Source organism: Dermacentor variabilis, chromosome 3 (genome assembly GCF_050947875.1).
Source record: "Dermacentor variabilis isolate Ectoservices chromosome 3, ASM5094787v1, whole genome shotgun sequence".
Lineage (NCBI taxonomy): Eukaryota > Metazoa > Arthropoda > Arachnida > Ixodida > Ixodidae > Dermacentor > Dermacentor variabilis.
Window position 1 is genome coordinate 184,828,560 of NC_134570.1, and position 72,089 is coordinate 184,900,648.

The 72,089-nt window shown below is 44.4% G+C and overlaps 2 pseudogenes; one reads left to right on the plus strand and one right to left on the minus strand.

The window, feature by feature from the left end:
* Nucleotides 1–36,634: 36,634 nt before the first annotated feature.
* On the minus strand, nt 36,635–52,601 carry LOC142574942 (uncharacterized; annotated as a pseudogene).
* A 9,906-nt stretch (nt 52,602–62,507) lies between these two features.
* LOC142574943 (uncharacterized) lies at nt 62,508–64,628 on the plus strand (annotated as a pseudogene).
* Nucleotides 64,629–72,089: the final 7,461 nt, after the last annotated feature.

The window sequence follows — 72,089 nt, forward strand, 5'->3', positions numbered from 1 at the left end:
AGTGCCTATGCCATATTCACCCACTGCCTTGTCTCCAGCCTGCTTCATGCCTACCTTGGCATTAAAGTCGCCCATTAGTATAGTGTATTTAGTTTTCACTCTGCCCATGGCCGATTCCACGTCTTCATAGAAGCTTTCGACTTCCTGGTCATCATGACTGGATGTAGGGGCGTAGACCTGTACAATCTTCATTTTGTACCTCTTATTAAGTTTCACAACAAGACCTGCCACCCTCTCGTTAATGCTATAGAATTCCTGTATATTACCAGCTATATTCTTATTAACCAGGAATCCGACTCCTAGTTCTCTTCTCTCCGCTAAGCCCCGGTAGCACAGGACGTGCCCGCTATTTAGCACTGTATATGCTTCTTTTGGCCTCCTAACTTCACTGAGCCCTATTATATCCCATTTACTGCCCTCTAATTCCTCCAATAGCACTGCTAGACTCGCCTCACTAGATAACGTTCTAGCGTTAAACGTTGCCAGGTTCATATTCCAATGGCGGCCTGTCCGGAGCCAGTGATTCTTAGCACCCTCTGCTGCGTCGCAGGTCTGACCGCCGCCGTGGTCAGTTGCTTCGCATCTGCTGGGGACTGAGGGCCGGGGTTTGATTGTTGTGTTCATAGGAGGTTGTGGCCAAGTACTGCACCAGGGTGGCCAATCCTGCTCTGGTGAGGGAGTGCGTTACCGGTTCTGGTCACCGGGATCAGGCCACACTCCAGGCCTGTTTGTGCAATTTTATCAACACGCGGATTTTTTTTTTTTAATCCGGTGGAAAATTGCCGGCACCGGGATTCGAACCACGGACCTCTTGCACGCGAGGCGGGTGTTCTACCTCTACGCCACCGCTGCAATTTCTATTTAGCTGGGCATTGATGTCTATATAGCCACGGAACACGAAAATAAAATAGAATAGAAGAGCTAAATGGAAATACGTTACCCATAGGCCACCGCCTTCTCGAGTTCAGGTAGCCTGTCATGCGGAATATTCCGCATGATAGACATTATAATGCAAGGTTAAAATAGCCGCAAATATATATAGTGCCTGCAAGAGACATGTCATTGTCGGTTCAGTGCGCTACTTATTGCAATTGACCAATATTTAACTTTTCTTCCCAATCGCACATACAAGATGGATATGCAGTAAATGTGGCATATCTAATAATGGCGGTCACTTCAAGCTCTTCAAAGATGTTAACTTCATCTTCAATTACTTTGTGTGTTACGCAATGGCAAATCATTTTCTATAGACGGCCATTAAGAAGATACGTCACCCACATTCCCCGTAAAGGAGAGCGTATTTTTGCGCCTTGTTTGCGCCTATGAGGAAACATATCTGCACTAGATCTGTGTTCTAATGAGCATATTGTGAGCACTTGGGTAAATTTGACTGCTTCCAAGCAAATTAAAAAAAAATTCCTGGCTCTCCCGTAAGTGTAGATGTAAGCATGAAATAGCCACAGGGAAACACGTTGTTTGGACATTATACTGGCCATAACCTTAAAATGGGTGAAGTTCATGTTGGCAACGGTACGCACCATTCCCCCCGCTACACCAAACAATACCACAGCGTGCAACGCGATCCTGTGCATTGGTCCATATGGACGCTGCCCAGCTAGGAGAAGAAAACCGGCTTAAGGCGGCACGACAGACAAAAACCCCAGGTAGATGGAGCCCATTTTCCAACTAGAACACTGAACTGAATTCTGGGATTTTACGTGCCAAAGCTACCATTTGATTATGAGGACGCATTATTAAGGCACTCCGGAATAATTTTTACCACCAGGGGATTTTTAACGTGTTCATAATTTACGGGAAAGTCCGTTATTGTATTTCGCCTCAACTGAAATGCGGAGGTTGCAGTCGAGGTTTGATACCACAACTTCAGCAGCCGAAACTCATTAGAGTATACTATAATGAGGTCGAGTAGCTCGGACGGTGCTGCCGTGCAGTAGCACCAATGTGTAAAAATAGAGCGAGGTCGCTGCAAGCGAACTGAATTGGGGGGGGAGGTGCGCTCCGCGGCATACCAAACGTCCTTTAGCTGCAGACGCTGAGCCGATTGCGCAATGAGCGCTCTTAAAAGAGTCGTTTGTTTCGATTGAAAATTCATGTTTACAAAATTTTTGCAAACATTTATCTGAAGCATGGATTATAGACTCGGCGTTTTCTTTTTCACTGTCATTATGAAGTGGTGCTTCTACTACCTAGCGCCCGTTCATTGCGCGGACCCTTGTATTTGTTGTGCAGAGCTTGCGCACTACATATGTTCTGGTATGTTTATTTGTTACAGTGCACCCATGACTCTTGTCGGCTGTTACCAATGTGTAATTTGAGCCTGGTGAACTGCCATCTTCAACGAAGCTTTCTAAAAGTAACAACGAATTTTGACACGGCAGTGACCAATCTGGAATATGTAGCTACGTAAGAAAGTTACGTCTTGCTGTTTCACGCCTGCTTCTTCTTCGTAGAACATCAAAAAGCACGGCCAGTGATATGAAAATTATCAAAAAGCACGGGCAGCAACGTTTTTTTTATTTAAATAAACAGATTTGGCGGTGTTACGTGGCAGCATTAGGACGCACCCAGGACGTGTCAGCTTTCAACACCTAGGGTTCTATGACGTGCACCTAAATATGGGTATACGAGTGCCTTTACATTTCGGCCCTTCATATTCCGCGGCCTGGATTCAACACCTGTGCTCCCATTTACAATTCGAATGCAATAGGCTCTTGTGTCGCTGATTAGGCTACCGCGCAAGCTTTCTTTTCTTTTTTTTGGACCACACTGTGGAAAAAAATTGCAACACGACTTTCGGGCCAACGATTATCGTACAAAATAGTTACATAAAATTGTTTTCGGCATCCGAGGTCCGACCCAATAAAATACCACGTACCAATTACTCCGCACTCTGTTACGCGGGGAAGAAGCATCATGAACCGACTGCTGCGGTAGATTGTTTTTCTCTCAGCATATTTCGTTTAATTCTGGGAACACGGCATGAAGCCGCATGAGGTATGAGTCATGATTCCGACACATTTTATTTGTTAAAGTGGCACTCAGCAAACGCACAGTTGTCTTTTTTTCCGTTTGCGTTTCACAAAAACTACTCATGGAAAACACAATGCACAAGAAGACAAACGAGAGTCGCATGATCCTTGTACAACAAGCAAACTAACAGCCCTATAAGGCAACTACCTTAACATAGCGGAAGCAAAGCCAACGCTGCGGCAGCATTACAGGCGCAGTCACCGCGCGACATAAAAGCGCAGAAAGGAATTTGATCTTAGAACATGCAGTTAGGAACATAATTTGATCGGTCTGATCGGAAACAGCAGGGCGCGAAGCGCTACGAACGAATCCGGCGAACACATTTGCGACCGGTTTGCAACGGCGCAAACTTGATGCGGCTCGACCAGCTTCGAACGCAGCGCCACCACAGCATTTTTCTTCGTCGGACGCCTCAGTGCAAAAAATGCGCTGCCCCGGCAGCTCGTCTCACTCAACCGTATTCTAGTACACTCTGAACGCCCTACCCGTTAATCTGCCGTGGCGGGTAGAAGTGCCTGAATCATTCTGCCATCTCTTGAGGCGACACAAAAACCGTGCCGTGGAACTCGCGGATTGCTGGTGTTGAAAAGAGGACAGGCAGGCAACCCTGTGTTAGTGCCATGAAATGATAGAGAAGTGTAGGGATCCCATCAACTGCCGTTGGTACGACGATTAAAGGTTCGGCATACTAGAAATTATTGTGTGAGTGATATTCCAAACAACACTGCAAAAAAACTTCGGCTTAATTTACAGAAAATCTGCTGCTAATTTGTGACCGTACATTCTTCCGTAAATAAAGAACGGTCATTTCCGATGAACGGACAACTGTAACATAGAGACGGTAATACAAGATACGAGTGCTTCGGTATTGAGAAAAGGGAAGACTCTGTATGCTGAATCTGTACTTTAACCGTTCAAATACAGGTGTTTCTCGTATTCAGAAAACGAAACACTCTGCATGATTAATCTGTACTATATCCGTTAAAGTACAGGTGCTTCCCGTATTCAGAAAACTAAAGACTCTGTATGATTAATCTGCACTATGTCCGTTAAAGTATAGGTGCTTCCCGTATTTCGTCTAGCAGATTACATCCATTGTTTAGAGAATATACCATCAAGGAAAAAATTGCCCAGGATACGCGAGAGCCGACCTAATTTTATTAGGTGTGCTATTTGCAGGGATCAGCCATGCTAACATCTCTGCTCGGAATGTGCATATCTGACCCACTCTTTCCAGCGGTCTTGAATACAGAAATGCAATTTGATCGATGCTCGCAGTTCCAGGGTACTTTTGTCCACGACAGTAGGTCTCCTTTAATGCATATTTCTGAAGGTAGCTCACAGCCGAAGCAGCAGGTCACCATTGAGAAAATTCTCTTGCCAATACACTGACATGGCTGGAGAGATAAAACACTTTGCACTTTGTGATATGAATGCATTGAATAGCATATATACAAAAAGTGCACAATTCCAGTCCTCAGGTTGTTAGGTCTCAGAAGCAACTTCATTTTCTTCACTCGTCTTGCACTAGTTCCTGGTGAAAGTTGTTCTTGACCCTAAACGCCTTGCAAGGATAAACTTGCTGCTGTTAAGAAAACAAATAGTATTCGTGCACTTTCATACTACATGAAGCAGCCAAAAACATAGTCACAGCATAGTCAACAATGCAGTAACTTCTGTGTTATAAAAACATGCACGTAGACCAACATTGTTGGAACAAGGCACGTTGCTGTAGCCGACAATTCGCCACAGGTGCTTGTTATCAGGGTAGTAAATGTATTCCTTGGCAGTGTTTTATTTTGTGCATAGCTCACTGGCCCCTAGCCTCAGTGGGGAAGAAGAAGCTGGTGCATATATTAGGTCAAGAGAAGCCAAAGTGTTAAAATAAAGGCATGAAGGCATCGCCAGAACCCGTTACACGAGATCTGGCGATGCGCCACGCATGCTGGGCAATTAAGACACAGGATTCAGCTACGAGATAGCGCCGTGCGTGCCTTCGTCCACATGATCAACAGTAGCACAAAAGAAAAAGAAAGTTTATTTCGTCCGTTTTGTAACGACAAAAAGAAAAGAAAGGAAGAAGTCATAGGCCTGTCATCGTGGAAGATTTAAACGAAGTCTCAGTATTTTGTAGGTTCAGTCCTAACAGCTAATATGGCGACCATGCTACGTGGCAAGCTTTCGTAGAGGCTATCAGCCAAGAAAGACCGCGCTAGCTTCTCCCATTCTTCTTGAATAGACGCCCATAGGTTGTCCGAAGAACACCCGTGTAGCGGCCGACGAGACAGGGCCTTCTTTATTTCAGCCCATACATTCTCAATAATATTCATGTCCGCACCTAACGGAGGTCAGTTCAACACCATCACACGCCTGTCTTCCAGCAGGCGAGTCACGGGTGCTGCGGTGTGAACTTGGCTCCCGTCGTGCTGGAAGTAAAAACAAATCGTGCTTAAATGGGCCATCCAGGGCGTACGGCATAAGGACGGTGTCGAGGAGGCCTAAGTATGCTGCGGCATTAAAGCGGCCGTCCAGTCGTACAAGCGGACCCAAGCCGTCTTTGGAAATACACCCCCACACGTTGGCGCTACATCGACTGCTGCTTGCAACACGATGCAGATTGGGGGCGTCGAACCTGGGTGAAGAAAGCGGAAAGAACACAAGACATCATTTTAGTTCACTGCGCTTGACCACCGCGACGATAGGGGGTCCTTCTCTTGAAATGTTGGCAGAATGCAATGCCTTTTGTGACCATTTCTATGAACTGCTTATGTCCAACGCACGAAACAAGTTGCCGGTGAAAAGTTTTTCGGCGTGCGCTCTCTCCTCGCGGTAGCGGAGTGCACGGAATATAAAACGTAGTTTTTGATGAAAACGCATACCTAGCCACCACATACCATCTATCGCATCTATCATGCGCTAAGGGAATGTAATGAAAGATAAGCGTTGGCGGATTTCTTTAGAGAAGCTGTGTAACCCCCGAATTTGTGAAGGAGTCCACCTGCCTCGTGCTTCGTGTCCAGCACACTAGCTGCTGCTGGTCCCATTTTGATGTGAACGTGCTCTCGTCCGTAAAAATGACATTCTACCCCTCTTCCGCTGTCCAGGACCGATGCTGCTTTGCAAACAACAGCCTTTGATCCTGTTTTCTGAAAAGAGGAAGGGCTTAATCGCCGCCACACAACTACGAAGGCCACCCATGTGAAGGCGCTCTCGTACTACTTGCGTGCTGGCTGCGAGCCCCACGTCGTTTCGTATTTCTTTCGCCATCATCTTTGAGCTTCGTCTCGCTGCTTCAACTATACGCTCGTCGTCAGAGTCGGTCGTCACATTCGGTCGGTGTCCTCTGGACAGAGTTGTCAAGCGAGCATCCATCCTGAAAGCCCGCACAATCCTGCTCACCGACGAGCGGGGGCGTCCGGTCATATCGGCTATTTGTTGCTGCGGTAAATCTGCTGCAGACAGAGTCACAATCGGCATCCGTTCCGAGATGAGTATGCCTGGCATTGCTGCTCGTGTCTGAAACGGAGGCGCGTCTTGTGTTCGCCCTATATAACTACCTGTGGCTCGGCTTCTGCTGACGTCAGTACGACTAACAATGCCAGGAGATCATTTCGAGGCTGAAGTAAAGAAGGCAGTTTCTCCTCAGCTACTCCACAGGTGTTCGCACGAAATAAGCTATTCGTTTGTGCAGATCTTTATTATGTCTACGAACGCACGTAAGGCGCAATGTCGTGGCTGACGACCGTGTCTTGCTTGCACAGCATGTGTGCCGCATCGCCAAAGCCCGTGCAACGAGAGCGTCCTCTGCTCGCGCAGGTGTGGGCCATCGAGCCATTTCGGTCGGCATACGAAGACGCGCAAGCCTTGCAGCGCCACACTGGCAGTGTGTTAAGGCCGGCTCGCTGGCGACCGGAAGGAGCAATTTTGTTCCGTAGATGTTCTCCCCTTCGCGCTATACCATAATGCAGCACATTGGTTCTATGGGCACCCACGAGCGGCGCTGCATGTAGCCACGCGCTTCGAATGTCCTATTTCAATGCGTGAGTACTGTACACATGAAAGCAGTCATTAATCTAGTAGACCTAATCTTCCCAGAAGTAAAAATAGGCGTTAAGATAAACAGTTTCCACATTTGGAAAAAGCCAACGAAGAATTGAGGAAAATAAATGTTGTATCAAGATACATCTGGTTAAGATTAATGCAAATGGTAGATGAAGGCCCATTATGAATACACATTTTGTTGAAAGCTGATGAAGACCAAACATTAAAAAAATATATTGAACAAACATTAAAAAAAATATTGACCAAATATTAAAAATATGTTGACCAAACATATAAAAATAAGGATATTAAAATAATTAAACTGGGTATGACCATAAAACTGTAAAGAAGAGCTTGTGGGAAAAAATGGGATGGACAATTTGATAACCTAGGTGCAAGATTGCGAAACGCTGAGCGCTGTTTATACTCATGCTACTGTTGACGGCTTCAGGTTTCTATCTTCCTGTGGAACCTTTGTCTTACTTGAAGAAGGAAATGGGTCAATTTTAAACAAATCTAAGTTGAAATGTTGTTCAAAGCTTCAGCATTAGTATAATGAAAGATAATATTATGGGCAGTTCTCCTAGGTGGGCTTTCATTCACCAGTAATTTCCACAGGTGTAAGATAAAAATTTTGTTGTCTAAATAGACCTCAGCTCCTGGCAAACCATTAACTGGTCTTTTTTTTCAACACAGATGCCTATAAATTATATATGTTCGCAGGAGCGCTAGCCAACTACGTTATACTTGTTGCCACAATCAAAGTGAAGCTTGATAACATGTAGTGAAATAAACAAACAGCATTCCACAATACTGATTCAAGTCATTCGAAAAGTTGCTGAAGGTATTGTACACTCCCACCTCACCATACACACAATTATACACCACACTGACCCTCATGGTGTCAACCATGCTATTATAACACTAAACGTCAAGTGAGGAGAATTAGGGGATAGGAGGGCACAATTCTTTATTATAGAATATCAAATGTGCCTTCTATTAATTCTACATTCCAACTAACAAAGGGGTAGCCGGTTTGTGAGATAGCGATAAATGCATACGAAAGCTCATGACATTCTGTGCAGCAGAACGTTGCCGATGAGGTGTGCGCACAAGTTCACTATTTCACACAAGATGGCATCCTGCAGTCAAACCTTGCGCCAACATTAGAGTTTAAAAAACTCCACAGTGGAAGGCAAAGAGTGATAAATTTGTTGGAAATTACTAAAAATTGTTCGATTATTCATTATGCTTACTTTTCGTTAAAGATTCACAGATTGTTCTCTATGGGTGCTGTAAACAGGCACCCTGCTTTTACAGTCGTAGCAATAATGATCTGTGGCGCAGACAAGGAGAAATGCTTATGAAGTTTATGCAAGAGTATACCCCATAAATTATACCCCATTTAACATTCAAATCTGGTAGAGGAGGAAGAGAAAAAACTGTTTTCTGGGGGAGGATGCATACTCCAGAGTTGAAGCAACAAGTGTACCCTAACCATTGCTGTTGCCGATGCCAGTGCAGTAGCAGTTACATGTAATATGGCAGTTACTATTGCTTTTCCACAAGCACTACAAGTTGCTACTAGTTTACCAGAGCACAGCTGTAATACATTTAGGACAAGGAAAAGCTCTCTAATTAATTTATATCATAAGACACAATTAGAATGCAATATTCTGTAAATAAGTGAAGCGTGATGTGCCATCCCATACAATGAAACACCTTTGAATAACCTTAATCACCACCTGTGCAGTAACGAGGTAAAGAGTGTGTTCTCTGTAAAGTAGCGCACCTGTATAAGCTAAAGCTGTAGAGAATGCATCAGTATTAGTTGTGAAGGTTTCTAATTTAAATTTCACACAGTAAAAACCTCCATGCAGTTTTGCAAACGCAAACCCCTGAACTTACTGTGTTTAAAGGTAACGACACGTAGAGACATAATATGTGCACTACGGGCTTTATTCCCACAAAATAAAAGCGAATAGCACCCCTTTAAATGGTAAGTGCCTTCTGCCTCACATTTCCTGTCAAAAATTGTTAAAGTCAGATGCTATAATCAGCAACGAAACTGATTTCTGGAGCAATATAAAGTATTAAGTACTGTGATCTCAGTTCTTTAACTGCTGTTTAAGCATTATCAGGTCTTAAAGTAAAAAAAAATGAGCAATAAATACATGTATTTTTCACGTTGCAGCTCTCATGAGGTATTTAGTAGTCTGAATTTTAAAGGTTTCGACATTTACAACAAAAGACAAATTTTATTCCACTGAAAGAATGGCATCACTACAATCATTCTTGCATTTGGTGTTATATTTATTTGTTTTATTTCAGTCGTAATGTGTGTGCATTGTCAGCGGTATCGCTTGAGATGTTTTAGATTGACTGTTTTCCCAATTTAGGCAAATTCGTATTTGTAGATAACCTTGTATGTGACACCAATAACTTGCTTAGCAGGAGTATTTCTAACATTTGCAACATACGAGGCTCCTAAATGCATATCTAAGCCTGGGGTACACGCTGCCATCTAATCTGATCAGCAATTTCTGGTAACTATCTACAAGGTTTCTTATGATGAATGTAAATTTCCTTGTATGGGAGAAACAGGGAATTTAAACAGGTGAATTATGCAGCATAAGAAATGTGTCAGCAAGAAGCAAGCATCAAGAAGCACTGTAGCTCGATGCGCGTAGACTATCAAACAAAAGAATTATTTGGGATGATTTAAAATTCTGGCAGTGGAATGAAGTATGTATATTAATCTATATATAACCTCTTTGAATATTCACTCTACTACCACTACCTTCACCTGAAACCATCATATTCATTATCATATCTATGCCAAATCATCCTGGCCAATATTTAAGCCTTCATAGGCTGACTTTTTTTATTGCTAATTCTCTGCGGGAAAGAGGTGTCCATATGAAGACCATATCATATACTTATTTCCCATTGTTTGATAAATGATAAGAGAAAATTTAACACAGAAAATGCGTTGAGCTTGAGCAAGTTCTGTGTTTGAAGCTGCTGATTCTTTTCCCTTTGCCATCTTTGGCACCCCTGGTTAGGCTAAGTAGACAGAAAAGCTGCAGGAGAAAGGTGCTGGTGCCAAATTAGACTTGTGTTCCAAGAGACCTTTTCACGGTGACTGGAGGAACTGCCTGTGGTCTCGGCTTCTGCAGTCAACTGCTGTGGCCTCGGCATCTTCCTTGAGGGCCATGGCCATGTCTAAGAAACCTTGTCTCCGCAGGTTGCATAAAGAAGGATAATTTTCTGAGCTAAGTCTTCTTCTTAAAAGAACCCATTGAAGTTGCATTCGTGGCTTTGCAACACAACATGGCCACGTTACTGGCCACTCAAGGCACTTTACGTGTATTTGCAGGCTTCTTTCTTGCAAAAACACTTTTATGTCGCACACAATGAGCAACAGAAAAGTACATTGAGAGGCTTTCATGTTGCTCTGCAATTTCTTCATTTACACTTTTCATTTATATATTTCAGAAGTTTTTTTAACTAATTATTCAGTATTATGTAATTAGGCTTAATGCAAACAAAAGTTATCTGAGTATCTCAAAGCAACGGTAAACAACATTACACTCGTTCTGTCTAGTTAGATCGCATTTACATATTTCTAAATCTTGGTGCACGATAGTTAAGACACCCTGTAGATCATAAAACAATATTAAAATTTTCATAATCATCTCTTGCATGTTATTAGTGGCTATGGCTGCTTCAAGTTATTCTTTCAGTACGGTACAAGCAGTCTTGAAGTGAAATTGTTTTGCATCGAGGGCGTGTAATCTAGAAAATCACGCAAAAGGTCAAGTTGTGTTCACTATTCAGATGTTTAACAGAGAAGCTGCAGGAAAAGGAAACAGGACACAACACATAATAAACAATGCAAAATTTGAAAATTTAAACTGAAGAAGAAACCAGTTTTTGAACATGTAGAAAAAAGCCACCAGCTTACGTCGAGTACACCCTTGCTATGTACTCCAAATAAACTTGTTACCGCAATGCTTGCGCACCATGTGAACGTAACAGTCAACTTTCAGCAGAATATTAACACCACTAAATGAACTGGCCTTTGAAGATTCTTGATCTGAAATTCTCAACGACTTGTTCTGGAGTTTAATCTGTCGAGCTCAACCTGCATTCTCAAAAGCTGGCTCTCCGCCATTATTTCTGTACACGCAGCATCAGCTTAAATCTCAAGATAGCGTTGACCTGTAGGTTAAGTGGATAATGCATGGAAAACATCACGAACACTCTTACATGTTAACCAGAGGGTTCACTCATGCAGCCGTGAAATTATGTGATGCAGACACGATATATTGAAGCTGGTTTTTTGAAGTGTTTCGTGCTTGCAAGGCTCCTTCTCCTGTTTTGAAAGCTGTCTCCACTGGATAAATAAGGGATGAGAATAAAAAAAAAGAATTTCAACATGCTCACAATATGTTGGCCATTTGCAAGTAACCAGCAGTCTTTTTGGCTCCTACGTTGCCTGGTGCAAAGCTACTATGCCACAGTACTTGCTTTACGTAGCACCAGCCACTTTAAATTCATTGTGTTCAGAGCCCTTTCCCTCTCTTTTTCTGCTTTGGAAAGAGTTTACCATGTGTTCATTTGGCGTCGAGACCGGGGAAAGAAAACACGGTGCACCACTGATTTCTAATATACTTTGCTGGATGCAGCAAGTCCCACCGGACGCATGTGAAACCAGTGGAAATGCAGTGTCGCGCAGTAGCTTGTCCTGGAAGCAGGGCGTATGGTCGAATAACTAGTGCGTGCGATCAGATAATATTGCTACCGTAAAAATTTTTCTTTGTGGTTTTTTACATTTTAAGATATGTTGTCTCTACATGTATGGTAAGCGCTTTTATGACAATATGAACCCGTATACTATAGTGGTTTCTCACATCAAGTGTTTTCTCATTTATCATTCTTTCCACAGCGCGGGACTTAGCGACATTGGACACTGCAATGGAAAAATTCTGGCCACATCGAAACACTGCTTTGTCCTGCTTCGGTACTTTATGGCAAATCAGGCAGTCAGTTTAGGGGAAGAAATGCCACACACCCGTGCAGACGAACTACTGCTGCAAAGTTGTGAAGCACCAACTTCCGGGACAAGATTGGCTTCACTCAAGGGTGCTAGATGTTCTGTCCATCCCCTGTAGTAGAAATCAGTGGTGTGGACTATTTTATACTGGCCTTCCTGTCTGGTCGGAACCTTGGAAACAGCTTATACCATACGTTTTTGAACTTGCAACATGTGCAGAGAAAGTCACATCACTGTGCGTTTATTTCATGGCTTTATTTTTTTACACAGTCTATGAAATCCTTAAAAAATACAGTTCGCACATTTTAGTACTGTATATAGATAGGCTAGTTGCTAGACATGTGAAACGTTACCACCCCCCTGGCAGAATGCAACAATATAAGCATACACTAGAAAGCTACACTAAAATTTAAACTTACGCGACACCGTATGAGCACACAGTATGCTTTCTGTATGCCCTAGCCCTGTGTCAAGTAAAAGTTAATTGCCAATTTTTCATGGTGTATTTCTACTTATTCTGAGTCGTCAAAGTGAACAATCACTGTTCCATTTTTATACATTGTTGGCTTTCGATTGCCTATGTGATCCGTTTCCTACTTACACATGCAGTAATCCTACTGCAATAAGGAAAAAGAGTTAGAAAAAGAAATGCCGTGATAATCTTCCACATTTGCTGAGGGCAGGAGCAATGGCCCATAGCATGTCGTTGAAGCTACATAAATATTCAGTTTTCACACAGCTTAATTATTCAGCAAGTAATAAAGAGGTACGCTGTGCGCCTCTGCATGACTAATAGAATCTGTCTACTTGAGATTGCCATAAGGCTATTGCTTAGTACTCTTCGGCAGTTCGGCTTTGGTTTTCTGCTATACAAAACTGTTTAGCTACCAGTACATTACTTTGCAATAAAATGAAACTTGGAGTACTGGTCTTTTCCACATCAATGATGCGACAGCAAATATAACACAAGGATCAGAATATGGGTGTCAGAAAAAGAAGATGTAGATTACGATTATAATGTGATGTGATGCCAGAATGAAATGAAAGCAATGCCTAGAAGTGGACGGCAGTTCTATGCCACCAAGGATACTGGACCGAGACTACTTCAGAAATGCTCGCAACAGAGCCAAACAAGGCAAAGCCGCGTTCGACCACAGTGACCACCTACACAGCTAAGTAGATGGTCATGATTCGGGTAGCAAATAGCTAAGAGAACAAAAATCCACTCATTTTGAGAGCTACAATATTGCCATCCCTTGAGATGGACCCACTGCAGGCAGCAGACCCTTCTCAGCTCCAGCAGAACAGCAACTTGCGTTTCAGTAAATGAAAATTATTAAATAGTAATGATATGTTACCTTGTTTCTGCTGATTATCAGTACAATCTGATTTTCATGCATATCCACTCTTTTCTTGAGTAATACAACTGAATCATCCGTAAAATAGAGTCTATGATGATACCATTCGCTTTTCTTGATTGTCCAAAGGTCCAAATTTTCTTGCACTGATGCAACGTTTACTAATTGCTTACTGACACGAATGCCTCGACTGCCCAGACATCATTCCAAGCAAAATGTCTTGCTGCACCGCAAGCAGTTGCGCCAAGGAAACACACAGCAGAGCAGCCAGAGCGAAGAACTTTCTCTTGGTCACTACAATTAAAACGTGCATCTAAGCAAGAAAGTAACGATCACACGTAATGAGCCCCCGCTATTACATCGTCCGTTTATTTCCGTATTCTAACAGAAGTTCTTGTATCGGATACAGTATGCTCTCAAGCCGGTACAAGCGTCAATACAAGTGCGCAACTGAATGCAGTTTCATCTACGCTTTTAACGCAAATGAGCAAGAGGTAAGAAATGTCACACGGAAATTGCGACTGGGCCGATCGCGCTACCACTGAAATCGACCTTAAGAGATAGGGTGACCCTTTTTCCCATTCGTGCGTCATTTTTGCTTTAAGACGCTGTATAGTGGCCTTTTGAAACAATATTTCTGTTCGCGACGCCAGCTTACCACATATAATTTTAACATCTACGTTATACAAACCAATTAAAATTCAAATAGGCTTAGCTCATGAGCACGTTACGAGCGCGCGTACACTGTTGAACACCCATTGAGAGCAGGCTATCGCGTGTGCAAGCGCATACGTGCACTCGAACACAAGATAGCGTCTTCGATTCCACAGCGTCCAGAGTTTTCTAGACGAAGTAAAAGACATTCAGCGCAAATATGCCCGCGCGATGACCGCACACATGACGAGCACACAAGCGTACAGCACATAGCGACAAATTCGGACCTTTGCCAGTTCGAACGTGCCGAGACCCAAGCAGCGTAACCATCCATCACTTCTGTTCTTCGCTCCTGATGCGTCAATCTCTGATCGTTGGGGCCTTGCTCCACTCTTGAGTACAAATCAAGGCATATTTACGTTAAATTTGCAGTTTTTACAACACCACACGATAAATGCCGGCTGGCTGCACCTGTGCAGCTCCGTCTGCCACACCTAACGGAAGCGCAGCGCGCGCTGCCCCCTGGTGCCGCACTCTGTGAGCGCGGAGAACAGAACAGAGTCACTTTCCTTTTCGCATTTGTGCTCTAGTTACTGGAACAGCAAAATAATTGTTTGACAAATAATTGAATTCTGAAAGAGGAGAACGTTTTCTCTCCCACAAGGTAATACGTTTTATACAAAGAGAGAGAGAATGCAAGATGCAGAAACGCAGGCAAGTCAACCAAACCGTCTGCTACTGGAGACACAAAACCCCTGTGTTGCAATGCAGTGCGAAGCAGTGCACTCTGATGCGTCAATAAGCTCTATTATAGTGCTAATTTGGGCTGGTTGGCGCATGTAATGAACGGGTAAATAATGAGTTGTGTCATAACATATACCCATAGATAGAGCACATGGAACAAATGGTCTTGCATTCTAGGTCAAAAAGAAATAAAGCTTGAATCGTTACAAAGCGGCACTGTGCGTTCTTTCTTTCCGTCTTTTTTTTTTCTTTTTGACAGTACACACAGTACTAGCATGGTACTAGGTCCTTCATCTTCAGTCACTGTCCCTTAGTATGCGCACATGTGGCTGCATGTTCGCGATCTTTATTCAGTCGTACAAGAACGTGAGCGCTTACCGGTCTTGTTTCAAGATTAAGCGCCAAATGTTTCCCATTACATCTTAACGCAAGAATGAACCTATGAACAGTGAACATTATGCGTAATTGATGTGTCTCAATGAATGGGTAGTCATTGACAGAGACGAGATATTTTGGAAACATTATGGGAATGAGCTAAACCAACTACATTGCAGTTCAGCAAAACCCTTTCACACTTGCGTTAATTACGGCATTCGAAAATTTTTTCCGACCGTTGTACTTGAATCTATAGGCCACCAGTTCCTTTCGAGACTATTTGTTGCTAAATGTAAACGCAGTTATGGTCATTATAACACTCCCTGCGTTTCGGTACTGATTTATAGTGCGCACAATTTTTTGCGTATAGAGCACCAATGTCATTCCCAGTGCACCTATCACCTGAGTGCCGCAAGTTTCATTACATAGGCACAAATGCCCACGGCTCTTAGTTCACTTAAACATATATGCTGCATCATTAACTACAAAGCGCTTAATTTGAGAACATTGCAAAATCACGCATATATTTGCCCATATGATCAGCGTTACAAGGCCGGTATGCGCGGCAAACCGCGAATGGAATATATCTATATCTATATATATATATATATATATATATATATATATATATATATATATATATATATATATATATATATATTTCTACGATCTGGTATGGCAGCGTTTCGTAGAAGGTTTTCTCTCACATTTTGTACGCGTATTCATAATGCGTACAGTCCGCGTTTTCAATAAAATATTGTTAGCTGAAACTTTGTGAGTACGAGCGCTCATTCAAAGAGCTGAAATTTCCTCCCATTTATACGCATGTTCACTTAACAAAAATACGGAATTCTCTCTGTTTCCTGCACACCAGTGTATAGCCGCTTTATTATTACAGTGAAATGTCCGTAAAGCTTAAAACGGAGAGCACTTTGCGTATATTAAAGGGAGCTTTTGCTGTATTTTTTATATATGACATACTTTCCGCATTTTTACCTGCAATTCTTCCGTATAATGACGGAAATCCTCCGTATAGTGACGGAATTTTTTTTTACAGTGAAGCGTTAGAAAAAACTGGGATACAATATTGTTACGGTGAAGGGAACGAAGAAGTTGGATTGGACTAGACAAAGGCGAAGTCTGGCAGTTGCCTGAACGCCGTTGTAAATATACGTCATTTTACACTCGTGGGCCTGCTTTCTTCCTGCAACATTTTGGTGGAAGGTGCGGGGCACAAAGGTGCGGGGTGCGGAACTTCGCAGCGGACGTCATCTACCTGTCGCCACAATGGCAAATCAACCGACACAAGCGACAACGCCTCAACTGCCCGTGCCAAGGGTCATCCTCACTCATCCGCGGGACCCAGGGACATTTTGTGGCACGGACAACGCCGACGTGGAGGACTGGCTTACGATGTACGAACGAGTGTGCGACAAGAACAGGTGGGATCCAACAATGATGCTAGAAAACGTGATATTTTACCTAAGAGGAACTGCGAGGCAATGGTACGACACACACGAAGCTGACCTAACGAGCTGGGATGTCTGCAAAGAAAAAATCGAGACCTGTTTGGCAGACCTGTCGGTCGTCAGCTGACGGCAAAAAAAAAAAAAACTTGCGTGTCACGCTCAAACGTTCACAGAATCCTATGTCTTCTACATACAGGATGTGCTGGCCGTCTATCGCAAGGCTGATAACAACATGACCGAGGCAGACAAGATTGGTCACATATTGAAAGGTATTGCAGACGATGCCTTCAATCTCCTGATGTGCAAAGATTGTGCCACTGTTTATGCAATTATAAAGGAGTGCCGGCGCTTCGAACAAGCGAAGGGTCGCCGCGTCATTCAGACTTTCGACCGATTGCCCAATACCGCCGCGACATCTTCTTGCGAAGACCCGCCGAGCTTCGTTCAGCCCACAGGACCGGAAGAAATCACGCGCATCGTTCGCCGTGAGCTTGAGGCCATGGCTCCGGCTCCAGTCCGTTCTGACTGTCGGGAAAGCGTGCCCGCTATCTCCCTTATACAAGCGGTCGTTCGGGAGGAAATAGCAAGTTTGGGCATTCCATCTCTCTGCTCGGTCCGCCATACAAACACCTACCAGATTTCTCCGGCCACTCGCTCCCAGACGCAAAGCTTTCCGCCCCCTCGTCGCAACCCAGCTGACTGGCGCACAGCGGATGATAAACCTATCTGTTTTAATTGTTCCGGTATTGGACACATCGCCCGTCATTGCCGCAACCATTGATCGTCGCCTCCTCGGTGTTCGTCTCCGAGTCACTACCGCCAAGTACCAGAAAATCGTACTTTCTCGCCCTATACGACGACTAGGAACATCAACGCCGACAGTGCTCCACCAAGATCCAGCCGCTCCCCGTCTCCGCAAGGTCGTAGGTCCCGTTCGCCTCTCGTTCACCGCTCTTCGTCCCCTTCTGCAACCGGTCGCTTCGCTTCGGGAAACTAGGCGGTGCAGCTCCCGGAGGTGAAGCTGCAACTCCGACACGGCCCACATATCCTCCGTTGACCCTGCCTACATGTGGAAACCTACTGGACATTGAAGTTGATGGCGTTCCTGGTAGAACTCTCGTTGACACAGGACCGCAGCTTTCAGTTATGAGCGCTGCTCTCCTCCGAAGGCTCAAGAAGGTTCTGACACCTGCCGTACCGTGCACTGTGCGAGTCGCCGATGTGAGTACGTCACCTGTCCTTGGAATGTGCACAGCACGTGTGACCATTGGGGGCCATTATGCCGTTGTTCTATTCCTCTTCCTTGAACACTGTCCACACGACCTAATTCTCGGCCTCGACTTCCTTTCGAAACACTCTGCCCAAATTGACTGCTCCGCAGGTGTTGTACAGTTGGATCTGCCCCTTCCTGCCGACGCAACAACTTGTGTTTCACACCGCTTAAGTTCTGCTGAGTTTCCAAGGCTGTCTCCACAAGCGGCTACAAATGTCCTCCTGACGTCCTGTCCTCCCGCACCTGATGGCGAGTACGTCGTGTCGCCGCTTACTGGCGTGGTTTTGTCGCGCAATATTGCCCTACCGAGCACCTTAATCCGGATCCGCGAAAACTGCGCTCGCGTGCCCATCCTCAATTTTGGATTTTCGTCGGATGTGCTGCCACACGGTATCGCCATAGCGCATATCACTCCTTTGGAAGAATTTGAGATTTCTTCTTTGACCTCCGAATCCTTCGTCAGTACCAACGGACCTGTGTCTCCCACTGCTCTGTACTCGACGCCTGCGAACGATGTTTCTAAGATGATCGCCCCTGACCTTCCTTCGGAGCAAACAACAGCTCTTCGTCACCTCCTTTCATCTTATCGGGACATCTTTGATTTGGACGACGGTCCATTTGGCCAGACATCTGTTGTCACGCATCGCATCAACACCGGTGACGCCAGCCCCATTCATAGGCGGCCATATTGTGTCCCCGCAACAGAAAGGGCCATCATACAGAAATAAGTAGACAGGATGATGGACAAGGACATCATTGAACCTTGCAGTAGCCCGTGGGCGTCACCGGGTGTCTTAGTAAAGAAAAAACACAACTCGTGGCGCTTCTGCGTTGACTACCGTCACCTCAACAGGATAACAAAGAAGGATGTTTATCCCCTGCCGCGCATTGATGATGCTCTTGACTGCCTTCCCGGATCGCAATACTTTTCGTCAATTGACCTCCGCTCCGGCTATTGGCAGATTAGCGTCGATGAGATGGACCGCGAGAAAACAGCTTTCGTCACACCGGACGGTCTGTACCAATTTAAAGTGATGCCGTTTGGATTATGCAATGCGCCAGCTACATTCGAGCGCATGATGGACTCTCTCTTGCGCGGCTTGAAGTGGTCTACATGCCTCTGTTACCTCGACGTTGTGATTGTGTTTTCGCCGAACTTTGAGAGCCACCTGCGGCGCCTCACAACCATACTCTCCGTGTTTCGCAGGGCTGGCCTTCAGCTAAACTCCTCCAAGTACCATTTCGGTCGCCGTGAAATTAACATGCTCGGCCGTCTCGTAAACGCCGCCGGAATCCAACCTGATCCACAAAACGTTCATGCCGTGCGAAATTTTCCTGTACCTTGTTCAACAAACGATGTCCGTAGTTTTCTGGGCTTATGCTCTTATTTCCGGCGATATGTGAAAAATTTTGCCGACATCGCTCACCCTCTCACTGACCTTCTTAAGAAAGACGTCTGTTTCACTTGGGGACCTCTGCAGGAGAAAGCCTTTTCTACCCTGATTGAGCGGCTAACAACCTCCCTGATTCTGTCACACTTTGACCCTTCTGCGCCCACTGAAGTACGAACTGACGCGAGTGGTCATGGCATCGGCGCTGTTCTCGCTCAGCGTCAACAGGGCCAAGACCGTGTCATCACTGACGCTAGCCACCTTCTTTCCACGCCCGAGCGAAATTACTCCATTACGGAGAGAGAATGTCGCGCGCTCGTATGGGCGGTCGCGAAATTCCGGCCGTACCTTTACGGTCGGAGCTTCTGCTTCGTAACCGATCATCACGCCCTCTGCTGGCTCTCCTCTTTGAAGGACCCAACTGGACGGCTTGCACGTTGGGCATTGCGTCCACGGGAATATACATTTTCTATTATGTATAAGTCAGGGCGCCTGCATAAAGACGCTGACTGCCTGTCCCGCAATCCCGTGGATCAATCGGACGATACCGATACAAACTCGTTCAAAGTCGTTTTAACGTCACCGACAATTGGCGCTAAGAGCATTTTATGCCAAACATCACGCAATATACATACAAAAGTGAAATATTTCATTGGTGATTTCTCGTATATAATCTAAACATTAGATTGCTGGTCCAAAGAAAGGGGAACATATCATTTTGCTGGAGGTGTACGGAAAAAGGTTGATGATTGTATCACAGCGGACTTGTCAGAAACTAACTTGCTGGACAGATTCCAGTTCAGTGGATTCTAAAAAAAAAAGAATGCAAAAGTCTATGCCAATCTACGAGTTCGCGTAAAACTTCTTTCCCAATACTTTCTCCTAATAAATTTTCTCAACTATTCCGAAGTCACCGGTATATAAGCAAAACAAACAAACTGTTATTGACATTTTATTGCAGACTTTTTTGTTAACAAATAACACATGATGGTAAATTTTGATTTTTCGTGAATCAACTATCTTTTCATCATCTATTTTCTCATCTTACCAGTGTTATCCAAGAACCTGAGTCACAGGTATAAAGGGTGCGGAAAAATCGCAGACGCGGACAATTTCTTATCTTCAACCTTAAACGGACTGAATGTCAATTTTTACGGAAGGTATTTTTTTTAATGCAATGGAAAGCTTACTGGTCAGAGTGTGTAATCACGAGGCGGTAAACCGGAAAGCGCCATGGAGCATTTTTGAACAGAATTTTTCGATCTGCTTTGAGGATGTAGTTGCTCACTCAAACCATGCTCAAAACGGTGATATGTGAGTGCGATTACGATTTCAAGGTGGCCTTACTAGGAGGCAGAATATAACTGCTGCCAAACAGTTAGACAGTATTTTTCTCGCCTATAAACTTCATGCTCCCCCAATTCAGGTTTCCTAAATGATGAAGTTTTTCTGTGATAATAGCTGCGCGTTTTCGTTGTGTCCTGTCCAACTGCTTTGTTATTTAACCATTATGATTATTTCTAATCTATGTAAACGACTTGCCTACTAGCATACATAGTAAACTACGACTTTTCGCAGACGACTGCGTAGTTTACAACACTGTTAACTCCTCTGACGATGTTCTTTGCCTGCAGCGTGACCTCGATGCCATCTCGTCATGGTGCGAAAAATGGCACATGCCTCTCAACTTATCGAAATGCAAATCTATGTCTTTTACCCGAAAACGCAGTCCTTTTCAGTCCACTTATCGCATTAGCTCTGTCAACATCAGCGCCACTTCATCTTACAAGTACCTGGGTCTTATTTTGACGTCATCAATCTCTTGGATAACACATATCGAAACAATACGTCGCAAAGCTGCGCGCTCACTCGGGTATCTACAAAGAAATCTAAAGAAGGCATCCCCAGAGGTAAAGAAGTTGGCATACTTGACATTTGTCCGTCCACAACTTGAATTTGCTTCTGCTGTCTGGCATCCATCTCAAGATTACCTAGCCGCATCATTGGAATCCGTTCAAAACCGAGCCGCCCGCTTCATCACTTCACATTATTCACGGTACACTAGTGTCACTTCTTTGAAACAAACGATAGGTCTGCCAACACTGAAGTCTCGCCGCATCATATCACGTCTTTGCTTGCTACACTCTTTTTTTACAATCCACGCTCAAGGCACCACCTTCTTAAACCACCATTACGAACTTCCTCTCGCATAAGTCACAGCTCTGCCATAGCACGTTTACCCAGCCGCTCATCTGCCATGACCACTTCCTTCTTTCCTGATGCAATCGTTTATTGAAATGCGCTCCCTGACAACTTCGTTACCTGTACTGACCGCAAAAAATTTCGTGAATACCTAACAAATCGCTTTGAATAACTTTCTGTTCCCAGTGTACATCGTTCATGAACCCATCATAAACCTATCGGAATAGTCTACCCTTGTCAACCCTTCCACCTACTCTTTTTCTTTTGTTTCTTTTATTGCTAATGTATTGCCGTGTTACTTCTTTCAATTCGAATTTTTTCTTTGATTGTTTAAAGTCGTACAAAATCAGCGATGTGTTATTTTTCTTTTTTTCGGTGTTTTGCAAGAAACCACTCTTACACGTGTTTGTATTGCCCCCCCCTTGTGTAATGCCTTCGGGCCTTCAAGGTGATAATAAATGAAATGAATGAAATAAACCAATCAATTTGAAAACGCGACGACGCTTTTACACGTGATACACAGTTCAGCGTGTTTCCGTAGTCATGGGTGCAACTTTTGATTTCGAAGCATAATATTAAGCGCAAGTGTCTGATAATATAGCATCAAGTTTAAGCAATAATTATGTCGTACTGAAGAACAGTTGACCTCCATGCAGTTATCTCATAGACTGTATCCAAAGCACCAAGATTTCATTGCTAGCTAGGTCAACCCACTTACAGATTTTGAGACTTTCTTCGCCAATTTAAAATATAATTTCTTACTTAAATCGCGAACAGCGTGCGGGGTTCTGTCACCATAAATCCTGGTCATATCATTTTCATTAACAGCTCATACCACGTTCTGGTCACTTATCCATCTTTTTCAGGGAATGCTATGCACCAACACACTTCACGGTAATCAAAAAATTTAATTGTTGAGATAACTATCGTGCCCAGCAAAAGTGAGCATGTAGTAACATTGTCCGCTGAGCTTATTTACAGAGCCGGTACTTTCGGTCGTAGAAATCTATTTAGTTGCCCTCTTGGTATAGCCACTGATGTGAATTTCGGCCTATTCCTCCAACCGCTAAGCTTTCGAGAACAGCGGTTCCGATTCCTGCTTCGTGATTTAAAGCACTCGTCAAGACATAACTGGCTCGTGCCATACATTCGTGAGTTATTCTAATAGCTATGACACCTGCGTAGATAATGTACGCAGGCAAGACATCACTTGTGTTGTGAAAGTTTTTTCTCAAGTATGCTTGACCGTCAGGGGAGACAGCACAACCAACCCGCTTCCTCCTTGATCTTCGTCCTGAGGGATGGTCCTTTCACAGTGAGAGACTTCGTACTAACTATCACTATGCATCCGGCGTGACTTTGTGGTGGGACCTTTTCTTGTCAGCATTCAGATTCTGACTAAGCTGCCAGTTGAGAGAACACATGATCTGCTAACTTTTTTTACAATTTGTACAATTTGCCGGAATTGCTAAGGCGCATAAAAAATTAAAATTTGTCTGAACTTGATGTTTTTATGAACGTCTGCGAGGCTTACGACTGCGTTTATGAAACAGCTACGTCAGCCAGCTTCTAGTTCTAGGCGTCACGGGTCATCTCTTTTACCTAATGCATAAGTTTATCAATGGTGGCCGCATGACTGTTCGTCTTGGTGGCACTTCAAGTGGCGAAATCGGTATATATTCTGGTTAACAGAGGGAAGCGTTAAGTGTACCAGGACAACAGTCAAAGTGCAGCATTCCACCTGCGGAAGACAAGACCTTATTTTGTATAGTTCTGTACTGTATAACGGAACTGTATCCTTATTAGATAAAGAAGCAAGGCTTCCTCTCGACGAAATTGATAAGTTCTGTATAACAGTATCATAGTTCTGGAGCATTCGAAGACGGCTTTCTCGAATCACCTCGAAGTAGATGCAGATGGCTCTGTCAAAGAGGGTGAATATTGCTGCCCAGTTGAATACTATATTTCCACTCAGAGATATGCGTGGTTTGGCCGTAGGATCTATATAGCTTCATTGACAGATGTGGAAAGTGTGGCAACATTTGCATCTCTGCGCAAGCTGTACACATTGCCTCCACGGAGTTGGGTCCTCTTTATGGACTGAAAGGCCGCGTTTTAAGTATTCTACCTTGCTCTACCGTTCAACAATCTCTCGCGCAAATCACTTTCCCTCGTGAAAGAACTCGGCAGCAAAGATTTCGCAGTAGAGTTTCGCGGGATTCCCTCCCGCATTGCTGGCAACAAAAAAGCTGACGCTCTAGCATATGCAGCGCTCTGTCATCATCCTGATGTCGAGAACGCAAAGAGTAACCAAGTTAAAAACGCCGAAATTCGAAATCACTTTGGGCTACTTTTGATTCCAGCACATATGCCATGCGTAACCAAGAAATTTCATCGAGAGGAAGCCTTGCTTCTGTATCTAATAAGGATAACATCCGCTCGCACACCAGCATAGTTATTTGAGGCGGGGCATAACTATTCTCCGAGCAGAACGACATGCGCCGAGACAGGACTCATTAAACAGTTTCGGCGGTCATGCCCGAAATTTCTAAACGAATGAGGGGCTGTGCAGGAAAATTAGCATGAAAGGCACCTTCCACATGCTGGCGTTCAATACATTGTCTTCCATGAAATATGAGTTATAGCCCGCATTGAAACTTCACGTCCCGTCATCGCGCTACGAAAAAAAAAAAACACAAGTGACGGACTTTTGGTGAAACACCACAATGATGCAGACGCTCGGCCGGAGCAGTTGCCGCCCTTGATCAACAAGCTAAACCTGCCTGTTGTTAGACGTCACCCCAGTATGTGAATGTAAGGAAATCAATTTCAAGGGAATTTCAAGCTATCGTTCACTAAACGGCTCCGGAAACCTTTAGAAAGCAATGGTAAATGATGCAATCAAGTTGTAGCCTCTGAAATAAAAGCTTTCTCCTTAGCAGCATCAATGACTAAACTTAAAAATTCTGGGAATATAATGGGTTATCTATCTTTGACTAATCTATCGTGGGCAAGTATAACTTGAAAAGTAGAGATTGGTACTGTTACGTGCAGAACATATAGTACTAATTTGCTTATTGCATGTTCTTATCATGCTAGTTTCTATTCCACGATGTATACCGTGTTGACGCTGGTGGTTTACGTTGCTTTCTCCTATTTTTTTATTTTTATGCATTAGTGTTTACGCAACGGTCTGTTTCTTCATTATAAAAAATATGTTTCTGTGTTTTTTCAGAGCGGATTCATGATTTACATAATCATACCAATTCATGGATTGTTCCTCACCTAATGTAGCTGGTGAACACCGACGTTGATGATATTTGGTGGTATGTTTGCTGTGGTGCAGCATTCATTATACTACTAGCTTTGCGACATGTTTCGCGGAAGCAATGTAATCGTACAGAAAATGCGAGCTTATGGCCCTGAAAACATTTCTTTGGCGAGTCGTGTAGTAAAGTTCACCGCAATTCAAGAAGAAATATTTAGGGTAGGGTGCGCTAAAATCAAATGGAATGCAAATCAAGTCCCTCGGCAACGCACACAGCGAATTCGTAGAAATTCACACAGAGTAATTTTGAACGAGCTCTTCTCGCTTTCTGCTTGGCGTTTTCTTTGCTCGTGAGCCACATAAAGATTTGAAATGAGACCAAATGGTTAAATGTTGCGTAATACGCATTGCCACAATTATAAATCAGGGCCCTATTTTAGAAATTAGCGGTGCCAAGATAAGTAACTGAAGGAAGTTGAGATGGGACCATCAAGTATAAAGTATGCCGTGCAGATCAGAGGTACAGCCAGTTTCTCATTTCGTAGAATGGCTTCACACAACTGAGGCCAGTTCTTATAGAAACTCGCCATCCTTCTAAATTAACTAAACCTCTTATAGAAGCATATTGTTCTAAAATTTTACGTTAAACACAACACATATATTGGTCAATAATAACAAATACACAATACTATGCGTTGTATCTTTGGGCGCTCCTTGTCGAATGTGCTATGCTTCATCTAGTAATCAAAAGCCACATCTTTTTAAACAACCCCTTGTTACACGCACGCAGACGAGACTAACTTCACTTTTCATTAGCAGCATTACGCCGTTCAGGATATAAATTAATTCTGAACACTTGCCGTGCGCTTAGATGCGATCATTTGGATGCAAAGCCAGTGCGGTCGTATCGCTTGCGTATTCAAGCTTCAATGTGAGTAAGAGTCTGTAGGATTCGAGGCATGCTTGGAGAAACTTCTCATAATACATATGAACAATATTCCCGCTATTTTGTTGAAGGACGGCCACTTGGCATAGAGAAAAAAGATCAGCGGAAATTGCTAAAAGTACAAAGTATGAAACAGACTAAAGTAAACGTGAAAGCAAGCAACAAAAAAGAAATTTCTACTCTATAAAAAGCATATAGGGAATAGATCGTAGACGTGACGCACACAATTACAATAGCGATCTTATTGTCGATAAAGACACATAAGGTATTCTGTCAGCAGATGGCTGCGTTTGCTCGGCGTTTCAAAAAACATTGAACGACGTGGTTTGTTACGCGTCACTATATTTCTTCGGATTCTGTAGGCTGTCGCTAGCAGCTGAGTGAAGCAATTTTTTCATGGTGTCAGCATCGTCGCGACGCCTTTATGCGTCCTTAACACCGAGAACAATGTTGTTAGATGGCTCAAAATTGAGCCTACGTCAAGGGCCCTATAACGTAAAAATATTCCAATACGTTTTTATTCCTATCTACTGACGTCAAATTTTTGTAACCGCCGACACAAGCATCGGGCGGTCACTCGCAGGGTTCTCGCAACAAACCAATCAAACGCTCTCCGCGTTCATAAGAGGTTACTTTTCTTTGCTTGAAAAACGAATAACATCGCCTACACTGAGCGGCTTGTTTTGTCTCATTGGATCACAAGAGGGGAGGCGCACGCTCAAGTAGAGAGGGAGTCAACGGGGCCGAACAACTGCACTGAAAATCGATAACCGGATGAAAAGGATGGTGACGGGATCTGCGATTGGTCTACTTTACTTAGCTTGCGGTGGCCGGTTGAAAATTGCGGCGGCATGCAACGGAAAGAAAGAATGCTGCTAAAATGGATCCTAAGCAAAGAAGACTGCAGAACGAGGTCGCAAACGTGCTGGAAGTGCTCGAAAACGTTACACGACCACGCAGAAAGTTTGACTACACGCAAATAAACCCATGCTCTCAGGCAGGTGCGAGTAGCCAGTGCATGAGCGATTGGCGGCAGCCATCTTTTATTACTTTCGGAGCGGGGCAGCCTGCGGCTATTCAGAAGCAAATTCAATTCTGTTCGGCATATTAATGCACCTTTAAAGCGTACACGTCACTTTGACGCAGTAAGTTTTTACGGTTTTGTGACGTCACGTGACAGGCAGGTGAAGTAGGTGCAGCCCGAAAACTTTTGGCCTATAGCCGAGAGCTAATGGCGAAAAGGCGTCGAATCATAAATAACTGTTTTTCTTTTGCTCAGTTAAATCATGAATAATCATTTTGAGTACGTCATATCAGATGGGGAGCTATCGCGGTTTTCGTGAGGTTGCGTGACCGAGACGTGAAAAGGGGGTGGTCCAAAAAAATTTTGAGCAATCGCGGTGGGCTGATTGCAGAATTGGAATAGAAAAGTTTGGAATAGTTTTACGTTATAGCGCCCCAAATTGTGGACATTGCATTAGTTTAAAGATGGTGCTTTTGCGTTTTATTACTTAATTTCAAACAATACTGGGTATTAAAGATAAGAGAAGATTCAAACTTTGAACGCAAAAGCATAGAGCATTTTCCGTAAAATAACAAGATAATCAATGGCAACGTAATGCTGGTATATCTTATTTTGTTTCAGCGGGAAAACTGCACTCGCTAAAAAAAGCTGCGGGCACGGGACAAAAGTCAGTTTTCTCGCGCTGCTCTCCTTTTGCAACCAATCAGGTGAGTTTCAGCCGAGACCTCCACCAGCCAATCTTTCGTGCACAGATGTTCCGATTCTTTCACCCTCTTTGGCCGCGGTCGTCGACACGGAATTTCCTCGTGCAGTAGCATCTTGATTACTTGGAATGGCCATGATGCCTGCGCGAATAATAGACAAATAGGCAAATTCGATCAACTGATTTGCATTGAGAAATTCCGCGTTCAGAAAATGTAAACAGGCATGATGAGAAACAAACGCAAAATTCCGCCTTCTCGTTGCAGCCGCTGAGGTGACAACGCACCTCCTGGTACGGAATTCGTTAAACATGAATATCATGTCAATATACTGTGGTATATTTTGAAATAAATATGCGCTAACATCTTGGCAACCACACCTTATGACGTGGGGATGGCAATATAAACGAACATATGTGACTTTTTTCAAGGTGTGCCTAATAATTCTACTGTTGCCTGTCCATAGTACTTCATTTCGAGGTTTTAAAAACGTATGAATCAGTTTCTATTGCTAGAGTGATCTCAGTTTGACACAGCGGACAATAAAGCTGCAAATTAAGCGAACCTCTTTCCAATTACGCATTTTTATACATGGTGATATTGTTGGATTCCGTGGCTTTTTTTATCTGTTTTTTTTATATAATCGCAAATTTCACTACCCGCTACGGTGTTTATATTTTGCATAAATGATGCTTCTCTATCTTACGTCAAATATGGGAGCATGAGAAACCAACAGAGAAACGTCCCTTTAGAACGGATGTAAATGCATAATATACAGGTGTTGTCCTAATGGAAACGTCACTCTCGGTGACTGTCTAGAGGTAGCTTGGATTCAGCGTAGGCGAACATGGCGCACATGAGAAGAAACGCTGTTATGTGTCCCGCCATAACAACCGGGTATTGCAATACGCTGATATGCCTTGATCCAGAAGGAAACACCATCTCTGGTGAAAATATGATGTAAAGGCGTCATTTAAAAGCACGCGTATTCTTTAATTACGCTTAATTAGCTCATACAGTCCGCAAGAAAAATTCACTGTTAGTTACGGCAACCACTATGATTCGAATTGTTATGCATAATATAGAAACTTACTTGGCCCACGAGGCTCACGCTGCTTGTGGCGAGTAGATCGAACGTGTGGTCTGTGTTGTAAGCTGGTACGTCGCTATGACAAAGTGCAAAATGACTGCTAAATCTTCTAGTGCGAAGCTTAGTGAAATACTACCAGGGTGCAATACATGCTAGGATGATAAAGACCGATAATGTGTTTCGTTTTTTCGTTGTGAAAAGTGAGAAAATCTACAATACTACTAGTGACAGTTCGAGAGATTCTGAAAATCACGTCTACTGGCCTGAATACTTCAAGAACATGTTTTCTACAAGGAAAGCGTGATGTAAAATTTGGGGAGAAATAAGAAAAAAAAATCGCGTATGATATAGCAGGGACGCAGCTGTGGCGAATGTATGGGCAACTCCGTACAGAAACGACGTAAATGAATACGCATATTACATTTAGTCACGGATTGCATCGCTTAGCTGCTTAACTTATGTAACAACTGGGCGCAGCGCTCCAGTTGTTTAACTTTAGCTAGGGTGTTCGCTCACTATTCGTAGTGGGCACCTTTTTATGCAAAGGTGCGTTTGGACACGAGGGCAATCGGATGACACGCCGACTGGTGGCACCCAAGTTCTCAGCGTCAGCGCAGCCCGCCGGGTTTGTGGATTATTAGGGCTTCTGCAGTTTTCTTTATTTGCTGCGCATGTGCTCCCTTTGGCGACGAACACCTACGTTCGGGGTCATAGAAGTTGAATATCCCTCTGTCCGCCTGGCCCAGTCTCTTCACGCCATTTTTGGACCCTACCTGTTGAAAGGGGGGAGTCGTTTGCTGAGCAAGTCATATATTGCCAACGAACTGTATTTTTTCATCGGTAGTTAACTAAGGATGAGCACCAGCTTGAGTATGATGAATAATGCCTTCCATGGCATGGTGAGCTATCCTAGTCGTGGCTATCCATATCCTGATGAACAAATGTTGTGCAAAGGCATGACTCGGTGAAACTTCACTCTAGTTTAAATTAACTCTTGCGGTACCGCGAAAAAATTGTTCTTTTGTACAGGTCTCAGAAAAAAAAAACTATTTACTACAACAAATGATATTCGAGCACATAGTGCAGCGTAGCATACTGTGCACAATAAGACGCTCTTTTCAAAAGCATCCTTTGCCAAAAAGTTGGTTAGATAAACATAAAAATCCTAGAAAGTGCCATTTTTTCTGCCACCTGATAAAACCTACAATAAAACCTTGATATCTCCGAATACAATGAGATTAAAGTAAATTTAGAATAAACAGTTAAATGAAAAATAACCCAGGGGTTGCGTCTACAGTTTAATTGCTCATTACACCGCCGTTTTTTGGATACAAGAAGGTAACCAAGACAATATCATCGCTCAAGCTATGTGGTGAAGCAGTTTCTGGATTTTGGGAAGCTTAGGTGCCCTCCGCACTTTTGCCACAAAACGTGTGGTTTTTGTTCAACTCTGCGGTCCTCATAACAGATTTTGAATTTCCGCCTTTTTCGCCTCTTCTAAGGATGATCCGATGAGAAGTCCAAGGAGGTTACTTCCACTAGGTGTAGTCATGCATCTATTCCACTATAGCTCGCTCGCAGCGTAGCCGGGCATCTACAAGAATATGCATCCAAGCATACCTATTGGCATTTTTGCAGATTGTCTTCATCACTTTAGCAGAGAATAAAAGTAGAAAGAAATCCCACGCCGTTGTAAAGTGTCTTACACTGACGCGTGGTGCTGGGAAGAGATGTGCTACGGGCGGCCTTGTTGACGTGAACGGAAGTTTCCTTGCCTCCTATGACCGCGCATCATAATCATGCGAAGTATGCACCCTGAAGATAATCAGCGGAGCTCTCAGGTCGTGCAAAAAGATCGGCAGATAAGCGCGCACAAGGAAGGAGACCGTTCAAGGCCGCAAAGAAAACTCGCCAGTGAAACCCTGCGGATGTACCATGTCGACTCAAAACATCCTCGCCGTGAGACCGTGAATCTCCTTTGCTCTCACCTTTAGAATTATATCTCGAGTCCTTATCGGTAAATTGAAGTGCGGGTGCAGCATACTTTCCAGCACGACGCTTTTCTCGCTACGCAGCCGCGCGGGACGACGCCATGGGAGCGATTTTCGATAACAGCGCAGTCACAGCAGCAGCAATTCTTGAGTGGATTTTATGAGAGAAGCGAAACCGAAACTTCTGGAAACTGGTTCAACAAGCCAAGTCCGCGTGCAGGACGTGTGGCAGACCTTCAGAAATACTGCTTGGAGGTAATAAAATGGCTCGAACTCCAAACCAAAGCTCGCTAGTGAATAGCTGGCGTCAGTTTCGGTGAATTATTGCTGCACAGACCTGTCGTATGGAACGCCGACGATATAATTTGGTTCTTGACATGTTTTGAGTTATATCACAACAAAAGTTTGATGCTAGTGCAGCGTAATCGTGAGCGGCATGCTTGTTTCCAGAGCGCGCCAGTAGGAGACAGACACGGATCTTTTCGCTGCAAATTACGCACATTAGTTCGCAGAAAGGTCTGTCAAAAATCACAGCATTGCTGGAGCGCAAGCGTTTTGACTGATTCTAAAAGGTCGGTGCCTATACTAACTATTGGATAGCCTGGAGTTGATAAGAAACGGCTCCAACTTGTCAAAATCGGCAATCTAAAGCATGGATCACCAGTGATCGATTTGAAAAGGCGTGGTAACGAAAGAGTTAGTCTCCAAAAGCGTCATGCACTGCGCGGCAGTCACATCAATTGCTAGATCTTAACCTACTTGATCGAGGTACGGCGTTCTCCCTCTTCAAACGAATGCCAAATTGCAGCGCATTGCGCTTATTTGCGCTTTTGAAAGTTCATAGGCCTAATACAGCTAGTGGGGGTCCTATTGTCTCACCTTGAATTCGTGTTGAATCATACAATGCGGAAATTGGTGCTATGTCACCTATTGTAATATAGCGCTAGCTTCGAGTTAAGAAGAATTGCTAAGTGATCTGGGGTTTTACGGGGTTTGATCGTAGTTTTACGGCCATTTTGCATTTCTCCTTCATCGCACAGAGGCCGGTGCGATCGTAATTAGAACCGAAGCCTTCGGTCTTATCCGACAGAGCCACCATGCCACGAGAGTGGTTTTGAGAACAATTGTAAAATTCTTAAACATTCACTTATGCATCAACCCCAACGTTCTCCCGTGGAGAACAAACTGCAGTCCCTGAAAAAAGCCGAGAACCGCAGAACGCGACTTTATATATGCCCGGAAGAAAGATATTTCATTTTCAACTACCGTACGGAGAACACTCCAAAACAACCTTCCTGTCAGGTTCTATGTGACTTCGTTTATACCTTTGGAACATCGTGTAGTTCGATACGGTTTCTTCACGGTCCGCTGAACTCGCATATGTAAGAACTGAGTACAAGAGCGCGAGAAAGGTATTTCAAAGTGCCCCGAACATTCGCTGTGTATGCTGGGCAAAGGACGAAAAGTATGATTTAGCACTGCCGAAATCAAAGAGATATTATTGGACCTAATTGTTTTTAGGATAGCTTGTATTTTCAATGCGAAATAAAATTTCGAATACGGGAAAGTGTGAGGCGATTTTAATACTTCTAAGGCGAAATTTAAGCGCAGCTCGATACTTATTTTCATTTCCCGATATGTGGTGGCAAAGAATGTGAGACCGAAATCAGCGCACAGACTGGAGCAGTACCGTCAGCACCTTTGCAGAGGGGAGGAGAGTATGGAAACGCTGGCACGATGAGCAGCATTAGAACCAGCCCTGACCCGAGCGCATTCGCGCTATTAAGCAGAGGGCGCCGACACTGAAACCAGGAACGGGCGCCTAAGAGCCGCGCTCTGAATAGCTTGCCATTTAATTTACAAGGCATTGGGCTGCTGTGCTATGAAACCGGGTTTGAATCCCACCATCGGAGAAATGTTTTTATTATCAAGTCTGCAATTGAGGGCTACCCAGACCGAGGTACGAGGCACACCGTTGAACGATCCTGCGGGCTATCGGAGCAAACCATAGCTAGCAAACCGCATAATGCGATGAAAACGACACTAAAGGCTGTTTCGAAGGACTGTTCGAACATCGGTGTCCATGCAATCGGTTTCTTTGCTCGAATTCTAGCAACGTTGCTTTCCTATTACTTCGTTACACACGTTAGTTTACCGATACAGCAAGACTGCGGGACAAATATTCGCGCCGTAAATAAAACAAAGACACATACTTTATTGATATAATTTTATTTTACATGTGCGTTGCGGCAGAGTGTGACGCAACGGAATAATCCAGGTGTGAGCGGAACCTGTACATGAATAAATGAGGGCGGCTTCCTGCGTAGCGGTTGTGGTTTTATAGCAACATATGTGCTAAATGGCACCATCTGAGGCTGCTTTGTTGTGTCAAACGACATTAGCGCGCCAAATTGAGTTTTAATCAGCAGGAAGTGCATGCTCGTAACTTTGTTCGTTCCTATGGAAACATGCATTATTTTTCTTTCATCTTCGTAGCACATGTTTATGGTTATATTGCACTGGAAGCTTGTTTTACTCTTTCTTTTTTATTTTTTTAAACGTAATGTCAGTAAAGAATGGGCCATGAATTCAGAACTCACTTTCAACAACAGATGTGCCGTAATGTTACTTAGAATACTGGGGCATTCGCGTCAAGCCCTCACGGAGAAAGTTACCACAAGGCGGCTGACAAATGACCGTTCAAGACAAAGTCATTGAAAGTTTAGGCGTATAAGCCATCCGCTTCCGACGGCAACGTGGGCAATGGTGCATTGTGGTACACCATGTGTTGTTTAACCTTATAGCCTAAAATAAGCGGTCTCCTATCTGGCTCCGTGAGGTAGTCAGAAATATATCTGCCCTAATCTTTGTCATGAACCCTCACTGCAAAAGGCATAGGCTTGCGCATAGAGACTTCATGGCCATATTATACACAGTATGTATCTCCGCACAACCACGCATTTTTACGCTTCGTAATTTGAGGATTACAGAAGACTGGAAATGCGTTGCGTCATTGCATTCCTTGCACTCTCACCTTAGGAGTAGATCACGCGCTAGCTCCTGTCTGGGAGAGAGTGAGCATACTAACTGGTAGGCATATGAGATGCTGCTGTTAAACGATAAACGGATACTTATAGACTGTACAGGAGCAGCGGTGGCGTAGAGGTAGAGCATCCGCCTAGCGTACAAGAGGTCCGTGGTGCGAATCCCGGTGCCGCGCAATTTTCCACCGGATTAAAAAAAAAATCCGCGTGTTGATAAAATTGCATAAACAGGCCTGGAGTGCGGCCTGATCCCGGTGACTATAACCGGTAACGCACTCTCTCACCAGAGCAGGATTGGCCACCCTGGTGCAGTACTTGGCCACAACCTCGTATATGACTACAACAATCAAACCCCGGCCCTCAATCTCCAGCAGCCGCGAAGCAACTGACCACGGCGGTGGTCAGACCTGTGACGCCGCAGAGGGTGCTAAGATGGGTGCTAATCTCCGTACAGACCACCATTGGAATATGAACTTGGCAACGCTTAAAGTTAGAACGTTATCTAGTGAGGCGAGTCTAGCAGTGTTATTGGAAGTAATAGAGTGTAGCAAATGGGATATAATAGGGCTCAGTGAGGTTAGGAGGACAAAAGAAGCACATACAGTGCTAAAAAGCGGGCACGTCCTGTGCTACCGGGGCTTAGCGGAGAGGCAAGAACTAGGAGTCGCATTCCTGATTACTAAGAATATAGCTGGTAACATACAGGAACTCTATAGCATTAACGAGAGGGTGGCAGGTCTTGTTGTGAAACTTAATAAGAGGTACAAATTGAAGGTCGTACAGGTCTACGGCCCTACATCCAGTCGTGATGACCAGGAAGTCGAAAGCTTCTATGAAGACGTGGAATCGGCAATGGGTAAAGTCAAAACTAAATACACTATACTTATGAGCGACTTCAATGCCAAGGTAGGCAAGAAGCAGGTTGGAGACAAGTCAGTACGGGAATATGGCATAGGCACTAGGAATCGCAGGGGAAAGTTATTAGTATTCTTTGCAGAGCAGAATAATATGCGGATAAGGAATACCTTCTTCCGCAAGCGGGATAGCCGAAAATCGACGTGGAGGAGGCAGAATGAAGAGACTAGAAATGAAAAAGACGCTGCGCTAACCCTGGTATCATACAAGTTGTGGACGTGCACGGCAAGGTGCACTGCAGTGCACATAGGATAGTAAGAGCTCTAATTAGCCTAGACTTAAAAAGGCAACGAAAGAATCTGGTACATAAGAAGCCAATCAATGAGATAGCGGTAAGAGGGAAAATAGAGGAATTCCGGATAATGCTACAGAACAGGTATTCGGCTTTAACTCAGGAAGAGGACCTTAGTGTTGAAGCAATGAACGACAATCCTGTGGGGATCATTAAGGAGTGTGCAATAGAAGTCGGTGGTAACTTCCTTTGACAGGATACCAGTAAGCTATCGCAGGGGGCGAAAGATCTGATCAAGAAACGCCAATGTATGAAAGCCTCTAACCCTACAGCTAGAATAGAACTGGCAGAACTTTCGAAGTTAATCAACAAGCGTAAGACAGCTGACATCAGGAAATATAGTATGGAAATATAGAATTTGAAATCCCACAAGTAACGCAGGAAGAAGTAAACAAAGCCTTGGGAGCTATGCAAAAGAGAAAGACAGCTGGGGAGGATCAGGTAACAGCAGATTTGTTGAAGGATGGTGGGCAGATTGTTCTAGAAAAACTGGCCACCCTGTATACGCTATGCCTCATGACCTCGAGCGCAGTAAAACCTTGGAAGAACGCTAACATAATCTTAATCCGTAGGAAAGGGGACACCAAAGACTTAAAAAATTATAGACCGATCAGCTTACTGTCCGTTGCCTAGAAAATATTTACTGAGGTATTCGCAAATAGAATCAGGAACACCTTAGACTTCTGTCAAACAAAGGACCAGGCAGGATTCCGTAAAGGTTACTCAACAATAGACCATATTCACACTATCATTCAGGTGATAGTGCAATGTGCGGAATATAACCAACCGTTATATATAGCTTTCATTGACTACGAGAAAGCGTTAGATCCAGACGAAACCTCAGCAGACATGGAGTCATTACGTAATCAGGGTGTAGAGGACCCAGGCAGCACACCAGCATTGGACCAAGCATGGCCCAATGCTGGCAAACATTGGTGCCAATGTTGGCCCAATCTTGGCATTTTGGCAAAGTGCAACCCGATCCAAGGTCCAGCCAATGTTCAAGCCAACATTGGCCCTACATTTTGCCATTGTAGTATCCGATGTATTTCCAGCATAGAGCCAGTGCCCAGCCACTTTGTATCCAATGTTTTTCCAGCATAGCCAGTGCTCAGCCATTTTGTATCTAATGTTATTCCAGCATAGCCAGTGCTCAGCCATATTGTACCCAATGTTTTTCCAGCACAGCCGGTGCTCAGCCATCTTGTATCCAACGTTTTACCAGCATAGCCAGTGCTCAGCCATTTTGTACCCAATGTTTTTCCAGCATAGCCGGTGTTCAGCCATTTTGTACCCAATGTTTTTCCAGCATAGCCGATGCTCAGCCGTTTTGTATCCAATGTTTTTCCAGTATAGCCTGTGCTCAGCCATCTTGTATACAATGTTTTTCCAGCATAGCCGGTGCTCAGCCATCTTGTATCCAATGTTTTACCAGCGTAGCCAGTGTTTAGCCATTTTGTACCCAATGTTCTTCCAGCATAGCCAGTGCTCAGCCATTTTGTACCCAATGTTTTTCCAGCATAGCTGTGCTCAGCCATTTTGTATTCAAAGTTTTTCCAGCATAGCCAGTGCTCAGCCATTTTGTATCCAATGTTTTTCCAGCATAGCCAGTGCTCAGCCATTTTGTTACTTGTGTGCGGGCTTACCGCCTATACTATTAGCTAAAACGTGATGGAAATAAGTGCAGGAAGGAAGTCCTGCAGATGCAAGCAAATCGTAAATGAAAATAACTCATTTATTTATAATTTACATGGCTGCAGGCCTTGTGCAGAACTGCACGTCTGCAGGGGAGGCAGCTGGACGGCTGGGGTCGGACGGGCCAGGGCTCCGAGGGCAAGGGTGGGGTAGGGAAAGGGCAGCAGTGGTCAAGCAATGATCCCTGTCCTGAGGGCAGGGATCACTGGGCTCCTCTGCTGCAAACGTTTCGACGAAACGCCTCTTCCTGCCGCCACCCCTGTCCACAGACCCCGGCAACCACTTCTTTAAGAAGCTCTGGGCTTCCACCACGTCAACGTGGCCCTTCTCACAGCCAACATCTGCACACAAACATAAAGACCACAAATAGTACATACAACATACAGTGTGCTTGAGACGTTCAAAATCCTTCATCCTAAGTAACTTCATTGCAAATATCATGCACCATAATGATCACCCAGAATAGAGCAGGGCAGACGTATTAACAAACGAAAACCTTCATTATGAACTCAAGAGACCTAGTGATAAGTTAAGTCTTTAGCGCACACTTCATGCTGGAGAATGAGCAACTGCAGCGAACCTTATTGAATCGAGGTTCACACCATGTTCTGCGGCAAAATGCAGGAGCTATGCAAAGTAAAGCTGCAGACCATCAAATGCTGCTAGCACTTTCCTCGCCGTCAAAATTCTAGATCCATTTACAGGATATTCATCCCTGTTGCCTTCGTTGGCATTCCTGCTTTTTCACCCTAACATAGCATTGATGTCATCAGTGATCATTATACTATGTTTTTACCAACCGAGACATATTCATCAACCATCTCGCCCGCTGATGTATTACAACAGAGCGTACTAGTTTAGCAATCGATCGGCAAGCTTGTCAAGCAATTCACCTACGCTGCCATTGGCACTAGCACCAGAGCACATCTTGGTTACATCTGCGATGGCCGTGGTGGGTGCGCTATGTGGATTTCATAGTAAATAATGAAACCAGCTGACAGGGACGCCTAAGTTCGTTCAATGTAGAGGTTGGTCAGGATTTTGGCCAGGATATAATCTTTTGCTATGCAAGTCATTCAATGGAAAGTTCGGCTGTATACACAAGACTTCAACAATGCAAGAAGATGGCCAAGGAAACCTTACCTGTGACTATACGGCAAAGCTTCAAATTAATGAAGGCTCGTTTGCCTTTTCTGCCATGAAGGCTGTAAAGCACTTGCACCGGATGTGCCATTACAGCCTTCATGGCATTCGATGTCACCTCACGCAGAGACATCCCTACTATCTGTAGGAGGTGCTTGCGCTGGAAGAAAAAAAAATGTCAGAAATGTGGAAATGAGCACTTATGCGGCAGTGTCTTCATGTTGAAAAAAGCCCAATACTGCTAGAATATAATTTTTAGCCGAGTGCAAAGCCAGACATTTTTGCTACAAGAGGGTTTGAGGCAGTGCTCTTTAATTGTAAATGTGCTCCGAAACACCTGTGTTACTGGAAGACAAACACGAAGTGTATCAGATCTGTCTGTTCAGTACATTTCATGTTTGCGTTTGATCATCCTTAGTACTGTAACCATGTTTAGTAACTACCTTGCCAAGCTTTCACCATCATTAAAATTACTGTAAGCGCACCAATTCTATTCACATGCAAATTTGCAGTGCATAATTACGAGATTAAATATCAGTGTGCAGGAAAGACAAATACACACACATTTGTGGCACAAAACAGCTACTGACATACCAACATGATATTTCCAGATTTTCATATTTTTGTTAAATGGACTGACAATATATTTTTAGGGACTTAATTTCTTTAAACTGTAACGAAACACTCACTCTCAGCAGTGTTACTGTGGATATCTTGTAAAGAATATTTTTATTTGAGCAGCCTCTAAAAAAGAAGAGTCCCTTCTCTAGCAACACAACACCGAGAAGTGAGAGCAATGCAGATAGCCCACTTTGCAAATTATGAAAGCAACTCATCATTCTACTTTCACAGGAGTGAGCGCAACTGTGATCGACCATCTACATTTTGACCATGTCAACCACTTTGGAAAATAAAAAGCTGGTACAGTAAGTTAGCATTGCCAGACCTTACACCTGTGTCATGGCTGGCTGGCCCCAGTTGTCGTTATTTTGTTGATAGAGTTGCCAAGCCAACTACCGCATTTACTCGCATAATGCCTGCACTTTCTTATAAAAAAAAGTGCAGCAAATTCAGGGGTGCAATCATTACGCGGGTTAAATTTCTCGCGAAAATAATTTTGCTGCGGGATTACAACAGGTCAACAAGCAGGCGGCTGCCGCTGTAACAGTGTGGGACACCAAAACAAATATGGCAGCCGGCGGAGCAAGCCGAACGCACCGAATGTGATTTTTGTTCTTCTTGCGAGTCTATTACGTGCATTGAAACAGTTTCTTCTCTATCAGTAATGAATAACATCGTTAATATCTGCAAGTCTGTGACAATAACATAGCCGTGTCCACTTTGAGGGCACAGAAACAGATGGGTGCGCGTAGCCGTCAGTGATATAGAAACACATCGCAGGCATGCTGCGGAAACTTCTACATTTGTCTTCACTATCCTAATACGGCATGTTTGAATTAAGGGTAGGCGAATATCTTACCTATATTACAAGCGTCGGCGTGTGAATAGGGTACACTTCTAATGTATTAGTGTACACATGGCCACTATAGTTGCCGCTCGAGACTAGTTGCGGTTGCCTGCCCACAAGTGTAAACGAGAAGAATCGAAAGGCGCCTTTTTTGTTGTTGGTAAACCATAATGAAGCCTACAAATAATAAAGTCAAGGCAAGTTTGGTTGTAGCTTTTCTTTTTCATGGAAGTGTGGAAAGTGATGAAAGGAATGATATGGGGCACCTGCTTAAGGACGTTTGGTGTGTGCAGACCGCTTGGTATGTCTTCAAGAGTCGTTTGCATAGCATTTGACAGCATTCGACAGATGGTAAGCACGATCATCATTAGCTAGACAAAACAATCTAATTTTGACGACAAAATTCAGATGTGCGATCATTACGCGAGCGCGATCATTATGCGACTAAATACGGTAACTCATCGAAAATAAAGGCAGCGCCACTTTTATACTCACGACTAACAAAGGCTTGTCTGCACATTCTAAATGAAAGAAATAACAGAAAAAGTGGACTGCACTTCAGTACTAATAAACATATTATGAACCATGTACACTAATGGAAAGTCACGCGATAGTTCTCCGATTCATGGTAAACAAGGAACAGCGCACTGAAAACGAAGGCAGACATAAACACATCACAAACTGGAAAATTAATTGAACAAATAGGTTAATACACACTTGAATTGGACATGTGCCTGCAAGGCAGTGAACAATTCGTGACGTGCATTCGTGGTTAGCTTACATGATACCAAACAATAATGAATTAACAAAAATCAAAACCAGCGTGCTGCTCTGCTATCAACGATTTGCCTGGTCTAAAAAGAAACTTTTTTTTCGTTTCACCAAAGGAAAAGGAAGAAGGTAGCCATTATGCCACACTTCCACCAGCTTTTGCAAAGGTTGAAAAAGGTGAGATCTTGGCATGGCCTAGATGTGGTCTTTTTTAGCAAAAAAACAAAGGGGGTAGCTTCTGCGCAGTGGTAAGAAAACATGTGGAAATAGGTGCAACTGCAAAAGATGTCTGCCCTGTTAGGCGAACTGATATGTTTACGCCTTGCACCATTGCAATCATGTACAGCATCCCCCTCAGGTGTGGCCAAGTGTACGTGGGACAATTAGTGCAGTGTGTAAACGTGCCCATGAGGGAGCATTAAAATGGACTGAAAGGCACTGTTTGCTCCTCGCACTTGGCAATGCGTTGCCGTGACTATGGGTGCACTGCAGAATTCACCATGACCTAGATTATTTTTCGCCACCCAGACCAATTGACATGTCAGATTTGTGAGGCTTATAGAATACAGAAAGCAGGACCAGAATGCATTAGCCAGCCTTCAATAGCACTCCAACAAAAAGCAAGTTCCGCTGTAGACCCCGCAAATTGTTGATAGCCAAGCAGCAAACTGGCTTTTTGTTAATTAATTATTGTTTAGCGTCACCTAATCTAACCACAAATGCATGTCATGAATTGTTCAGTGCCTTGCAGGTGAATATGCAGTTCAAGTGTATATTAACTCGTTCATTCAATAAATATTCCAGTTGAAAGTGAAGTTGTGGTGTGTCTACGTTTCCTTTCATCTTCCGTTTTCAGTGCGCTGTTCCTCATTTATCATAGATGAATACTAACACGACCCGAGTTTTCCATCCTCTTCAGGGCTGTTATGAATATGTTCTTGCTGCATGAGGAGTCAAAGGTCATTTTCCACGACTTTTTGCAAAGGATGAAGAATATAAGTACATGTTTAATGCAAAAAAGATGGCTCGTTTTACCCAGTAGGATAGTAAATATTTTCATGAGTGTGGTTTTCTCAATTCATATTCTGAGCAGTTGTCTATCCTTTTAAGTAAAAGTGCGGGACTCTAAATCCCCAGAATTATACTGGCAAACCCCAGAGCGCGCTAAATAATTTATTACAATAGATTCTACAGCCAGGTTTGGCTCAGCTTTCTCCCCCATCACATCATGGCACAGACGGTAGCCACTTACGACATTGGAAGGTTTGACACTTGCTTTGACTTGCTTGTCGAAAGGATTAGACGTTTTGGCTTCTACACAGAAGCCAGAACATCTAACCCCTTCAACAACATTATTTTGGTCAACGTTACATTTATTGCAGGTCTAACATTATCAGGAAGAAGCATGGTGAAAAACAACAGGTGGCAACCAAGGTGAAAAAATATTTAGAACAATGTTGTGACCCCTTTGTGGGAGCCTTGTTCACTATGGTTGGCATTTGTTTTCACCATGAATGTTCATATGCAATGGTTCGAGCTGTTTGCAAGTTGACTGACTTTCCCACCTAACCTTTGGCATTCAGGCATGGAAAATAAGCCCATCATAAATACTCATATATAATGTAGCATAAAAGCCGATAAAACAAGGTGCTGAAAAATGCAAGAAGCGGAATAAAAAGTAACAGTGGCTGCAGTGTATGTGTGTTTACATCCCTAAAGTAATTGCTAGTGTTCTGGAAAATGCTTTGAATCACTGCATGAAACTACATAGTTGAGGAGTTTGTTTCATGGACTTGTAGCAGAAGAAAAAAATGTGATGGTGCTGGTTAGTATGCAAGCAATGGGGCAATTCAACAGCCTGTACAGTAGACTCTGCAAATGCTGTTTTGATTACATATCCAATTGTAATGCAATTTTCAAACAATTTTTTTTCAGAAAACTGCACATTAAAATGACTTCAATAGAGTTACCGCCCCTCTTTTTCTGTACCGTGTCCCACTTGTTTGTACTGATATTTATCATCACAATGGATCAACTAGTCCAACAAAAATAACTTATTCGCAAGTGTTCTGCAGCATTGCGTCCTTTTACAGAAAGCTGGCACAGTTTGCCCTTTGTGTCAGCAATGCTTTTTATCATCTCAACAACCTATTCTTGAGTCATAAATGTATCTCTACAGAGAGAGCAAGCCACTAAGGTAGCTTAGTGGCTAAGGAGTTGCTGCACTTAAGCTGACACATTTGACCCTGGCAGCCACTGGCACACTGCTATACTAGTATACACTTACATTTAGATGGATGCTAAAGAATGTAGGCGCAGTCCAGCTATGCCATTAGAAGCTATACAGCAGGGAAAAAGAATTATTTCTATAAAATCTTCAGTGTGTGCGACGCTCAATAGGTAGTTAACATAGAACCCACAGCATGGTTCATGAAACAGCACAGAACATCTTCATGTTACATAGCCTTACAATTAAAAATAAATGGGCAGTACAAACCAAGGTGGCAGCCACAGCCTCGTCGCCTACCGCTGCCTCGGCTGCCTCCAGTTCCTCCAAGCTGTTGGCCGGCAGCCGAGGGAGACTTGCAGGCGCCGTACGCTGGGCAGGTTGAGGCATGGTACGGGTCCTGTCGAGAGACTCAATTTCATGTAGCCTCTCGGACATGTCCCGTACCTCGTGCCTCAGCTGCTGCAGCTCATGATGCAGCTCTCTGTTTTGCTGCCGCACCTCTAGCTGCACCCGCAGCACCCGCAGCATCACCGCTGAAACACAAGAAGATTTATTTCAAAGCAGAAGGAATGCATTTGTCGCGCATTTGATTGGTTGTTCCAGAGCACTCTGGTAAATGTAAAAGTACCATGATTCGTACAGGTCTCAGCGACAAAAGTTCACGGGTATTCAAAGACTTTCAAGGCCAAGCTCTAGCCTTTTCAGGTTGCAGAACAGCATCACATGTGCCACTTTTTACTATAACACTTCCAAAACACTTTAGGTAGCTTTATTGCACCATAAATACAAAAAGTTATATTCAAAATGTCCAGCCTTGATCACTCGCAAGTTCCTTACTTCTAGCTTCTAACGAGGAGTGATAAAAGCACCATAAACATGGGATGGGAGCCAACACCAAGTGCCGGTGTCTTGCTCTTGCCCAGTGTGGGGTTTTTCCAGTTCTATGCAAGTCATACGAAAAGAAATGCCCGAGCACTCGCGGCGGCGTCAGCTTTTCATGCTATTGTTTTTAACGTGGGAAGTTTGCCGGGTCCACATTGATTCACCATAGAAAGAGTCGCATAATCGATTTTAGATTGTATCACTCATGAAATTCAAAGGCTTGTCAAGGGCCTTGAAAACACATTTCAATTTCAAAGATTTCAAGCACCTGTGCAAATGCTAAACTGTAGGTGTGAATCTGTTTAAAGATGTCATGAAAATAAGTAGGACCAGTAAGGATAAGGCTTTGTTTTTGCTTTTCATGAGAACAGTGAAGTAGTTACTATTTTCCACAAGTTACATTATCAAAGTTCTGTGTGCTTGACCTACATTCAAAAATTCCATTGTTATAAACTGAAGGTATGAAAGAAGAAAATTTAGATATGAAGTAGTAAAGCAACAGAGCAAAGTACTGAGACAGCTGGTGAAATAAAGCACAAGTAAACATACTGACAAGATGCATACACAAGACTAAGCGTGCAGCTGTATGCATCATAGTATGCCGAGTTAAACTGCTACGTGTTTAGATGTGCCAGGTTCTTGTTGCTTTTTTATGCTAAAATTTCTTGCCTGTTGCATAAAGTAACGACATCTCAAAGGCCCTGAACCACCTTTTATTGTATTAAAAAATGCGTTTGAAGTTAAAATGAACTATTTCAGAAATACTTTCCCGTAAGAAGTACAATGCATTCAGCAGAAGCAATCAAAGATCGCCCTGATCCCCTGCCCGGGGCTCCTGGTCCTTCAATGCCTTTGCACTGCGAAAGCTACGGCAGAGCGGGGCATACCTACAACCCTCCACGTATTAAATGTCACCATGGTAGGCAGTTTAAATTTGAATTTGTGTGCTCGCGAAGATACCACTACTTCCGATTTTGGCACATACAATGCACCAAAACTCTGAGGCTGTTCCTAAACTTACAGTGGAGTACAGTGTCGCATACCTTTGCTCTCCTAGTCTACCAGATAGCTACATGCAGCTTTGACACACAAAGCAACAAGCCACATTTTTTTTCACACTTATTATGGCAATGGTACAATTTCTGACAAGTGAACGAAACATTGTATTTATGTTCACTCATAAAGAGCTCCGGCCATGATCGTGGCACACCTCAAAGATATGAAACTTTGGAAGCAGACGACCTGTCCCAGTAGGATATTTGCGTTTAGGCAGGAATTTGTGAAATGTGCGGGCATTTGCGCCCTGTATATCTCGCTGCCTAGGCACTAAGGGGAAGTTTCTTTGCTTGTGTTGTATGCATCTGTCCCTGGGCGTGCCTGCATTGTCGAGTAGGGTCAAGTTTACGCCCGGATGCTGGCGCAGTGAAACAGGTGACGCAGTGGGTACCGATGCCCAATTTGAAGATCACTGTGCCGGACAAACTCTCTTGTACTTGCAGTGCTCATGCTGAGTCAGTCGTGCTGGATGATATCTCCCTCGCGCCAGCCTTCAATATAACATCACCGATTTTCCCAGGGGAGAAGTAGGGACCATGTAGTAGAGGCCGGGCCGCATATAATGCGGCCCGGCCTCATAAGATTTAGAAGGCACAGTGCCTAATCCTCACAGCATGACATCAAAGCGTCGCCTGTGGTGTTTCAGGCAATAGCGTTCATCCGCAGTTGCAAAGGTGCCATGTGCTTATTTCACTCAAAGAGGATCAGTCAAAAATGCTGCTGAAATGTCGCGGAGAGCAGCATATGAAAAGCCTGCAAGAGCAAAGATAGTGCTCCAGGAGAGCATGCCTAGCCTCTACTACAGCCCCTACTGCTCCCCAAGAAAAATCTGTGGTTTTTTGTTTTTGTTTTTTAGCATAGAGCACCGCAAGGCGCCAAAAAGGTATAATCCAGCATGACTGACTTGGCACCAACGCTGCATCCGCGAGAAAAGTCTGTCTGATGTACCTGTAGACACAGTGATCACCAAATAGGGCGCCCTTTCCCACTGCATACCTGCTTTACAATGCTGGTAGCCAGTGTCGGAGCTTAACCTCAACCTCACTCCACAATGCCGGCACACCTAGGGACAAATGCATACAAGGCGAGCATAGAAACTTCTCTGTAGTACCTAAGCAAAGTCACATATTCAAGGAGCAAAAGTCCCGAGATTTTCTCTCTTGCTCCTGCTCTTACTCGCAACTGCACACAAACGTCAGGTGCCTCAGGAAATGCCACACCCTGCTGTGGTTACCAGCGATTGTAAAGACACTGCCCGGAAACCACTCGGAGCACCTCAGCGAGCCACAATGAGCTCAGTGAGCAGGCTTATCGCAGTGACTGCGGTATCAATGTTCCATAGCAGATACAGCTACATGCAACTGTATTGCTTTTGCTCTGGCGCACGACAGGACTGGAGTGTGTGCACTTATGCTCAATTCTGGCCGTGCTAAGTGGTCTGGATCGGCTTTGAATTGCACCAACTTGTCCTACGGATATAGTAGCCACATCCAAATGCTGCATTTAGAGGCAGTGTCAACAGTTTAATAAATCTATCAATTCATCTATACAGGAGCAGCCAGGAGTGAGAGTGAGCTAGCAAGGGAACGTGTGGTCTCACCTTAAGTCGAGTGTGGTTCAAGGCTAGTCAAATGTTCTCGAAATGAATCGAAATTAGCGACACCTGACGGATACAATACCAATAAGCAGTGTGGCTAGACAATACTTGGGCTTCTTCTAGAAGTAATCACATTGTATAAAAATTCTAAATGCAAATTTTCCTTAACCACACCACAAGCTTAGTGAAAAACGTCTTCTGCAGATAGCACACGTTACTGTACCTCAGCCAAATTTTGCACTTGTGTGCAGCACGTACAGCTCAGAAGTGGACTGCGGAGTCATCTTTTTCTCAAACCTTCTTTTCAATAGAGGCCTTCTCCTCAACCTCCTGGGGCGGCTGGCAACTGCCCCTTGACGTGAGTGTGCACATTCCCAGACAGCGCTGCCATTGGCCCATAGCCAACACCAATTAAAAAAATTGTGCACTTCTTCCTGGCTGTTACTGGGTATATTTATAGACAGAGTTTACTAAACAGGCTCAAATAAGTGAAAATCTGCACTTCCAAGAGAAGCCAACTATCGTCGGCTGATGCTCAGCTGCACCCACCCACATAGAAATGAAATTTTGGCCACACTGCTTATCAGTGTTGTAGCAGTAGGGCCTAGCTAATTTCTATCAGTTTTGAACAATAAACTAGCCTCGAACCACACATACACAGGCCACACTTCGCATGGAATGGCAGTTAGCACCTACAGTGGACACACACCACTGCACACCTAGGCTGGGCTAACATTGCTTGCAGCCAGTCCTGGCTAGACACCTTGACAGATATCGCTTCGTAATGAGCTTTTGCTAAAGCTTTGAAATGCACAGTTTGGACTTGTGTACTATCACTGCAGTGCAAGAGTGAATGTGCAATCCAATCCTGCCATGCATATAGCAAGTGAACTACACTTGCATGTGGTTGTGTCTGTTGCCTAGTGTACAAACTGAGAAAACTCTCCCTGCTAGCTACATGTAGCACCATGCAACTTTTTCTGTTCCCAATATGCAAACTGGTGCTGAGGGGTTTCGGGGACGGGACTACAATTCAAAAAGAAAGGACATTGCTGCTGGAGGGCTTAACTGAAGGACTTCCAAGAGGGCTTTCAGCAATAGGAAGAGAGGTGGAACCAAGCTATTGTGTCTAATGGGGAGTACTTTGAAGGTTAGCGAAATTATTTCTTTAAAACATACGTCATCATTTTTGCTTAAGCATCGAAGGGTTGGAAAACATCTGCCTGTAGAAACTTTGCACCATACCTATGGCACTTATTTAAGATAGCCATTGAACACATTGTGCTCTTCTTAAGATATGATGCAGGAGAGACATTTCTAATAACATCGCCATTTCAAAGCCTAACGCTTTCTGCTGCAGAAAGATACAGATAACATTTGATCAATAATATCTGAATTGACCCCCTCCTTCACCCCTCCCTCTCCCCTGATGGATCCACTTTCTGGGGGCAGCAACTTTTTATGGTTATTTTAATAAATGTTTTAACAACAACATTTGTGTCATACCTTTAGGTGCGAACAATGCATTGTCGGATAACAGCAACCTCGAAATTAGTCAACTTTTATAGGCCATGTAAAGATGTAAGGAGACTCACACATCATCTCCTCAGGGCCTCCATTCCCAACTGGCTCCAGGGATGTGTCTGCGATGCTCTCATGAGCTGGTGCAGCTAGGGCTGAGGAGCAAAAATCCACAATTAGTGCCAGAATAACAGAGCAACAAACTGCTAGTTTTTATAGACCATTAAATAAACAAGAAGACCCCAGCCCATGATTCGCTGCAAGAAACCTTGTGGGCACACATTTCCTTCATTTCTATATTGCCTAAATATTGTACAATTACAGACATTCTGCTTAGTTCTGGCATAATGTGTGCATAGCGTAGCAGCCCTTGCATCCCTAGTGTAGTAATGATTGTAACCAGCTTGAAATATACCAATTGAAGTGCTATTTGCATCCTTGTCTTGCAAAGCATCGCAGTGACCGAGTGCAGACAGGAAACGCCATGCACACATAGAAAAGAGGGCATACGCAGTGGTGTTTTCGTAAAGTTCTTGATTTTATGTGTCTAAATTTTCTACGAAATGGAACATTGAGAACGCCAACTGCTCTTGAAATAGCATTGCACACAATATGGTGCGATATCAAAATAAAGTTGCTTGATAACTTCCGAGTTTCGTATAGCGATCTGGTGGAGTTACAAAAACGGGACTCAAGGTAGGCCATCATCAGCACAATGTACATTAAAACCGAAAAGGCATACAAAGAAGTTTGTTTTTGGGGACGCTGTTTTTTAAATGCACTATTAAAATCACTTTTCAAACTTGCCTATGACAAAGTATGAGGACTCAGCATACAATGGGCCATTTTATAGATTGTAGGAACTTCTTAAAATCTCTCTAAACTTCTTGCGAACATTTAAAGGTTGCCTTCCTGGAAGAGCTCTAGGCATTTGTAAGCACATAGCCCGTTTGATAGCTACATTTAAAGGGGCCCTGGAGAACATTTTTCGAGATCTGAGAAACAAATTCTGCCGATGAGTGAAGCATCTTTCAAGGAATACAACTCAAGAATTTTTTTTTAAAAGGCCTCGTATAAGCAAAGGAATTAGGAGCATGATATATACGTTCCTTATTACCCCTCAATTCAATGGTTCTTTCCAGCAGGGGCAGTGCCAGTAACAATGACAGGTCTATCACACCTCATCTTTACTTTTCCAAAGCAAACATATGGATGGACCCCAGAAAAAACATTCGAGTGATAAAAGGGTGGCGATGCATTAATAATTGTCGGTTTTGACTTCCTAATAATCTGTAATGAATCTGGCAGAGTGTGAACACAAGTAATTCATCAAAAAGAATTTCCCAATGACCATGCTCCATGGGCTGGTACCACATAATGTCAACTGGAAGCTGGCCACCACTTAAAAAAAATGGAGAAGCCTTCTGGAAAGTTAACGGTACGGACTGCTTGTTAGCTCCATCTGCTACATGCAGAATGTTTGCTTGGTAAGATCAACAGGTGGTTCAGTGCTTCTTTAGAGCATTAAAATAGCAAGAGAGTTTCAGTGTCATGTGCTTTTATATTTGTCGCTCAGATAAGCCAGAACAAAGGCCGACTTGTGCATATTGGTCTGCACAGCAACACAGTGACAAGCTTTGCAGCCACAGGCAAAATGAAGGTGCTACTACAGCAGACATTCATTAAGTCAACTCCAGTGTATTAGATCCCAACCAAAGGTTGTGGCTGAAGCCCATACATTTCCATGGGACGAAATTTTTTTGTTATTCAGATCCTAAAATTCAACTTTGTCGGAGAATTCATACTTGGCTGGTCATCGCACATGTGTTCGACCCTAATGGTGACTGCATTGGTTTTAAGAACTTTAATAAAAAGAGCAGAGTTGTTCAATGAAAGACATTCCATAGTTATTGTATAAAAAGCTTACAGGGAGGTGCAGGCAGCTCCAGTCGAGGCGATGCAGCTGCATCCTCGTCGTCATCCCCATGGCAAGCATCATTGCCTGAAGATTTATGCATGTACAATTATTTTTGAGGCACTATACAGGGTGTTTCACATAACTTCAGCCAAACTTTGAAAATATGCGGAACGAACCAAGGTAATGTTGCTTGCCATCGCTAGGAGCTGCTCAGATTATTTTTACATTCTGCTTAAACACATAATTAGTCTTAATTACATTCCAGTATTATAACTAAATGAAAAGTGTCAAGGAGGAAATTGTAGAGCAACATGAGAAACTCCCGATACAGCTTTCTGTTGCTCAATACCTGCTACATAAAAGTACTTTCCCGAGAGTGAAACAAGCCCGCTAATACACGCAAAATTGCCACACGACTGGCTGCTCAAGGCACTTTGCGTGTATTCGCAGGCTTCTTTCATACTTGGAAAAACAATTTTATGTAGCACGTATTGAGCAACAGGAAGCCGTATCGGGAACTTTTCATTTTCTACAATGTTGTCATTGGCACTTTTCATCTATTTTGAGAAGATGATTAGTGAAGTTAGAGAGAATTTAAAAAAATATCTCAGTATCACCAAGCGACAGCAAAAAAACTGCTTGGTTTGGTCCAGCTACATGGCATTTGCATATCTTTAGTTTGGCTCAAGTTACGTGGAACACTCTGTATACTAAATTAACACTTCAGAACTTTTCAAGGCAAAGGTAGTCGTGAAAGAAAAAGTGGGCTGCTTAAATAGGATGAAGCTCAAAAAAAAAGGGGGGGGAGAGAAAATCCCCCATACAGCTTCCTTGAAGAAAAAAAAAGTACTGCAGTAAATGAAAGATCATTTTGGTTCATGTACTCAACAATATACCACCATTTTTTGGGACAGTTATAGAGCTACCCAGGAGGCAAGCACATGGCAACACAAGGTTAAATTAATCTGGAAGTTGCTGTACTGTATCCTGCTAACGTTTATTGCATGCACTTCGACTTGCCAGTTCTGCCTGATGCCTACATCTGCTAGCTTCCTGGTCAGCCGTCAGCAAAGCGACTGCTCTGTAAATGTAGCCCTGATCTAAATTTGCCTTCCCTTCTCCCATAAGCACAAACATTAAAAAAAAGAAAAAAAAAAGAAGCACTTACCCGACTGCTCTGTTGTGTCAACACCAGACAGAGCTTCTGCTCTTTTCACTCGCCTCGTAGCCTTGTCATAAGTGCCTTTGAACAAAGAACAAATATTTCAATACAGATTATAACAGACACTAGAACAAGCAAGCTGCTAAGCTGTGCAGGCAACATTCTGCAACAGACAAATGTCATGAACAAGAAATTTGTGACCACTGAAAATGCCCACAGCAAACTGCAGACATTGTGCACAAGGTTGCACAGCTATGATGACATCAAAGTATCAGTGGTACAAATTAACATAACACAGGAACTGAAGAATGACACTAAAGGATTAGTTTGCCATTTTTTTTATTCTTTGCAAGTTTTCAGTTCCACAGTGCCCACAGCCAATGTTATGACACATCAGACTGTCATGCCCCTGAGAATATCTTAATAAAGAAAGAGCCAGTTATTACAAGTCCCTTTCACAAAGCAAAAATGCAGATTGCATTTGCTATAACTTAGAATGGAAACATCCAAATGGCAAAGAGGTGCAAGCCTCTAGGTGCACTGTTTATAAATTTAGATGTTAAAAAAGCTATTGAAATTTCTAAGCTAGTTTTACACCTGAAAGCTATTGGTCAAAAATGACAAGAGTGAATGGACTGCACAAAAATGCGCTGTTAATATTCAAGCCATTGCTAATTATAAGGCTACAGGCACTGCAAGCTAGACAGGAGAAAATTGTTCATAAGAAGACACCACAAAGGCTTGTTTAATTTTCTGGACATGCAACAACGGCGCTTGCTAACAATAATTACGGCTTTATTTTATTTATTTTATATTTATTATTTACACGACTTCATCATACATAAACCTTAAAACAAATTTTAAGGGGGGCACGACAGAACTGTGTTCGTCCCAACCACCGTGGTCTTAAAGGGACACTAAAGAGAAAAATTATTTCTTCTGCATCAGTAAATTACTCATCAGCATACACAAAGAAAAGTAAGTGCATGTTCTTCAGAGTCCAGTTGAACTAAACTAGTATTCATAACGCCCAACATCCAAGTAGCAAAGCTAAGTAATGACACAATGTTTTATTTGTTCTAATTTGTCAAGATGTCAATTAGGTAAATGCCATCAGAACAGGCTGTTTCCAGCAAGGAACGCATTATGTGCTTATTCTTTCTAGCAATGAGCGCCCCCCTCCCCCATTATATATGAAAAAGATAATGTACATGCATTTGCACGGCCATGAAACTGTCTTGAGTAAGCAAGCTGTCAATTTTCTCCCTTCTGTTGCTTCCAAGCTCAGATGTCTATTTATAACACAAATATTCTTTCCACAATGCACCAACAGCTCCCGAATATTATTAAATACCAATACAAAAGAAATCCACAACTCTGAGGGGTGAGCCTGCGACGAACAGTTTACTGTTCTGCTGAGACTGTTGGATGGCACTGCAACCTTTTGAACCTGGGTGCGCAGACACATGGTATGAACTGGGGAGGAAGAGTTAACTTGTGACACAGGTGTGGATGGTAATGTAAATGATAAAAACAGCACTGTGTGATATATTTTGCAACGACCAGCAAGAGACGGTAGAGTACAAACAGTATTGTTCGATATCATTTTAATAGTATGTGATGAACTTTCCTGAAATGAATCCCGTATTGATGCAGAACATTCAAGCTTTGATATAATTAATTAGTTATATAAGAGATGCTTCAATGAGGAACGATATGGAAAAACTGCGACGAACATATCCAAGCAAATGGTTTGTCATTTACAATGTATGCTATGTGCACATCCCAAGTTAGGTTAGCGGTGATATGTGCGCCAAGATATTTATACGAAGATGTATGTTCCTGTAATGTTATTTAGAAGATAAACAGGCATTGTGTTAGTAGATCTAGACACGCACAAATTTGACTTAGTAATGTCTAATTCCAGTGTGCCAAAAATTGAGAACTGTGTCACCTATTACAAGATCATTTCAGTCTTATATTTAATCTCACTATGTCCAAAGCAATACCAAAAAATACTAAAGCAAGCAAAAGGCAGATTATGTTCTGAATGTAGTCACTTACTGCACCTCGCCACCACAACGACGGGATAAGTCCCCCAATCTTGCTGTGGCGCAACTTGGTTCTTTATCATGCTCTTTACTTCTGACCCCTTGACACATTGGGGCCAGAAGCAAAGGTCTTCATTTTGTGCTAGCCATGATGTTGGCACAACTGCCAAGGCAGTCGTTCTCTTCGGGGAATTTCACCACCCTATATGGTTTTGGCATCCTGCATAGACAAAGCAGTTGAGGAGGTGGCCAGAAGGTTGTACCGATTTCATTCACTCATAAAGCACTGCGCGAGTCAAAATTCAGGCCAAGAATGCTGCTGCAACAACACTCAGGCTAGAACTTTTCAGTAAGAATTCAATATCTAATGAGATGAGGAACTGAGGGGACCAATCTTTTGTTACAACTATATGAAACCAGCAGACAATAAAGCAAAGAAATTGAAAGGAAGAAAGCATAAAAGTAATTGTGAATTTTAATTTAAATGGAGAAATTATAAGGAAAAGGGAAATGAGCGTGGACAAGAAGGCAACTGGACAATGTTGGAAACAAACCCACCAGCTCCCACATACACTGCTGTAACATTTGTGCTGTGGCAATTATCCTCCCATCCACTTATTTTGGCACTTGCTCTTGTGTACAAAATCTGGCAATGGAGTTTTAGCCAGCACCGTTTCAGGTCATGGCAGCAGACGAAGCATATGCTGTTTTAACCACAGGAACCATTCAGTAAAAGAAACTTAGGAGCAGGCACCTGGTAATGCAGATGTGGTTTCGGCTGCCATCAGCAGCAAGTTGCCTTTCCATCAACAATAATTTCTCATAATACTTATTCATCTAAATTAAAACAAGAGCCATCTGTCTGTTGGATTCATTATGTTCTGCGAGGAAACAGACCATGTAGGTATCAGTCATGGTGTAATAAGATAATTTATTATGAGGCACTAGGCACAGTCTAGTAGCACTGGCAGTAGACGAAGGCTGATCACGCGCACAGCCGACACAAGAGCGCCTTCTTCGTCTTCGTCTTCACCACAATTGCCCCCGGGAGAGAAGAGGAGCCATCCTGGTGACTTACGGCGTAGGTAGGATGAGGGGGTCATAGTACGGCTTAAGTCGGTTGACATGAACCGAGTCACGCCCGCGATGCCTATGGTCGGGTGAAGGTGTGACAGGTTCTACAACATACGCGACAGCGGAGGTACGGTCTATGACGCGGTAGGGGCCATCATAGCGTGCAAGGAGTTTGGTCAAAAGGCCAGGGCTGTGAGGCGCGACCCACAACCAAACAAGGGAACCAGTCGGGAAAACTGGTGTAGGTGCGTCACTGTCGCGCCGCAGCTTTTGACGACCTTGAGCAGCGGTCGTAAGGGTTCGCGCGAGCTGCCTACAGTCCTCGACGTATTTGGCGGCTTCAGACACAGGCGTGCATTCGGAAGCGTCGGGTCGGTATGGGAGCATTGTGTCCATAGTACACGAGGGCTCTCATCCATACAGCAGAAAAAAAGGCGAAAAGCCAGTGGTAGCTTGTGTGGCCGTATTATAGGCATACGTGACGAACGGCAAAACAGTGTCCCAGTTACTGTGATCCGAGGTGACGTACATAGTCAACATGTCACCGAGTGTGCGGTTGAACCTCTCTGTCAAGCCGTTCGTTTGCGGGTGGTAGGCTGTAGACTTGCGGTGAACGATGCCGCATGCAGCGAGAAGGGCTTGGACGACTTCGGACAAGAAGACACGTCCCCTGTCGCTGAGCAGTTCGCGTGGTGCGCCATGTCGAAGAACGAAGTTCCGCAAGATGAAGAACGCAACTTCGCGCGCAGAGGCTGCCGGGAGTGCGGCAGTCCCGGCGTAGCGCGTCAAGTGGTCGACACCTACAATTATCCATCGGTTACCCGAGGAACTGCAGGGAAGTGGCCCGTATAGGTCTATGCCTACGCGATCGAAGGGCCGAGCCGGGCAGGGCAGCGGCTGCAGCTCACCAGGAGGGCGCTGTGGAATTTTACGCCGTTTGCACGCCGTGCAAGCGCGTACGAACTGGCACACGAAGTGATACATGCCGTGCCAGTAGAAACGCTGCCTTAGCCGAGTATACGTTTTCAGAACACCGGCGTGACCATTATGAGGAGCAGCATGAAAATAAGCGCATATGTCAGAACGCATGTGTCGTGGTATCACCAGGAGCCATTTGCGACCATCAGGCAAATAATTTCTGCGGTAAAGAACGTTGTCGCGGACAGTAAAGTGAGCGGCTTGGCGACGAAGTGTTCGAGAAGAGGGTGTGGCGGATGGGTCGTGGAGGAAATTCAGCATAGTTGAAAGCAGGGGATCCTTACGCTGCTCGTGCGGCATATCAGCGACGTTGAAGGCCGACATGGATGCGAAGAGCGGAGACACTGAAGCCACATCACAAGGTAGCGGCGATCGGGAAAGCGTATCGGCGTCAGAGTGCTTTCTGCCCGATCGGTAGACAACGCGGATATCATATTCTTGTAAGCGGAGTGCCCATCGCCCTAGGCGACCTGACGGATCCTTCAACGAGGACAGCCAGCAAAGTGAATGGTGGTCGGTGACAATGTGAAAAGGGCGACCATATAGGTATGGACGAAATTTGACGAGCGCCCAAATAATGGCCAAGCACTCCTTTTCTGTTACTGAGTAGTTGGCTTCTGCCTTTTTTAAAGTGCGGCTCGCATACGGGACGACGTACTCGTCATAGCCGTCTTTCCGTTGTGCGAGGACTGCACCAAGTCCGATACCGCTGGCGTCCGTATGTACCTCTGTAGGCGCTGTGGGATCGTAGTGTCGAAGAATCGGTGGCGAAGTAAGTAGGCGACGTAGTTGCTGGAAGGCTTCGTCACAGGAAGTTGACCACGCGGAGATGCCGTTGGTAGCGGTAAGCAAATTGGTCAGTGGTGCGATGATAGTGGCGAAATTGCGCACAAAACGCCGAAAGTAAGAGCAGAGCCCTATAAAGCTGCGGAGCGCCTTGAGAGTAGTGGGCGTCGGAAACTCTGCGACCGCGCGAAGCTTGGCTGGGTCAGGAAGCACGCCGTCCTTCGCTACAACGTGACCCAATATTGTTAACTTGCGAGCAGCAAAACTGCACTTTTTGATGTTTAGTTGGAGGCCAGCAGAGGTGAGGCAGGTCAGTATCTCACGCAAGCGAACGAGGTGCGTCGGGAAATCTGGCGAAAACACCACGATATCATCAAGGTAGCACAGACATGTTTTCCACTTGTTGTTGCGAAGGATGGTGTCCATCATACGCTCGAAAGTAGCGGGCGCGTTGCAGAGCCCGAATGGCATTACGGTAAATTCGTACAAGCCATCGGGCGTGATGAAAGCTGTCTTCTCACAGTCATCATCTGCCATCGGCACTTGCCAATAGCCGGAGCGAAGATCCAAAGATGAGAAGTACTCCGCGCCTTGCAAGGAGTCGAGGGCGTCATCTATCCGAGGCAGCGGATAGACATCTTTACGAGTGATCTTATTGAGGCGACGGTAATCCACACAGAAGCGTATTGACCCGTCCTTCTTGCGTACTAATACTACAGGAGACGCCCAAGGACTGTGGGAAGGGCGAATGACGCCACGGTGCAGCATGTCGTCGACCTGCTCGTTAATGATCTTTCGCTCGGCTGCCGACACGCGGTATGGTCGCTGGCGTAAAGGAGGATGGGACCAGTGTGTACGCTGTGAGTGACGGTTGCCGTACGCCCCAGAGATAGTTGGTCACAGTCAAATGACGACGAAAATTCTGAAGAAGCGCGAAGACTTGTTGGCGATAGGGAGGCGGCAGATCGGCGTCTACGACAGATTCAAGAACGTCTGACGACGACGACGACAATGATGATGATGATGTGCACGGCACGGGAGAAGTGAGGGCGTCGAGTTCATAACAGGCCGTGGCGTCGGAAACATCGAGAATGTGAAGCGGGTCAAGGGGCTGAACAGGACCGAGTGATTCGCCGCGCAGTAACGTCACATGGCAGTGAGACGGGTTACACACAAGCATTGAGGATAATCCAGACACAGCGGTGAGGACGGCAAATGGGAGAGGTAGGGCCTTGCGACGTAGAAAAATCGGCGATGGTGTAAAAATTACTGTAGCGTCTGGCGCGGTAGAGCAAGAGACGGGCACAAGCACACACATGTCGGGTGGTATGTCCGTATCGGACACAATAGTGAGCTTGGAGGCTTTTTGTTCAGAGGGCTCAGGCAGCGGGGCATCGGCAAGCGGGAAAAGCGCTACTTCGGCCCGGGCACAGTCGATGATGGCACGATGGTGAGACAAGAAGTCCCAGCCGAGAATAATGTCATGCGAACGTGATGACAACACGAGAAATTCAACAACATAGACAATGCCGTCGATGACCACCCTTTCAGTACATTGAGCGAGCGGGGCTATATGCCGTGCAGTCGCGGTGCTTAGAAGCATACCAGACAACGGCATTGTGACCTTATGGAGGCTGCGACAAAGCTTTTCGTCGATAACAGAAACTGCAGCCCCAGTATCAATAAGCGCAATTGCGGCGGTTCCTTCGACCAAAACGTCCAATAAATTGCGTGGCGACTGTGCAGGCCTTGTAGAAGTTGCGAAGCTTGCAGTTCGTGCCTTCGGAACTGCAGCCACTAGTTTCCCTCGCTAGGTGACTGGCGGCGACTTAAGGGGGAAAGTGAGCGACGACGTGGTGATGGCGAACGATGGGTGCCGACAGGGCGTCGAGGAGGCGGCGAAAACTCGTGGTCGGGAAGCATCGCATGCCCGGTGGTATCGTGGGAATAGGCATATCCAGGCGGTGCGACAGTAGCGTTAGCAGGTGGCATGCGACGATGGCAGAAGCGCGCAACGCGGCCGGCGACACCGCAAGCGAAGCATATGGGTCGGTTGTCGCGTGTGCGCCAAGGGGTCTGAACTGGGCGTCGAGATGGAACGGGAGGCGACGCGGGAGGAGGTGCAGCTTGAAGGCGCATAGGCGCCGGAAACGAGAACGTCGGCGGCGCAGGTCGCGCGGCGACTTCGGCATAGGTCAGAGGTGCAGCCACGGGAGTGTAGGGTTGGGTGAAAGGTAAAGACCCAGCAAGTTCCTCGCGAATGGCCCGCCTAATGGGAGCAGCCAGAGATGTGTCAGGCTGGGGAGGTCCATCGTTGAGAGGCAGCATAGACAATTGGCGCGCCACCTCCTCACGAATGAAATCCTTAATCGCAACAGAGAGCGATGCTGCTGGCGTGGTGTTGGAGCGAAGCGTGAGGCCCGAGAGAGAGTCGCCTGGTGCGAGAGCCCTGCGCGCAAGGACCCTTTGTCGACGCAGCTCATCGAAGCTCTGGCAAAGAGTGACGACAGCTGCGACAGAAGTAGGGTTCCGCGCCAGGAGCATTTGAAATGCGTCGTCCTCGATGCCCTTGAGGATGTGCTTCACCTTGTCCTCTTCAGTCATGGTGAAATCGACGCGGGCGCAAATATCAACGACATCCTCTATGTAGCTGGTGTAAGTCTCGCCGGGCTCTTGAGCGCGCTGGCGGAGGCGTTGTTCAGCACGGAGTTTTCGCAAGGCTGGGCGACCGAAGACTTCCGCGAATGCAGTTTTGAAAGCAGACCAGGTTTGCAGTTCCCGTTCGTGATTGTGGAACCAGAGGTTCGCAACGTCAGCAAGATAGAAGATGACGCTACGGAGCTTCGTCGGGTCATCCCACTTGTTGTGTTCACTGACGCGCTCGCGCTCAAAGGTAGAGAGCCAATCTTCTACGTCCCTCTCACCTGATCCGCTATAAACAGGAGGGTCCCGCTGCCGTTGCACGGCGCCGCACATGACAGGAGCGGCAGATGCGCCAAGCGGATTGTTGGGAGCATCGTTCATAGTAGCGGCTGGAGCAGATGTTAAAGTTCGGCTGCGAAGTTCCAGGGTGAGGTCGGGGAGTGCAGCACCTTCCACCAAATGTAATAAGATGATTTATTATGAGGCACTAGGCATAGTCTACTAGCACTGGCAGTAGACGAACGCTGATCACGCGCCTTCTTCGTCTTCGTCTTCACCACAATGGGAGCAATATTTGTAAAGGAGGTGCTTCGTAATTCCTCGCTGGTGAAATGTGAATAGGCATCTCCATAAAGAAAGCAACAAAATCTCAATAAAGAAAGGCGTCAGGCAGGGAGATACGATATCTGCAATGCTATTCACAGCGTGTTTACAGGAGGTATTCAGAGACCTGGATTGGGAAGAATTGGGGATAAAAGTTAATGGAGAATACCTTAGTAACTTGCGATTCGCTGATGATATTGCCTTGCTTAGTAACTCAGGGGACCAATTGCAATGCATGCTCACTGACCTGGAGAGGCAAAGCAGAAGAGTGGGTCTAAAAATTAATATGCAGAAAACTAAAGTAATGCTTAACAGTCTCGGGAGAGAACAGCAATTTACAATAGGCAGCGAGGTACTGGAAGTCGTAAGGGAATACATCTACTTAGGGCAGGTAGTGACGGCGGATCCGGATCATGAGACGGAAATAATCAGAAGAATAAGAATGGGCTGGAGTGCGTTTGGCAGGCATTCCCAAATCATGAACAGCAGGTTGCCGTTATCCTTCAAGAGAAAAGTATATAATAGCTGTGTCTTACCAGTACTCACCTACGGGGCAGAAACCTGGAGGCTTACGAAAAGGGTTCTACTCAAATTGAGGACGACACAACGAGCTATGGAAAGAAGAATGATAGGTGTAACGTTAAGGGATAAGAAAAGAGCAGATTGGGTGAGGGAACAAACGCGAGTTAATGACATCTTAGTTGAAATCAAGAAAAAGAAATGGGCATGGGCAGGACATGTAATGAGGAGGGAAGATAACCGATGGTCATTAAGGGTTACGGACTGGATCCCAAGAGAAGGGAAGCGTAGCAGGGGGCGGCAGAAAGTTAGGTGGGCGGATGAGATTAAGAAGTTTGCAGGGACGGCATGGCCACAATTAGTACATGACCGGGGTTGTTGGAGAAGTATGGGAGAGGCCTTTGCCCTGCAGTGGGCGTAACCAGGCTGATGGTGATGATGATGATGATGATCGCCATATATCAACCCACGAGTCCCTAGGGAAATCCCCTGTACTGCAGACTCCTTACCCCGAGCAAGTCCTCACAGCAGACATAACACACTCCCAACTTCATATACATTGAAGTTGATAATAAGTACCACCACAGCAGCGGAAAATTACTGGGAACTATAGAATGCAAACCAGGCTTGCCTTAGGCTAGAAGATGGTGCAACACCTTATTCTGAACACAATAGGCAATTTGAATCGGAAGGCAGCTACACTAAAATGCTGTTCTCAGAACAAAATAAACTTGTTAACTGACCCATCTTTGCATTTTTTTATGAAGAAAAGACAGAATGCACCATTGACTGCCTAAGCAGATCCCTCTATTGAAGTGCGACTTTTTCAAGATCTGAAATGCTTTGTTATGCATGCTAACAAGCCATAGTATGACAGATAATCCTTGTCACTCTGACAGACAAGTGCAGGCAAGCTAGGTCTGGAACAGAATCCAATTTATGAATTAGACTTTGGGAAAAAGTAAATTAAATTCAGAAGTAAGGCTCTAATTGCAGAACAATGGCCAGCACCTCATTTGAACACCGCACACACTTGATGCAGAAATCTATTGTGCTAATGACCTTTTGGTGGCGAGTTTTTGTTGTGTAGGAAAGCGAAGTAGCCAGTTTTGCAAAGTGTTCATGGTGTATTATCCACATTCCGCGAACTGGTCTTTCAAATGGATTTCCACTGTATGTTCCATACTTGTAATGAAATGTAACAGTGAATGCAATGAAAATGTCTGGTTTGTAAAGGACGAAAATCGCCTGTGTGGAAGCGCGACTGTCCCGAAGAAGAAATTGGTGTGCAAGTTGGGTACAGAACCACTTCTACTGAAGCAAGCCACTTTATAAACTTGCTGCGAAGCGGGTTGAGACTACTGCAAATTATCTCGCAATTTCTGCCTAAGGATGCTGGCAAGACATCAGCACCTTGTCTAGCGTGCCAATGTTCGCATACATTTGCCACGAGTATAAGGAGCCATTCTACACCTAGTCTCCGTGTTGAGTACGGGGCACGCTGCAATTCTGATTTTTTTTTCTTCTATGCGGTGAATCTGTTTTAGAGGTTTTGCTAATGGGTCCATTTGATTCCACAAGCCGTCCGCTATTTTCAAGCGCCGTTTGATTAACATAATCGATCCACGGCATAAGGCTGGAGGTTTCTGTGCACGCATGCGAAATCGGCCGTTTTATTGGGCACGTATCCTTTTGCACGACGTACATTCTCGTCTCCCATGAAGAATACAGCTAGCGGAAGCTGGTGAACATGTTTGCTCGAAGTTGTGAACAACACGTGGCTGAAGCGAAATGATACACTCCGACCTCATTTTGTGGCACTAAACCATACCACTCGTACGGGACGAACAAGGATCACTAACGAAGACTTTTAGATAATTTTTCAGCTGCATTACTGTTCGCATAGAATTCACGTGGCTTTTTTTTTTCTTAGCACCACCGCAGGAGCAGCGTCGGAATTCCTCGTGATACGACTCATTTATTTCCTGGCCGGCACGGTTGCGTGTGGACTCTGCTGCCCTAAAAGATGCCACAGATGACATGTGGCCGGGTGACATTCGCAGATCCCTGACAGACCTCATGCAAGATCTGCTGTAGCTATTTTGCGCAAGTTGTGCATGAATTATACGCTTAGTGTCTTTCTGCGCTTCAAAAGAGCGCTCTACTCAATGCCATTCCGGAGTATAGCACATGTGCGCATGATCAGAGCTCATCTCGATATCACATAGTACGCGACCGATCACCTGGCCACACGTGCGCTCGCTGCATTGGGCACGTGCCGTTAACTACGCACATACTCGCACACGACGTTGACCCGTAGATGAGAATGCATATAAGGTACAATCCCGACAAGAAAAACCTCGTACAAAAAAAAGAAAAAGAAAAAGAAATGCGTACTCACGTGCACGTTGGGAACAAGGAAGTTTGTCGATGGCGATGGCGCGACGATGTATCCCGCAGCTCTGGACGATAGACGATAGGAGAGAGAAAACCGAGGAACCGACGTTCTTTTATAGGCCCGAAATTTCTTGGCTTCACTATGCGCCACCTCTCGAATTGCCAGCGCAAAAGTACATTATTACTTCATGAATTACGGCTCGTCATACGCAATGAAAACAAGCGCACCGGGAAGTGTGTTCGAGTCGCGCGGGTCGCACCAGAATCAGAGAACGACAAAAACAAAAAGAAGTGTAATAATCATTGTTTTAATCCGATCCACAATACAGCTTTCCGTGGTGGCTTCGCTACGGTTCGTATGTGATGTAGGTGAATAGAACGCACCTAAGGTACGTTCGATTCACCTGCACCAGTTCGCAAAGTGCTGCACCTCGCCATTCGTTACAAAAGGTGCAGGAAAAGCGCAGAGCTGATTCACGATTATATTGCGCCCTCTCTACGCTCTCCATTGTCGGCGCCGGCTTCGTGCAGACCACAGCCTATTCTTACACCGTGGTGCAGACGTACAGGTGGTGGTATACAAACTTTATTTAGCAGACGTACAGGTGCGAAGCAGCGGCGCAGCAGACGACATAGCCCATATGCGCAAGCGCCGTTCAAAGCCCGCATACGTGCATCTGCCGTGTCTACACAAGCGCGGGTGTATGAGCGCCTCAGAAGCTGATCTTACCAGAAGTTCAGGATCTTTCAAACTTACGCACTCTGTACACATTAGTCGGACAGAACGCCTGCACCGCGTCTGCACCGCGTCTGCACCTTGTCATTCGTTGCGAGTGTCGCGCTGTGCCTGCACTGCATAAATGGAGCTCCGAACTTCTCGCGAATCGATGTGAACTGGTTTTTAGTGATGCGGGCGAATCAAACGAACCTTTAACACGAACAGACGAAGGTCCGTTCGATTCTATTTGGCTCATGTGCTAGCTGCTCGGCTGTTCCTTGCTGTGACTGACTGACTGCCCCACTGCGCTGCTGCTGTGCACGCCTTCGCCTCGCTGTCGTTTTGCGTTTTTTGGCACGGGTTGCAGCGTTGCGGCTTGGGCTTCTGACTCGTCTCTTTCGCACACCATGTCTTCCAAGTGGAGAAAATGTAGAGTCGTAAGAAAGGAATACGACAATATACTGAATGAACTAGGACTCGCTCGGCTTGTTGCTGGGCCTTCATCGGTTTCCCTGTCCAACGGCAGAGCTGCAAGCACCACCTTTACGGAGAGCGCTCGCGTAGCGCCACTTTCGCCTCCGAAGCTGGGAAGCAGCAGGCAATCGGGAAATTCAATTTCGACGGACGACGGGGGTGAGCCTCCACTCAAACTGTTGAAAGAGCAGTCGGGAAGTGAAGCCTTAGTCAACAGCGTCTGCAGACAAGGTGCACATTTTGTTGAAGAATTCCAATCAGAAATTGGGGATATGTCTTCACGTGAGCACAGCGACTCTGATAGTAGCTCAAGTGACAATCAAATCTCAAGCAAATCTTGGGATGAGTCTGATGACTTTGTTGCTTCAGACAGCTGCACGGGGCCAGATGAGGGAACAGCGCTCACTTGTAGCGCAGCGCTGTCTCGTGTATCTCCTGAACAAATGACAGCAAGTGAAGAGTTTGCTGTCATTGCTTCCAAACATAATATGACTCATGCATGCATTAACGATGTCCTCGATTTCTGCCGTCGAAGAGGCTTCTCTGACCTTCCAAAGGATGCTAGGACAGTTTTGAAAACTGAGCGCAAAGCTCAGGTGGAGCAAAATGGGTCTTTTGTGCACTTTGGCCTTGCAGCCGGAATTCGTCAAGTGTTGCCGCCGGGGCAAGTAGTTCCAAGTGAAATGAAGCTACAGGGCAACATCGATGGAGTCCCTCTTTACAGAAGTAGCCAGCTTGCCTTTTGGCCCATTTTGTGCCGCATTACAAACGTGGAGGCATCACCACCATTTGTTGTGAGTGTGTATTGTAGTGCAGGGAAGCCACCATCTCTGCAGGATTATCTAGAGCCATTTGTGCGAGAGGTCTCGGAGCTTGCGTCTGAAGGGTTAAGCATAGGAGATGTTCGAGTACAGGTGAGCATTGAAGCCATGGTGTGCGATGCTCCAGCAAGGAGCTACGTGAAATGTATTGTTGGCCACACTGGCTATTATGCGTGTGAGCGATGCAACCAAAAAGGGCGGCACATTGAAAACAGGGTCACATTTCCCAAACTGCACGCACCAACACGAACGAATGCATCATTTCGATCTCAAGAGAACAAGCGCCACCATTCTGGTTTTTCACCATTCCTATCGCTTGATGTTGACATGATTGCATTTTTCCCATCTGAATACATGCACCTCGTTTGCCTGGGAGTCATGCGACGACTCTTAAAGAATTGGGTATGCCAAGGCCACAGTAATAGATTGAGCAGACTGCATCGTTGCCAACTAAATGAAAGCCTGCGAGAGGCATCCAAAGCATTTCCAACATATTTCCAGTGAAAGCCAAGGGGTACAGAAGAACTTGATCGTTGGAAGGCAACAGAGTTTCGAACATTCCTCCTTTAGGTGGGGCCTGTTGTCCTAAAGCCTCTTCTGCCTACATCACACTACAAACATTTTCTAATGTTTCATGTAGCTATCAGAATTTTAGCATCACCTCAGTACTACTGTGAATACAATGATTTTGCCAAAGATGTGCTGAGGTACTTTGTTCAAGAGTTTAGTGAGCTATACGGAAGAAACCAGCTTGTGTACAATGTGCACTCACTAATTCATCTTGCTGACGAGTGCCGGGACCATGGCCCATTGGATCAGTTTAGTTCATTCCCTTTTGAAAGCTACCTTGGACGAATGAAGAAGTTGCTGCGATCCTCCAACAAGCCACTTTCACAGCTAAGCAGGAGAATCTCTGAACTGAGGCACTCGACCAAGAACCAAGTCGAGCAGAAACTGCAACATGTGAAGCCTGGAGACTGCTTCCTGATTGACAGTGCTCCTGTGGTTGTTCTGGAAATAATGGGAGACTACTTTAAGGGAGGGATTTTACCAAATGCCAGGGACTTTTTCGAACTTCCACTCAAGTCATCTCAGTTGAATATTTGGCGCTGCAACATCTTAAGTAATAGAACTAAGGTCTGGCCTCTTGATGACCTCCGGAATACTGCTCAGTGCCTGAGGCTTAACTACAAGCAAGGACATGTTGTTGTTCCTCTTTTGCACTTTCACTGAAGCTTTCAGTGGTCTGTAGACTTATATTAACCCAAACTGCCATAGTCAGTCATCTGACTGCCATATTGCTATGCCTCCAATGGCCACAATGTCTGTTCTATATGAGGCCGACAGTTGGGCTAGTTGGAATTCAAAGACAAAGACATTTTCAAAGAAAAGTTATCCTTTTGTCTCTGCACCACTTTTCATTTTTCTTATGTGCTGGAACATGTCCTTGTTTGTTCTATTGTCATTGTCACGAATCACCTATTCAAGCCATGTTCAAGCTTTCTGCATCAAGCATCATGTCATTAATACAGTCATTAGCACTATTGTCCCGAGTGCTTGAATGGCACCCTTTGACCTGCCCAGGTGGCATTTGGTGGTAACACTGGATTCGAGGTAGCATACAGCTGTGAATGGATTGCTGCACTTATGTTACTTCCCTAATCTTTCTCCTCACAGGCCTTGGTGTCTTCTGCAGCTGCAATTTCCTGAAGGCACTGCATTGCCACTGAGCAAAAGTAGAGATAACACATGGCAAAACTTTCATCGGCACACGCCAGGATGTGTTATCTTGACTTTTATTCCATGGCACCTTCAGACACTACAGTTACCAAAGCCACAGTGGGCAGTAAAGTAAAAAAGATAAAGCCAGCAGTGATCAGTGCAGCAGTGCAAGACCCGGTCCAATGACAGAGCTGCAAGCTCCTCATTTGAGGACTACACTTGCATAGCACCACTTTTGCCTCAGAAGCCGGGAAGCAGCATACGATCAGAAAGTCCATCATATCAGTGCAGCAGCGCGTTCTCAGATGTAAGGTATCTAGAGCCAGGTGTTATCGATAATTGTCGCCCAAGCAGGCTTAAGCATGCCGTTCAAGCACTTAAGCATGCTGATAACTGTACAACCCGGACAAATTGCATTTCAAGCCTTCAAGGTTCAGCCCCAGCTTTCATTTTTGCTGCTGATGTGTTTTCACCACATCAGGCTCATACTGCCATGTCTCTTGAGAAGTCACCGCTCTCACTTGGGCACATCACCACCTCCACGACTTGGATTTTGATTGACACAGCAGAGCATCTGAGCCATCCAGTTCTGCAACACAGAATCCAGCTGAGCCTGCACCTAACTTGCTGAAACTGTACTTGTGCTTAGATACCTCCAGTTTCTCATCCGCCCACCTAACTTTCTGCCGCCCCCTGCTACGCTTCCCTTCCCTTGGGATCCAGTGGATTCTACGTGTTAAGTGCACTTCACCTGTGACAAGCTGCAGCATGGAACACTAAACGGCCCTTTTCAGGGCCACCCAAACTATATGACTGGTGGGGATGTGGCAGCTCCTACTCTGCTCTCCCTGACCCTCTAGAAAATTAGCATGTAGTTATGTATGTCTGTGTGCGAATAGAATATCATTTGGAATCTTGGGAAGTGCTTCTGGAAAAAATATATATACAGAACAGTCTTTCTTTTCTAGAATAAACAGAAGGAAAGAGCGAGAGAATCAACAAACCATTTCTTTAGTAATCACAGAAAATACTGCTATGGAATGAAAGAAAATAAAAAAAAACATAACTAGGCATCGTGAAGTGAACACGAAACCAAAGGTTTCCAGATTTGTGTGATCATGGCAGTAACAGAGCAAAATGACAATGCAATGCCATTTGAGACTTCATCTGCGCAAGTGTTGAGCGTCTCTTAAATGCTGTTGCAGTCAGGTTAAGCTTTCTAGTGCTAGGCACCCTGTTCTTGCAATCTGATACTCTCAAAACTCTGGGATGAACTGCTGCAACCAGCATGTTTTAAATACAGCCGCCTTCTTTTAGAAAACAAACCACCATAAAATTCAGGAAGGTGCAAGCAAAGTAAGTGACAGAACAGAAGCTGGACTTACAAATGTTAGTTTATCTTCACAATGTCCAGCATATAATTTTTGATATGCCGAGTTTGATACCTCAAAATGCCAATTTAAGTGTGGGAAAGTTTATGTGAAATTCACTCTAAAGTCTTTGACACACCGAACCTAAGGTTTCATTGTGGGTAGCTCAGATAACCAATAATAATTAGTAAGTTGTAAATAGGGTGTGTCTGCACTCACCTACACAAGATTCAAACATTATTCTAAATGTCTGCATTCTTTCTCAGTGAGTATAACTGATGGAATGCTTGCACATCTAGAGCGGTGTTTCTTAAGTATGTTTCCAAAAGCTCAATTTCAAGAGTTGTGCATGCTTTTCCTATTTGATACACACAATTAAAACTGGAGGTAGAGCCATATTCACAACAAATAAAGAATACATGTAAGTGGTCACCTGTGTGCCCATGGGCAGCATAGAGTAATGTTCACGCATTCTATCATTGATGTGCTTACCAATCTGGAGGATGTGAACCACGCCACATGTCAAAGGGTCCTATGGGCAGCATAGAGTAATGTTCACGCATTCTATCATTGATGTGCTTACCAATCTGGAGGATGTGAACCACGCCACATGTCAAAGGGTCCTGCAAATTATTTTTGTGGCATGTGAATTCTGTGGCATATTTTGACATGCAAACACCCTTGAATTGGTTACCAAATGGCTACAGAAGCCATCAAGCATGCTGTGTGCAGAAAACAGCAGATTCACATTATGCCCCTTCTCTACTTATGCGAAAATGCACAAACATGAGATAATTTGCTGTTTAGTCTCCGCTCTGTCATGATCACCTTGTTACGTATATATTGCTGCCTATCTCACTTCTTTTACATTCACTGTGACACCACAGCAGTTGCACTACTGATGCTCATCAGCTTCCAGGCAACAAATTTCTTACTGACCGCTTAATTCATTTGAGTGAATGCAGCGCTCTTTCCAAGCGTTAATAACAACATGCCACTATAAAAATGAACTGCAACAAGGCACAGCAACTGAGTTTACTAAAGCCTGCCTAGATTGCAACATGTGCAGTCCCCATCAGGCTTAGCCCAAGCAATCGAGCAGGTTATTGATTTTCAGCACCTCATCTATCTAATCCTCACACCTTAACTGCAGCAGTGCTAGCTGCTTCCACACATGCAAAAAGATGGCACCAACACAGTATATACATCTGCATCTATGCATGCAGCATGCACATCATCACTGGAGCAGCCTTTTGGTGTGCTGCTAGCATAATGGAAGCAAGACTTTATTCCACACTCAATTTTACGTTATCTTCAGCTGTGCCGTGGAAGCTGAGACACTGCACCATTACTGTATCTGTGATTCCTTGTGACGTGTTCTTATATTTGTCATGCACGTGTTGTTTTCGACATGACGCCAATTACGAATAAAGCTTATAAGTTTAACCACTGCCTCCCACAACATCAAAGGTACACTAAAAAGCAAAAATAAATCATCTTACACTCGTAAAGTATTCTTTCATACTTCTTTCATTCACTTGGCAGGAACAGATTGACTTTTACTTCAGAATATAAGGGCCAAATGTTTTTTCTTCTTTCTTTTAATGCCGTACTGGCATATCGATATGTATGAAAGATGTCAGTGTTCTCTCATATTCGGGATCTGCTAAGAGAGGGGAAGTACAAAAAGGTTTCTAAGATTATTCTTTGGCTCCTTTAGAATGAAGTAATTTTTACCAGGTAAACCAGCATACCCATTTAGATCTTGTCAAAATTCAAAACGTCGCACTGAGCTGGTGCCGGAACTTTGCTGCAGCACCACCACTTATCGTTCACTTGTGTCTGACTTCTAAGCTGCCTCCTAACAGTGGCCGTTTTGCTATTGCAGTGCATAATTTACTAATACAGCATAAATTGGTAACCCTGTCTAGCACATCTTTAACGTAAAATGTAACATTGCTGTTACAGTTGTGCCTAACTTGAGGTGACCACGTGGTTATGAAAACAGACACAAGAACCATGAGAATTTTTTTTGCGGAATGGCATGGGATATAATGACGATTTGGTTTGAGTGAAAGCACTAGCCACTCAGGCTTGCACTATGTAAACATACTCTGCTTCTCAGGTCGCGTTATATAACCTATGATATGCTATATTAGCAGCAGTGCATAAAGACAGGCTTCCTTGTAGGAGCACGTAGAAACAATAAACAACATACAAATTTTGTGCACATGTGACTTCTTGAAGCTTAGCACCATTTTATTTGCCCTATATAGAGGGACAGATTAGAGACATGCAAGTATTTGTTTAGTATTCAGGAAACAGCATGCAAACAGAGAAGACTGATATAGAAGCAAGAGGAAGTGCTGATTTGCAACTAAGGTTTTGTAGATGCTTTGTGCAGTGAGATATACAACAATAATGAAAACATAGCAGACTACTAACTTGAAAATAAAAAGTGCAGCTACCTATGCACCAAAGAACATCTTTATAATTCAGGGAAACGGAAGGATAACTGCTGTGTCTTCCATCGATTCGGGTGTTGTACATTTGTGTTATATTCTGCATGGTCAAGCTGCGTAGTGCTGTGATAGATGATTCTTTAAACAAGTATGTGGCTGCACTGTTGATAACCGACCACACTGTGGTTGTTTGTTGGCTTTTATGCTCCTGCAATGTTACATCAATGCAACTTCATGTTTCTCTTATATAGCCGAGGCCATACAAGAAATTTCACCTCCAGCTCTTCAAATGGCTGGAGCTGTTTCTAGCACCACTGCCCCTTTTTTTAATGAAGCATTACTTGTTTATAGCAGCGTAAAATTTGTAAGCTCATATTTGATTGCGTGACAGGATTATGACTTGGAACTTGCACTGGGCAACCACTTCATCCTGTAATATGGCATGTGCCTGTGGGGCTGTAGTAACTCTCCATGTTCATTTCTTCCCCATACATATGCTCCCTGCCAGTTCGAGCTTTCCTGGAAAATCACCTTCTGTAACATGCATTTGCTAAAAGGAAGTTTCTCATCATCAGTGTGTTACCTGGAGAAAGCCTCATTTCATCAATAACTCAAACACGGAAAGAAGGGCCTAAGGACAGCTGGAAATGCTCATTTTTTAAACAATATAAACGTCACATGCCACCCATATGAAATAATTTAAAACAGCATGTTGGTGTAGTTCTCAAAGATGTTCCAAAAATGAAATCTCCTTGCGACAGTGCCAGCAGCACGCAGTTTCTAGAGAACACCTGCAAACTGGAGCATGTAAACAAGTTTTTTAAAAGCAAGAACATTCACTCCGGCATTACACTTTTATGAGGCTATACATAGGCAAGCTAAACTTAAATGCACATCACTGAAAGGCTCAGGGAAGAACATTGTACATGCAAACAAACTGACAACACACCCAACAAAAGCTGACCATACATTGTGGGATGTGTACTTACACATCAAAGCTCAGTGACGCAACAAGAATGCATTGAAATGATAAATGTAAAAGCGTACTATTGGCCGCTCTACTGAAGAAATAAGTATTGCATGTGCCAAAGAGAGAGACTGCACATGTGTATGAATAAAAATGACATCTTCATTGTTTTGAAAGAAAAGGAAATGGTATACAAAAATGAACAGATGGTGAGTTTGGAACTCATTTCATCTGTCCCTGTATCTTCTAATTATATGTCTGCATTAATAAGTGCCACTAGCAGCGTGCATTGCCATGAAGTGTTGTCAACTAACCAGGCTTGTGCATTGCTACTCTCGACCTGGTTCCAAAATACTGCAATCAGTTCAAAACTATACATTTAAATGTTTTTGCTTGCTACCACAAAGTGTATGTTACTTGCAAGCACCTAGTGCACTTCTTTCAAGCAAGTGCATCGTAGCAGTATTCTCACACATGATAAGTTGTATGCTGTAAACAGCTTAGAATGTATATATATATAGTAAGGACAGCTGAGGAATTGGTGTGGGAATGCAATGAAGTAGCACTGAAAAAGAACACAAAAGGAGAAACAGATAGTGCACGTGACTATGAACTAAAGTTTATTAGAAAAGTTAGTGCTATTTCATCATGTTGCCACGCCACCTTTCCAGCTGTAATTAGTTATGCAGACTTTAATCCATTTGCAACGCTAAAGACGAACACAAAAAGCAGAAACAACAAACCTTTCCAATAAACTTAAATTCATATAAATGTAGTATTAGAGTGCCTAGGTGCCTATATGGCATGATTTCAGAGAGATAAAAAAACACAGCACGCAAGTAAGGGTAGACATGAGACAAGTGCTTTAAGGGTTTAGATATTTGGCTATGTATGTGTCTGATAGTGCAACATTTAACAAAAAGGCCTTCTAAGAGTTGCCATGGAACTGTATACATTGCCGTCCAGTGTGGACAACCCTGAAAGCACTTCTATTCTTTATTCACCAGATGTGGTATTCGCTGGTGAGGCCGAGGGTTTAACTCGATCCTACCAGTTGTGGTCGCAGTACTATGAATGTGGGCAAAATGCAAAATAATGCTTGTGTATAATGTGCTTTAGCTGCATGTTGTGGACTCCCAGGTGGCCAAAATGAACCCGAGTTCATTACATCATCTCCGACAGCTGTATACTTGTCAATTAGGGACATCAAACCCCATGAATCAAGTTTTTCTACGCACAGTATTTGTTGGTCACTTGTAGGAGCTGTTATTGTGCACAATGTAATGGACGACTGTGGAACTTTTAATGATTAACTCAAGAGTTTGTGATGACACACAATGCTTCGTATTATACTCTGTGATTATAGCAGCTTCTAACATGTTTTAAGTCAGGCATACTAGCCTCAACCACAAATAACGAATGCTGTCTGTAGCTTTGACTGCAGTTAATTTTTGGTGAATGCATGGAGAAAAAAAATGAACACAATTAATGTAACGCAAATTGGGAACATATATGGTACACAGCCGCCTTTAATGAAATAATGCTATTGCACTTGTGTGGATCATGCACAACATCAAAAACCTCACTTTCTTAATGCTCCATGAGTTGCACATAACGTTAGTGCTAGTGCTAAATTGCTGTACAAGATAAACTAAAGTACTGTATGGCAAGATAAACTAAAAAAAACGTTAGAATGGAGTGAGTACATTGCTTCAAATTAAGGGCGGATCCAAGGCAACTTCACAGGGAGCAGAGGGGGAAGCTATAAAAGATGGGGGTGCCGCGGAAGTCCCCGAGACACGCCGACACGGAAGCGGATTTCGCCCAGTAACCGCAGATTTATCGGTAGGGAAGCGCATGAAATTGCAAACGTCAAGCACGCAATACTAAACTGTTAAAAAAATAGAAAAAGAAAACCAACAAGAGCGGATTCGAACACACTCAAGCTGAGATATGAACAAAGGTGCCCGCAACGTATACACACAACCACGATCGCGTTAACACGGACAGGTGCTTTAAATAAGGTTTTTAATTTCATTCTTTTTTTTTATCTGGTTTTACAGAATTATTAACGTGTAAATGTCTGTGTAAGGTTTGATCAGATTTGAAGGCCAAACTATCGCCATGCCCGTCGAGACCGATGACCGAGTCGAAGGCGTTCTTGCGCTGACGG